The 72,089-nt window shown below is 38.8% G+C and overlaps 3 protein-coding genes across 4 annotated transcripts in view; all 3 read right to left on the reverse strand.

Annotated features, from left to right (window-relative positions):
- Nucleotides 1–4,692: 4,692 nt before the first annotated feature.
- On the reverse strand, nucleotides 4,693–38,180 carry LOC119412653 (serine/threonine-protein kinase 4). The gene is made up of 11 exons (XM_037679687.1): nucleotides 37,706–38,180; nucleotides 30,375–30,455; nucleotides 29,081–29,209; nucleotides 28,639–28,753; nucleotides 27,948–28,112; nucleotides 26,343–26,510; nucleotides 26,088–26,225; nucleotides 25,724–25,852; nucleotides 25,229–25,430; nucleotides 13,539–13,690; nucleotides 4,693–5,150 (listed from the first exon to the last, which is right to left on the reverse strand). The coding sequence occupies exons 1-11, from the start codon at nucleotides 37,738–37,740 to the stop codon at nucleotides 4,992–4,994; spliced, it is 1,473 nt and encodes a 490-aa protein (XP_037535615.1). The 5' UTR covers nucleotides 37,741–38,180; the 3' UTR covers nucleotides 4,693–4,991.
- A 633-nt stretch (nucleotides 38,181–38,813) lies between these two features.
- LOC119412654 (cytochrome c oxidase subunit 6C-1) lies at nucleotides 38,814–44,170 on the reverse strand. 2 transcript variants are annotated; one of them, XM_037679689.1, is made up of 4 exons: nucleotides 44,093–44,170; nucleotides 40,967–41,079; nucleotides 39,063–39,195; nucleotides 38,814–38,926 (listed from the first exon to the last, which is right to left on the reverse strand). In XM_037679689.1, the coding sequence occupies exons 2-3, from the start codon at nucleotides 41,069–41,071 to the stop codon at nucleotides 39,070–39,072; spliced, it is 231 nt and encodes a 76-aa protein (XP_037535617.1). In that variant the 5' UTR covers nucleotides 41,072–41,079; nucleotides 44,093–44,170; the 3' UTR covers nucleotides 38,814–38,926; nucleotides 39,063–39,069. The 2 variants fall into 2 exon arrangements, with proteins under 2 accessions (XP_037535617.1, XP_037535618.1); XM_037679690.1 differs by having other exon boundaries at nucleotides 44,152–44,165.
- Nucleotides 44,171–55,504: 11,334 nt separating this feature from the next.
- angpt4 (angiopoietin 4) overlaps nucleotides 55,505–72,089 on the reverse strand; it is a 97,729-nt gene continuing 81,144 nt past the window's right edge. Inside the window, exons 4-10 of the mRNA XM_037679691.1 lie at nucleotides 66,607–66,691; nucleotides 66,043–66,190; nucleotides 65,858–65,970; nucleotides 63,842–63,943; nucleotides 63,565–63,731; nucleotides 60,022–60,155; nucleotides 55,505–55,665 (exon numbers count right to left, since the gene is read on the reverse strand). Of these exons, the coding sequence (XP_037535619.1) occupies nucleotides 55,505–55,665; nucleotides 60,022–60,155; nucleotides 63,565–63,731; nucleotides 63,842–63,943; nucleotides 65,858–65,970; nucleotides 66,043–66,190; nucleotides 66,607–66,691 (910 nt within the window). The remainder of the gene's footprint in view (nucleotides 55,666–60,021; nucleotides 60,156–63,564; nucleotides 63,732–63,841; nucleotides 63,944–65,857; nucleotides 65,971–66,042; nucleotides 66,191–66,606; nucleotides 66,692–72,089) is intronic.

Below are 72,089 nucleotides of genomic sequence, written 5' to 3' on the forward strand. Positions count from 1 at the left end.
TTCAAACTACAATTACCAAAGTTTCACACACGATGGTCTGAACTCCAGTAAGTCTGAACTGAAGGCACAACGAGCTCATAGGACAATAAAAACATTTAAGATTTGAGTAATTAACTAGAAACTATCTGTGAAACATAAACAGCCCTCAAGTCTGCGTCACTCTGGGACAAACTGTTCGAATAATTCAGGCAAAATCCACAAAGAAAGCAAGAAAATATAAAGTCTTGTCAAAATAAAATGGTCTCAAAATCACCCTGGAGACCAAAACAATTCCAGCTGCTCCGTTCTTCAGGGGTCGTGAACTCACACGAAGGCTTGGTTGCACCGGATGCTCTTCCGGACCCAACCACCGCGCTACCACAGCCCTCTGTGTGGAACAGAGAGCTGCCATCTAGGGCCCCCAGGGGAGCAGATGGTGGGGGTTAAGAGCCTTGCTCAAGGGCTCAGAGTTGGACAAATGGGAGTGGAGGCAGACGTGGGTGCTTCACCTTTCCCACCCACATTTTGATGTCTGTATGGGGAGTTAAACCGACGACCTTCACTAACCTCTGCGCCACCACTCCCCCTATAGTTGAACATTAGAAAAATACAGTTAAAATGTTTATTCTGTGGAAGCATATTTAAATTAAAGAGTAATGGTCCAAGCACCCAACCCTGAGGAACGCCATGACTAAATCTGGAGCAGGAAGAAGATAAAATCAACTGTATATGAAAGGAGTGAAGTTAAAAGCACTTCTTTACTTTCAGTGAGTAGAACAGCAACTTTGTGAACCCGTTTATGTTTCAGAAGAGACACATTTGATCTGAGGAGCCATTTTGGTGGAACCACTTTAAGTTTTAAAATCAATTTTTTTATTCTCCAGATCCAAGTTAAAGATTGTGTCTGGCATTTTGGCTTGAAGCTTTGTTGCAGTTAAGAAGTTGTTCCACCATTAATGTCAAGATCATTTGGGGAAGTCGATCGTCTGGACAACAATCCCCGACACTTCTTTTAATTTTTGTTTAAAGCAGCATCACGACCGCAGACGCAGCAGGAAAGAAAGATCAGACGAGTTAGCGCCTGATTAAATATTAATTTTGGCTATTTTGGCAGACGGGACTCTTAACGAGGAGGGGGAAACAAAGCGGCGAAGAGATGAAAGAATGTCATGTGATGCAACGGATGGGACAAGTAAAGGCTTTTAAGAGACAACAGCGAGCTCAGTCCCTCAAACAAAGTGATGAAGAGGAGCAAAAAGAGACACGAAGAAAAATAACGAACTCGACAAAAACACCGATTCTATGTTTACTATATTATTTTTATTAAAGCAGCAAACGAAATAAACAAATACCAGCAATGGCAAAATATTGTGTACGTGCACAGAACGCTGTACTTTAAGGCAGACAGAGAGAAACTCGTGACAATGATGAGAAACAAAAAAAAAACTGACCAGAAAAGATGAAATAATTTTTACGAGCTCCTCGTTCACCAAAAACCTGTAACATCATAACGAGCAGAACAAAGACGGCAATGAACTGTTTTCAAATAACTTTCTGCGCTTTTGTGAAATTTCTGTTTTATCAAAGTTTCTAATAAACGACAACGACCGTACAGGGTTTAATTTTTTTGTCACGTTTATCAACTTCAAACTAAAAGAATAAAACGTATAGAAGTCGTACAAAACTGATCTAAAATAAACATTTTCTGCAGAACAGCGGTTTACTGTAACTTGGTGACTCATGTATTAATTGAATTTCAACAAAGTTCAAAGGTACTCGCTGCAAAGTGTGAAATCAAACGAACGGCTCAGACGGTGCCACGACTTCACTCCAGTAGGTTTTCAAATGGACTGAACGTGATTCTGGATTGTGGGTCCACACTCAACGTAAACAGAGCCCTCAGCTAACCTGCCCAAGCTTCATCACATGATAGAATAGGCTGGCTGTAATCTGTGGACGTAAACAAATATGGCCAAGTCACTTTGGCCGTTTCTGTAAGGAAACCAGTGGTTCCCAACCATGGTCCTTGAGGAACACCATCCTGCATGTTTTGGTGGTTTTCCTGCTCCAACACACCTGATTTGAATGAACGGGTGATGAACAGGCTTCTGCACAACTTGAGGACATAATTAAATTATTGAATTAGGTGTTGGAGGTAAATAACAAATTTAGCTAAAAAAATATTTTAAAGGACACATTAACACTCAATGTATGAAAAATATCCTTTGGATTTTGTTTCTTTAGATGTTTTTTTAATCTGATCTTTATAACTTTGCACAGAGTACCTTCAAGTTATGTTTTCAGGAATATATTTTTTCTTCTTTTCACGGTTGAAGTTTTGCAGAAACCGTTTAAGAATGTGCAGCTACGGGCCCCCTCTTTACATTTTACAGCAGACGACAAACACAAAGTTCACAGCAGGAACGTTTCTCTTGTTCTCCAGTGATTCGGACTCATCATCTGAAGCGCAGCTCGCTCCAGCAGCAGGATGAAGACTCGGAGCGTGCATCGAATTAACAACAATAAAGCTACAGCATTTTCAGTATTTACCCTTTTTCTGTGGCGTCACTAAAGCAAAGAAGCGACCAGTGTTGACTTTGTGATCACAGAAACAAAACACCCACACAAACACAGTGCATTCAGAGTGAACATGAAGGAAGAATCCCTTCAGCTCTGCTTGTAAGACTAAACTAATTTGTGCTCATGACTCATATTATAAACCGTAAAGAAGCTTAAACCTGTTCATTGCAGCTTTCTAATATCAGCTGAAGGGTTTCCCCTCAGACACATTAACAGCAGTTTATCATCAGCTGTCATTATTTTACACCCCTGAGGAGTCTCATGACCTGAGCAGCTCATTTTTACTCCAACACAACAAAACCCATGTACAAAATAAAAACATACGCATGGTCCCTTATATCGTTTTGTGCTGGATCAGATCATTCGTGATGCTCTGAGGAATGTTAGAAGTAAAGTCGGAGCAGACCCGGGTCGACACCAGCGGTCCCGATTCGTTTTAGGGAGGTTTCCGTGTGTCGAGTCAAAAGAATAAATCTAGAAATAAAACCCAGATCTATAAATCCCGGGTCTTTTTTCAGCTTTCTTAGAAAAAAGAACAGATCAAGGACGCACAGAGACAAACATTAAATCAACAGCAAGGACACCGGTGGTTAACAGAAGGCAAAACTCCAGGAAACTATTTCCGTTAAAACAATTTGGTACATTCAGCCTCCATAAACTCCAAATTATAAAAACATTCAAATCTGCATCTTTAAAGGCCAGTTCTGATAAAACTCTGCACCTATTATTAAAAGAATCATAATCAGATGTAAAAGGAATCACAAGGAGAACTAAAATACCCTCTAATTCAACAAGGCAGTACTTTACCACGAATAAAAACTTTCTAATACACTATAAAGATGTGAATAAATCTATGTCAACTTCTAGAACTCCTCCTGAAGGCTCTGAATAAAAGAGTTTGTATAAACATCTGAATTTAAGAGTTTAGTAATTGTGCTGTCAAAAACTATGTACACGGTTGTAAAAGTACCCCACGCCCTGATGTACTGTGTGCTACAAATCACGTTTCAAGTACTGGGAACTTTAAATAAGAGTTCTTTGATGAAGAGTAGTTGTTTTTTTTTTTAACAGAGGATCATTTGTGATCCCTCAGATTCATGTTTAGACCCACAGGAAGGGAAACCGTTTCGAAACGATCACATTGACCGAAACATTTTTAGACGTTCTGTAAAGAAAAACCTGTGGTTTAGGAGATCGGTTTCAGTCGGACCCAAAATATCTGGTTAGAGACTTTAATATAATCCTAAAGAACCATGAAAACATCCTGCTCAGCTGCCATTTCAGAAGTATCTTCGTGCAGAAAACTTTTCTCTGATCATCAAGTATAACTTCAGCCACCGAGGAGCTCCAAAACAAAAGACAGTCACAACTACAAATAACATTTATCGTTCTTCTTTCTAAATATGTCAACAGTTCTGAAATATTTATGAAAAAATATTTACTTTTCTGAAAAGCGCGGAATAAAAAAACGTGTAGAAAGTATTTGGTAATGAGGCGCGACGCTGTGGTCATATCATGACGGGTTTCCTATGAGCTGCAACACCACCCAGCAGAGTGAAGTAAAAACATGTAACGTGGAAATAAACACGCTGTGCGCGGGATCAGGAGGAAAAACACAAACTGTGCAGGTTCCGCTGCTCAAACACTAAATCTGATGGTAAAAACCTGATCTCACGGTTTTAAAACCTTTAAAAGTGGCGTGCAGACGCAGAAATCCTCTTTAAATTGTCCTTTAATGGGCAATTTATAAACGCAACTTAAAGAGATTTGGGCTAACTTTAGTCTTTTTTTTTTTTACTATCACATCATTTTACCATTTTAACTATTTAAATATGCCTGAATGAACGATGCTCGGTCCGTTTTATGTTTCTTTTTATCAATGAGCCTTGTTTGAAAAGTTCTGTGCAGCTTCCTCTTTCTGCCACGAGGAGAAGCAAACTAATTATTTGTACCTTCTGCCTTTCGTGCATCGTGTTTGTTCACTGGGAAAGATTTTGCTGTTGTTGGTTTTCACAGTCTGAAGAAGGAACACTGAAATATTTAGCAGCCTCACATTTTTTCCAGCAGTGAAGAACAAGCAAAAAAAGTACCTGAAAACTAAACTTAAAATAAAAACCTGAAGGGTCCGGTGGTTTGAGAAAGGTTTCTGTGGTTCAAAAGGAATTTGCAGCGGTTGATATAAAATTTAAAACGTCTTCAGACGCCTTTTCTTTTATGATGGCTGAACACTGGAAGAGCGCAGATCGTTTTGAAACGGACCTCGGTTCTGTCAGACGAGGTTTGTCTCACGTCAAGCTCCACATCCAAAGTGAGAATCGTTCCACGTCTTCATTTTCCAAACGTCTCGTCCAACGTTTTGTCCAGGCGTCGGGAGGAGACGAGCACAGAAAACAAGATGGATCCTGTTCTGCTAGCAGCGCTGCAGGTCCGTCTCAGAAGTTCTGCTGCAGCCGCTTCTTGGCCTCGATGGCGTCGAGGATGGGCTGCCGCTTGGCCTGGTAGCGCTGATGGATCTCCTCGATCTCCTGCTCCATCTGAGGGTCCAGAGAGGCGAGTCGGAGCCGCAGCTCGTCCACCGACCACGTGCTCACCTACAAGAAGACAAAATATTCTCTGTTGGTTTATCGGCATCAACCGTCACCGTTCATCTAAAAATCTACATACAGCTTGTTCTAGTTGAACATCCTGAAATCTAAAAGCATTTTGATTTTACCATCATATATAATAAAGTCTGAACGTTTCCTACAGTGAAACACTGGTTCTTAAAAACAAATTATGCTTTGAAAGAACCAGATAAAATGTTGGGTGACGTAGCATTTGTCAAGTCAAAAGCACAGAAGAAAAGAGACGCAGCTGATAACAGATTCCGTTTCACCAAGTTGCTTTCTCGATGGTTTCTTCAGCGTGTGGTTACCAATAAAAATGCAAAGTTCTTGGTTTAAGCCCAAGAATTATATTTCAAAACCTTAAAACGGTCGGCGTCACCTTAAATTGAGCTCTAAGTATCTGCAGCTGCTTTGAACAAGTGTTTCTGAAGCAGATCAGCCTCTATAGAAATACACAGCCTGGACAAAAAAATATAAATCACCACCTGGATTTAACTAAACAAACGGGTACGAGCTCCTATTGGATAATTACTGCATGGGCGATTATCTTTCAGCTGGCAACAATTCATTCAACCACAACTGGTGCAACGAGTTGCTTCTCAGTTCTTAAACGACCATGTTGAAAGACGCATCGCGTGGTCGTGGAAAAGATGTCGGTCTGTTTGAGAAGGGTCAAATCATCGGCATCAAGCAGAGAAAACATCTAAGGAGATTGAAGAAACTGATAAAATTGGGTTAAGAACTGTCCAACGCGTTGTTAAAAACTGGAAGGAGAGTGGGGACCCATCGTCTTCGAGGAAGAAATGTGTACAAGCATGCGGGGGCAGTGCTATGATGTGGGGTTGCTGCAGTTGGTCAGGTCCAGGATCAGCAACAGCATGTGCTCAAAGAGTGAGGTCGGCTGACAACCTGCATATACTGAATGACCAGGTTCTTCCATCAGTGGAGTTATTATTCCCCGATGGCACGGGCATGTTCCAAGATGACGATGCCAGGAGTCATGGGGCTCGATTTGTGACAGAGTGGTTCTGGGAGCACGAGACATCATTGATGGATTGGTCACAGAGTCCAGAGCTTAACCCCACTGAGAGTCTTTGGGATGTGTTGGAGAAGGCTTTGCGCAGTTTTCAGAATCTGCCATCTTCAATGCAAGATCTTGGTGAAAAATTAATGCAACGCTGGATGGAAATAGATCTTGTGACATTGCAGAAGCTTATTGAAACAATGCAGCAGCGAATGCGTGCCGTAATCAAAGCTAAAGGCGAAATACTATATATTTCCAACGAAATATTAGTGTGACCTTTTCTTTGGTGGCGACTTGTTTTTTGACCAGGCAGTGTACTCTGGAACTGAAGTACTTGTTCGCATGGAGCTAAAGATCCTCCACTTCCAATTCTGTTAATGAACACAATTCTCCCAACAATCTGTAAAGATCTCGCGCGTGACTGCAGTAACCAAGACGTCCGATCAGTGGCGTCGATCTCAGAGCATCGACACGTGCTCACGGTGCCGCTCTGTTGTAGGTCGGGGATCGGGACCTGGGGCTCGCTTTAGCTTTTCCCTGGAGCTTTTCCCATCTTAGCTGTTCCCAGCAGCACAAGATATTTATTATCCACAATCAATACAGCTAAAATAACAGAAGGTCCTGAAACCGGATCACACCAGGAAACATGAATAAACTGTCACCAAGTGACAAAAGTGCTCAACATTTCCTCAAGTTACATTTTCAACTGTGAATATTTGTGTGATCGCTGAGTCAGCACTGACACTACTGCTTTTATTTTTAAATTCCATTTATGAAAAGATTCAGCTCAATCAGTAAAACTGCAAATTACTACCTTTGATGGTTTATGAATTATTTAACTTTATTTACAAGAGTTCCCCATAAAAATACAGACGTCTTCAGTTCCTTTAAAATCATTTTTTTAAATTATGCCTTTTAGCTATTCCATTCCCAATTTTAGCTTGTAACTACCATTTTGCCTTTTAGTTACTGTTTGCTACATTTCAGCTACTGTTTTGGAAATAATTCTTTTCTGCATGTTTTAACAAACAGTCCAGTTTCATCTTATTCAACCGTTTTCAGCCGTTCGTTCACTGCCTTTATGCAGAAAAGACTCATTTCAATTTAAAAACGTTGATGAAACATGTAACGCTCCGAGTTCATTAGTCGCTGACCAGTTTCAACCTTTATCTTAATCTTCTGTTACAAATCGCTGCAGAACACCGTGGTCTCTGAGGTTTGTTTCACTGTCAGATACGAGCAGCAGGAAACAAAGGGCGGCAGTGTGTGGGGGGGGGGGGGGGAAGCAGGATGGAAAAGGAAACAAATGCAAAGAGTGAAGCATAAAAATAGATGGAGAGAGCATGTGGAGAAATGTAGAGGACAGAATGAAGCAGGAAACTGCTTCCTCTACCGCTGCTTCTCATGAATTATTGAGGTCTGTGCACTCAAATCACATGTTATGTGCTGCATTGTCACACCAACTAACCTGACTAAACTACAACCAGAAAAATGGTAAATCAGATAAACGGACAGAAAACATAATAAGCCTACTGTACAATGAAAAACTGACCATTCTTAATATAAAAATGTGTATGAATATATAATTTACAGTGCATGTATGACAGAGTAAAATACTCAGAAACACGTTACTCTGCTCAAATAAACCTTGAAAAGTGAAAGTCTAAGTAAACTACAAAGTAGAGTCGTCTCGTGTTTGTACATTAAAACTGAGCTGCCAGCAAAGCAGACATATCTAAAATTAAACAAGGTCAGCATGAAGCTGTCAACAAACTGCTTTAACGGATTACACATCCCAAAAGAAACATGGTTTTTATCCCTGCATTTGTATTTGTAATTCTAATGGAGCAAGAAATGTGACAGTAGGATTTATGTTGTCAGCTAAAGCCCGTCTGATCGCTCTGTAACGGACTGATCCTGTTAACGGTGCTGGAAAAGTTCACATGCAGCGACTGTTATTAGTTTATTTTATCCTCTGGTTTTGATAAACTAACTTTTAATAACCATCTGTGTCAGTGAAGTGATCTTCTTCCAAAGGGTGTGTTGTGTGTGACGACTGTAAAGATGCTGTGCATTGAAATCACAAGGAATGGATGAAAATCTGGGTCAAGCAGCAGCTATCTGCCATCGTCTGTTAGGGAAACAACTTTAAATCCACATCAGCAGCGATCTAAGCTGTAATCTGAGTAGATCCTTGCGCTCGTGCCGTTTGTACCGCGTTTGGCCCAGCGTGGGGGAAACGCTGCGCTACCTCCATAGACGTAGCGCGCCGCTAGCTTAGTGCTACGTCAGTGCCAGCAGTTGTCGACCGGGGGTGCGGAGGGGGTCGGTAGGCAGGACGCTCGGTTCTGTCGACAGGGCGGGGCGCCCTGCTTGTATGATGGAAGGAGAAACACTGAGCAGAGTAGACACCTGCCAACAAACTATTATACAGCAGCGCAGCAATCAATAGCAATGGTCACACGCAATGACCTTTTATAACATTTGACCTTGATTTGAGACCTTGAGGCAGTGGTGATGAAAAATCTATGCAAGACTCAATGAAAACACATATCATGTTTAATTAAATTACCTTGAGCAGACCAGAAGTCATGGGCCAGACAAACAGACCTTGTAAAACCCTTTGATCTTGATTCATGACCTTGAACTTAAAGCTGCAGTGATGAAAAGCGTAAGTGACATTCCATCTATGATGATGCATTTGTGTGTCAAGTTTCATAAAATTATCTTAAGCGAATCAGAAATTACGGCCAGGACAAGCAATTTAAATACCTTGGTTTAGCTTTGACCTCTATTTGTGACCTTGACCTTGAAGCAGGGGTGAAGAAGTGTATGTGATGCCTCGTCTAGTTATGATGAATAATGTAATTAAATTATCTTGAGCAGATCAGAAGTTATAGGCTAGACAAGACCTTGTTTTAATATTGATCTTGATTCATGACCTTGAACTTAAAGCTGAAGTGATGAAAAGTGTGACATTCCATCTATGATGATGCATTTGTGTGTCAAGTTTCATAAAATTATCTTAAGCGAATCAGAAATTACGGTCAGGAAAAGCAATTTAAATACCTTGTTTTAATATTGATCTTGATTCGTGACCTTAACCTTGAAGCTGAGGTGAAAAGTCTACGCAACACACTGCCTCGTGATGAAGCATGTGTGTATCGAGTTTCATTATATTGAGCGGATCATAATTTATGGACGGGACAAGAGAAAGTTTACGGACGTACGGAGATTATACCATAACACGTCCTGCCTTAAACGGGGTTATAAAAAATATTAGTCAATAGTAATATTTGTGTTTTTTGATGAAACACACAAACTGCTGTAGAATTATACAGCTGCAAAACGTAACAAACAACATATATGGGATGGGAGACTGCGACAAAACGAAGACTTAACGCAATCTGCTGGCTACGCGACACTATGCTAACCTACGTTAGACAAATAATGTTACTAAGTGAATTTTTATGTTTATGAATGTTTCTGTTCATTGCCCTGAAATAACTTCTGTTGTGACTTGGTGATGAAAATTTAAGATAAGTCTTGATCTGTTGTCTAATCGTTGAATATGTTCGTTCACGCTCGGCAGAACAGGGTGCTGAGGTTTTGTGTTGTTTTCCACCAACAGAAGTGTAACGTACGTTTGTGGTTTTATTCACTTTGTTCTGTTCGGTCATTAACGGCTGTTGTACGAAATAAACTATTAGATGGTACTACATGGATAAATTATAAAAGGCAAGTATTTGATAATCTTACTTTCATCATTTAAGTTACAACATGAACATCAACTGCTACATTGCAACAATTAGCACTATCTATTGTTTTAATTAAAGTTGTTTTGAACACAAACATTTACGTATCAAAGAGCGTTGAAGAGGAGAAACGAGGATAGAAATCTGGAGAAGGTCTAAAGGTCAAAAGGCAGCTGTGTGATGCGATGACACAAACCATCTCCTATTTAAAAAGGTCACACGTTAAATATTTAATTCCAGCAGCAGCTGTTCTTCCTGTGCAAACGTGTCAGAGCAACAAACACCACCTGCGTTTTTACTGCAATAAAACTTGTGAGTGGCTCTAAAACACAGTGACACTCAAATATGTAATAATAAAATTCAGTCTTAATTAGATTACAGCGAACTTCTGAAGGAATGTGAGATTAAAGTACTGCCGAACTTTAATGGCTCATCCGAGTACAGTGGACACAACTCACGGATACAAGAATAGTTTGACCAAAATAGGTCAAAACACTCAAATTCGAAAGGTTAAATTGCAATTATAATAAATATATTTGATTAATATTTTTCTCTGAGCGTTACAGAGCCATTTAGATCTTTATATTGATAAAAATGTATAATTTTGTAGTGGTCAAAAAAAATTGCTCTGGTTTCTTCCACAACGGTTTTCCATTGACTTGCTGTGTTTTTTTAAAGTAAAGGGAGATCTGCAACAAGCTGGCGACCAGCATCATGAGGGCGTCTCTGGAATGACTTCATGTTTGTTTCCTCCTGAGTCGCAGAGGCGTGCAGCCCTTCCGCTTACATTTTGAGCGCATTTAAAAAATAAAAAAAACTGTGCAACAAATTTTCTTTCAAAATAGTCATTGCAGGTGCGTCCAATCTGTATCGAGACTACGAAAGCTTGTCGTACTAAAAGAAAATGTTTGAAGCAAAGTAACAACTACTGATCCCAATCTGGTCCAAACCTGCTCATCTTCATTTCAACAGTGGAAGATTAAATCACAAATGAGGTGAACAACAAAATAATGTCTACGGCCAAGAAAGCAAGGTTTTGCACACAAAAATGCATCTCAATGGCTTGCTGGTGTAGTGAACACGTGGGTACGTGCCACTAGTTGTAGTATGACAATATATGAGATATATATTGATACAATATTCACGAGTTCCTCATCTTTCTGACTGTGTAATGTCGTGCATTGAATTTAACAGAAATGTAACGAGAGACGTCATTTATCTTTGACCCATCAAAATGCATGCGGTCATTTATTTTCAGAATCAAAGTTTAACATCAAACATTTACATTAATTTGGCAAAATATGAAAATAATAACAGACAAGTTTCACAGAAAATGAGCATCGATCACTCGGCGGTGAACGAGGACTTTGCTTCAGATATTTCTAAAATATCTGTACTGATTTTATGAGAAAGAGGAGAGTTTTAAGATGACATGGAGATTTATCTTACAGAGAACTATGTGAGGGAATTAATCTGTTTGACCAGAACGTGCACGCTTCATCAGATCTCAGCTCGTCTCCGGTACACTTTAGTCGAAGAAGAGACCGTTACCTGGTAGATGATAGATCAGCTCGATAGAGAATCCTCCAGACCTTTCAGCGTCTCCGTTGAGAGCGGCTGAAATCCTTAGATAGTCGTGTGTGGTTTGTTCAAACAGAAGTTATAATTCCAAAACGTCTCTGGACCATCTTGAATGCGTTTGCACCCAAGAATACTGAACTCCTTTCATACTTCAGAACTTTTCAGACTCTTAATTGTCAGCAACTCTGTACTCTCGAATCCTCTGGAATTCTTCTGAATTCTCTTCCCTTCTCAATTCTAACATGAACTGGGAAGTTGCCACATTTAAAATGGGTCGACTTCCGGTTCATTTGAGAGCTTTTGATTGGTCGATGGACCAGAAAGAGGTGTGTTTTTGTGATGTAAGATGTTATCATAAGTCAAGGATTGTTTTCAACATACAGAAAAGATTATTGCAGACGATCAGACTTCGTGGAGTCTCACGCTGTTGTATCTTCTCAAATAGTAAAACATGACATTTCTTTTTCAGTAAACATTTAGTTGACCGAAACTTCAACTTTCACATACTTACATTACTTGGCTCATTTCAGACAGAGAATCAAGAAATGCATATTAACCTGATTTCTTCTTTGAATGAGGAATAAAAATCATTACTTACTGTTTATGTAAAATAAAAATGAGTAGTTCTCTTCAACCTGTAAGCATTGAATGGAACTAACACAATTTGATTATCAAACATTTGTAAAACAGTAAATGATTATAGAGAATTGTCTTTTCTGCTTGATTAATTCAAGAAAGAAAGTCACCAGATGGCTCAGACTGTATTCAGATCAATGAAAATAACAGTCTCTGTCCATCTGATAGATTTGAGGTCATCAGGGTCAGATCAGGGTCAGATCAGGGTCAGATCAGGTTCACTACACTGGTCACTTCGTCACAAACTTAGAGTTCAGGGAGACCGCAACAGAAAATGAGTTAATTTTCTTGCAGTTCTGAGTCAAGACTCCCAACAGTCGCAGCTCAATAAGACACCACGTTAACTCTACTGCAGAGAACACTGAATGGGTCAAAATCCTCAAAAACAATTCAGTAAGTTTGTTTTTTTAAGCCAAAAGAAGCAAAAAACAACTTTGTGACCAAAGGTTTGCGTTTATGTGTGGCCAGATGTCACTAAAACACCATTTTAATGGGATTAAGATGTTTATATTTCTACATAAAGCTGAATAAAATTGGCATTTTCAGAAACTTATCTACATGGAAGTCTTATTCAGTGTATAGCAGGGTCAACTGCAATACACTCGCATCTTCCTCACTGCTTTCTCCTCCGTCATCATCATCTAAACCATATATGGGCATAAAAGCCAGTAGGGCTGATCAAATGTGTTATTAGAATAAATTAATGTACTGTACTTGAAATATATTATGATCTATAATTGATTAGACCATGCTGATATTGAACTCATTGACATTGTGATGTCTGTCACATGCTGCCCATGTGAGGAACATTCAAACAAACTACAGCCTTAATTAATAGTAAAGGCAAGATCAAAGCTTGGAGCTAGTCTGGCAATAAAAACACAAGTAAGGCCCCGTGTGACATGACTGGACTTCAAGAAGTTTTTGAAGAACAAAGAAACTGAACTTCATGTTCCACTTCCCATCTGAGGAGCTTTTCCAACTCAAAACTGGGATGTCAAGCTCCTGGCTTTAAACTGCATCCATTTATCTGAGCTAAATTCATGTGCAGATTAATTTTATCCCCCTCCCTCCTGAGGGTCATTAGAGTCTTTATTTCAGATATTTGGTCACATGCATGAAACATGGATGTTACAAGTTGTTGGTTTCACAGTAACTTTAGAAAGAAGAGCTTCAGCAGGTGTATAAGTACACTGTACTCTTCTTTATAAAACCTGCTAATGACCACGAGACTAAAAATGCATGGGGGGGGGGTGTTAGCATAATTTTTGCGTTAGGTGTTACTGCAGTGTTGCCCACATCTGTGAAGAGTTACAATAAACAATTATAGATTTGTTCCTCGGTAGTTTGCAGACTCCCACGGTGCCTTGAACTCACCACTTCAAGATCTCCTTCAGGAGGGAGTTTGCGGTTGTCAGCGTTGTTTTCTCCTCTGCGTCCTCCATCGTTATGGTTGTTTGCCTCCTTCTCTTTCTGCTCAAAGTATTCCAGGAAGGACGGCTTGGGTGGCTGCATCGTCTCGTCTCTCCCTGTGTAAGACGACCAGAGTATTACCCGACAGCTGAAGGTGAACAGAAATGTGGAACCATTTGAGGCAGCGGTTTTTTAAAAAAAGGAACATTTTGGATTCTTTCAGAAAACCATCAGAGTTTTATTGACGTTTTAGGAAACTCTTGAACGTTTAAGACCTGAAAGGGCTAAAGCACAAATACATTTGTAATGCAAAGTTCTGTCGATACAAAACAAACATTTTGGCTTTAACAGCAGGATTGTACTCACTTGTTGTATGAAAACCTGAATAGTTGTGTAGTATTCAAAAACTGTGTGTGTGTGTGAAACAGTCAGCGGGTGTGTCAGTATCCGTTTGTTTGCATGGGAATTACTGTCGCATCTTTCAACTCCACCAGTGGAGCGGAAGTGTAGTTCAGGGTTGGATTCATGACTTTAATAAGCCACGGTGTTACTGAGGCAAAACCCCCACAGCACGCACAAATCACCGCGGGAACACAACCGCTCTGAACGGTGAGAACCTGGGCACCACGTCTGCTGCTAAGTCACATTTTTAACTTGTGCGTACAGTTGTACAATAATCACAGGTTTACTGATATTCTCAGGCCTTTTGGCATCATATTACTACCCAAATGGATGGGGAGGGAATTTTACGTGACACCAAAAGGAAACTAGTGTTAGTTTATGAGCGTACTTAGATTTATGGCTAACAACGCGGGTGCAGAAATGAAAGTCTGATCATTTGGATGCCACAATTTTAAATGTTAATGACTGAAGACTTGTGTAGATCATGATCCAGAATGATGTTCAGCTTACACATTTTAACAGTTTTGATGATGCCTTCAGGTGTTTTAGTGATTTTATTACAAGTTATGAAAATTATTCTATGATACGTTTTAGAATTACAAAATCAAAGGAGCCAATATGTTGTACTTGCTGATGATTCATAGAAATTACATTTACCAATCTTTGGTATAAACTAAAAAGTATTTTAAACACACCTCAGTCGAGTCTTATTTAAATTCACAGCAAAACGATATCTAAAAAAGTTCAATCTGGTCCTCTGGACAATCAAAAAAACTAAAAACAAAAAAATTGAAGAAATGTTTCGTCTCTCATCCGAAAGACTTCTTCAGCCTGAGGTGCTGTATTCAGCTCAGTCTTATAAATAGCACCTTCTCAGAGTGGATCAACCAGTTTGCTGCTCACATGATCAAGAAGGACCATCGGCCTAATGATGGATCGTTAGCACCCTGATGGTTGTTTACTGGACTGTCTCTTCAGCTCTCAAAATGGCGGATGCTCGGTGTGGTTTGAGCTCTTCAGCGTAGCATTTTTCACACAAAGCTTTTAATAAAAAAAAATTAAAAATAAGTAAACAAGTTCTCTGCTTCTTTTGGCAGAAAAAACTTTTTATACAAAGGCACGGGTTTCAACTGTGTAATGAGAGACACCGACAGATGGATTTAGCTCAAGGGTGCTCTCTTACATTTTATAATATCTGGACTAATTCAAGTACATAATATTATACTTAATTTAAACGGATTCTTTCATTTTTCTGGACTAAGTAATATTGTGCCTAGAAGATTAAATGTGGACAAAGACGTGTTTAAATTTCTGACCCACCAACAACAGTGCGGTCTTTTATTTATCAAAACGATTTAAACACATCACACATTTTACACATTGATTGGCATAATTGATTACAATAACACAGCTTAATTAATGAGCTTTACAATGAGAAATCATACGGGCATGATTCCTCACTTGCAGCTTGAAACAACAGACATATCCTTAGATCTTAAATTAATGTCTGCAGGCTTTTAGCTTATCTTTACTGGCAGGGAAATATAGAGATGGAGTAAACTTTAAGAAGGAAAAGTGGATACTTAGGGTTAACTAAGATAATAAAGAAAAGATGGGGAGTTATCTTATTTGAAACCAGATAGCACGTTTCCCGGTGATTTCAGCTAGATGGTACCCGAGCGTCGACTCTTTACCTTGGTGGGGTTTCAGAGAGGCCTTCTCCTGAAGTCCAGCAAGGCTGAGTCTTTTTATCTCCAGGGATTTGTATCCGCTTCTCATCAACTTGGGACCACGAGGCTGACTGGCCCAGCTTCCAAAATAAACTCCCCCGAAAGATAGGATTAAGTTAAGTGGAATTTCAGCAAACGTGCTGAACTCCTGAGATGTTGAATAGGTCTTTGGCGTGATGACCTGAACCAACGCTCCAGACAGGTGTCATCTTTCAGAAAATGACCACCGTGGACTTCACCCTTGCAAAGTCACACTGTCTTCCTTCTCAGCAGAACTCTCTGTTCTGAACTTTTGGAACTTCTGTTCTCTCTGGAACTAGGAAGTGTCGACTTTTAAAGAGTTCTGCTTCCGGTCCCTTTTGGGAAGTCCTGATTGGTTGAAAGAACCAACAGGGGTGTGGTTTTAGTGACGTCAGAGGGTCATTACAAGTCAGAAAAACAGCGGAGATGTTTAGGAACAGACAGAGAAATGTTTTGGAGAAATGACAGACTTACAGGTGCCAGTTTTCTTGTTTCTGTCTGAGAGGTTTAAAAACATGAGAGTTCGTTCCAATAACTTGCTTCGGACTGTCTCCGACTTTTGACCGACATCACTCTCATTTCAGACAGAAGATCAAAAATGCATAATTACTTTGTAACATAGACATTTAACTTGATTTCTACTTTGAATGAGGATTAAAAAAATCATTAATGCTGTTTCACAGTTGATTTAAAATGAGTGGTTCATTTCAACATTTAAAATGGTATGAACTAACACACTTTTGATTATCAAGATATTGTAAAATAGTAATGATAATATGAAAAAGAGAGTGTTCTTTCAATTGATTAGTTCAGGATACAATTAGAAAGTCTCTGGATGAGCTAATTTGTATTTCTGGATTCAAATCAATGAAATAACAGTTCCTGTCCCATGAAGGTCTTCAGAGGCAGGTTTTGACCGGAGGCCGAGTTCACTACAACTGTGAATTTTGGAGTTTCGACAAGACGGAAGTTTTTTACCAAGGTCGGCCTGTTAGCTTAGCTCGTAGCTTAGCTACTTTTAACAATCCAAAAACGTGATTTTGGATTGTTAAAACAGATTTTTAAGAGAAAAGAGAAAGGGAGGTGTCAGTGAAGAGCACTGGAGTTGAGCCTTTTGTCATCCAGTGTCTTCAGTAGAAAGAGAGAGTCATGAAGAAACGATAAAGCCGATAAATGAAATTGAGGTCGATAATTTTCATTTTTCGTGCGATTAATTGATTTATTGTTTATCACGACAGGCCTGGACATGTGAAGCCATTTAGTTTTATCTCAGGTATGTGGTCCAGATCTTACTACTATAGAGAAGAGTACTCACGATGCATGCATTAGAGACTGCAGTTTTGGTTTTAATAGTGAGAACTGAGTTATTCCACACGATTGTTGCTAGTTTGGCCACTGGTAGTTTTTCATTTCTGAGCTCACTCTGTAGTGGGACTGATGGTTGAGTATACGTAAGTGAATTCAAGATGTATAAAGTTCGTCGTTGTCAATTGTTATGTGGAATCAATTTCAGATGCTTGTGTCAATATATTTGTTTTCTTTAGGCCAATGGTTTGATTAAATTCTTGGCAAGCATGGGCAAAGCATGCCATGACGTTCTGTAACTGTGTGCACGAATGGGAGAAGACAGCAGCAGCATCTGCACAAAGCAAGTCTAAATAGTAAGTTTTTTTTTAAAAATCCCTAAATATTTATATAAAAAATAATAATAATAATCTTTAGAAATGACAATACAGGAAGTCACTAAAGGTTTCTTTCCTAATTCAACTTACACCGACTTGAACCGTGTCAAGTTAAAGTCTGTACGCTGATGGTTATGAGAAGCAAAATTTTTATTTTTCCTTAAAAAAAATGAAAAATAGTGGCCAAGTTTTGCACAAACTAACAATTAACCAAAACATAGATAATCTCTGTCAATTCTCTGTAAACTATTTGCATCTAATGGTATTTATATTCTACATATTTCTCAGATGGTGTTGATTAATACCAGTTACTGCTGATCTGATGTGTAGACCTGAAGTTGTTTTGGGTACAGATTCAATCGAACGTCCAGCGCTCCTTTGAAAAGAATTGTGACCGTTCTCAGACACTGATCTGGGAAAGGTCATTATTTAAGGAAACTTCGTTTTCCCAATATGGAGACTTTCTCCTTCCACCCAAATGTAATCAGATAACAGAAGGTCAGACTCATAAAAATAAAATACCGATTGTCTCTTTATTTATACTTTTGTATCCAGTGTTGTTTGGTAACTTGAGCAATTATCTGACTGGTCACAAACTTTTTCCAACTATGCTTCACATCCCAATAAATTCTGACCTGCTGGGCTTTGTTGATTGCTATGGCAACACGGTGCGAAGGCAAGCCGGCCAGCGAGCAGCACTGAATGCGTCTTCTGTTTTTTTAAATGTTTACATGCATTATTTATTTATTTTTTTCAATCTAGTTTCTGTGAGGTGTTCTTGTAACTGATAATTCCATGTCACACTTGCAGGAAGATGATTCAGGGAAAGATGCCTAAAAGTTTTAAAGAAAGAAAATTCATCCTGCAAAATGTAGAAGTGACCGTTTCCTACTTAGAACTGCGTCTCGTTTGTTTGCAAGGAATAAACAACGTTTTCTTTCTATTTTAAACTAATCTGTTACATAACTAAACTAATGAAGTGTCATTTTCACTAACAAGCTTTGAACAAAAACAGAAGCTTAACAATCGTTAACAAATCTTTTGATTTTTCACTTTAAACGACAGCCTGAGATTACAGACAATATGAGACGCATCACGGGGACACCAACTGATCTGTTCGTCCAAATAGAGTTAAAACCTAAACTTTTATAAAGTATAGTTTAAATGTTTAAAACGTCCACTGTGCATGCTTTGAGCTGAAATACCCTTTTTTGTATCTCCTGTGAAAAAGATTTATTAAAACACAAACTAAATAAATTGGCAGGAATCATAAAAAACTGATTACAAGACTTCAAAAACCATACAAAAGTTGTTTCACTACGTCTATTTGACTGTTTTAGTCAATAAATGTTTGATTATAAATGGTAGGATTGGATTAAAACAAAAACTGACGTTTGAAAAAATCTGCAAAATTTCCAAACGGTTTTGAAATAGTTGCAAAATGTGCAACTATTCCTCCGTTTTCTGATAGAAAATGATGGAATGTGTGTTAAAGTGCAAAGAAAATAATTAAAAAAGGCGAGGAATCAGATCTGCTTTTGTTCAAAGTAAGTACAGATTGGCCTGGTCATAAAATATAATCACACAGACAATATTAATGAGAATAATGTGAAATAAAAACAATGGTTTTTCAAGATTTCTCTTATTGCTGTTAATCTCAAATAAACAATAGATTTTGTTTTCTCTGCTCAATAGTGTCTGCTGAAACTTTGCTGATTAAATATAAATATTAACAACATCCCCATCACAAAATGAGGAGGACGGATTCATTGTCAGTAAAAAATAAGCAAACGAACAAACCATTGGTTCATTTTTGACTTACTACAAGTTAAAACTAAAAATAAACAGTGATTTCACGTTGACATACGCCAACCCACTCTGTTCCCACAGCTTCGGAGAACTAAAAACATTTTAGTAGGACCTGGTAGTGACAGACAAAACACACCAGAAAAGCATATATAGTGAAAAGATTCAGGAAAACAAGTTGGAACTTAAAGCTATACTACTGTGAACTCCACAGAGCCACCATTAGCTCCTGCCTCCTTCTACATTAAACTTTAATAAAATAAAGAGCCGGAGAGATTAGCAACACATTTCAGACTTTTAAATGAGGACCCCTACAAGAAGCTGCGATTTAATCTGCAGCAAATACAAAGTTCACCGAGTCTGACAGAAGAGTTTCTGCAGAATCCGTATGTTGCTACAGGTTTGAAATGGTGAAAAATATAAAACAATGCAACTGCTGTCAAAGTCTCAATATGAGTCAGTGTTAAGCGCCACAATGTCTTTGTTGTTTTCTTATGTAGGTGTATTTATCCATGCAATGGGTCTCATCAAGTTATGCCTCCTCACACCCTCTCTACTGCTGTTGCCTAAATACAGTCACTCCTGTGCCATCTTGGAGTTTTTTTATCCTCCTAATTATACACTGAATAAAACGGACCGCTGCAGAAAAGGAACAGGAGAATGTTATGAGTTATGTACGACATGTGAACCTTGTTCCTCCCGGCGTTACTTTAAACTGGCGTGAAAAAACAATCTGCACTTTTTTTAAATTTGGCAGTTTTGGGTGCTCATCTTTCTCAAGAAACCCTAAAGCAGTTTACAAGAGAGAAGACGCCGACCCTCAACTTTAACACCTTTAACTGTCTAGAGTCGTCCTCGTCCTCACTCATTTACTGCAGCTGTGTGCAAATTTATTAGTCAAAATGGCAAAAATCTAAAGGAGTCAAGCAAAAAATAAATAGTAAAATAATTTTAGCGAATTAGAAAAGTTACTGAAAATCAAAACTTTTCGTCTTTTTCAAAAGATCATGAAGCTGCACTAATAATAATTCTTACAACTGGATTGTTTGCTTTTAATATTTAGAGGTAAATGTAATATCTTGGTCAAATAAAAGTCGGGTTGAAAAACGAACGCACCTAAAGGAGTCTTCTGCTGGTCAGACATTTGACTGCGTTGCTCTACAAATACGACATAAAGGAGTTTAAAGTGGAGGCTTTAAAAGGACTGCACAGTAAATATCAGGGCTGAGCTCAGCTTTACTGCCATTCCTGTTTGTGGTGATCCATCGGAGCAATGAAAAAGAAATGTAAAAATCCCAAGCTAAAATAAAAAAATAATAATGATTTACAAACAAATTTGAAGTGTTTTTGCTTAAAATGTCCATCTAGTGTGCTCCAAGTGGCTCAGACTCTAATTTTAAAAATTGATATAAGTTTTTAGGTCGACAATAAATTGCAGCAGGAGTGCAGAGAACGATGAGACAAAATGTTTTAATATGGATTAGAGTGAGCGCGGGTTAATGGCTAATCAGTGTAAATTAAAAGGCTTTTTATTTTTTAGTACCATTAGGGAGGATCAATGTCTGATCTAATATCCTATCTTAATCCTCGGGGCCCCCGCAGCATCTGACCATGATCATTAGTTTGGTAGGTAGGCAGATATACACACACACTCCCACACACACACACACAATGACACAATAAAAAAATCTGGGCAAAGCCATTAAAACACAAAGGAGCACACACAGACGTACAACTGCAGGACGACGTGGTTCTAATGTAATCGTGCACTCTAAAGGTTCCCGAGTTAAAACTGTTCAAACTAAAGGCTCAGGAGATCGATTCTAATATAATAACTTGAGAAATAAGAAATGACGTGCATCGGTGCGCACCTTTATGAATGTGTGTCAAAGGTTTGTCAGCCATCAGTAAAAACGGGACAAGATAAAACCAAATAACGGAGCGCTCCCATTTCTTGACATTTTAGGTTTCTATTTCTGTCGTGTATCAGTAACGAGTATCAAATGATCTCATGTCTGCACAAACAAGTAAATATGTGGTAGTCCGTATGTTTGGAGTGACATCATCAACCAAACATGTTCAGTTTCTCTGCTCAAGTCTCACTAAACTGCAGTTATTCAAGCCAGGCACATAAAGACGTTCAGCTATGACTTTTGTTTTTTCTAACTTAAAATTTTAATTTTTTTTTTACATTTTAATTAGGGATGCACAATATTGGATTTTGGGCCGATATGCCGATACGTTAAAACTTATTGGGCCGATATTTTATATACGTTCCTTTGTCAGAACACAGCCCTCTTATTTATTTTTATTTGCTACAAAAATTGTGTAACAGCTGTTAAAGCTTATAACCAGTAACAGCCATATGCATAGCACTTTAACTTATATTAAATGAAAAGTGTTAAATGTTATTTATTAGCGTTAGTCACCTGCGATGCTGTCTCACTTGTTCCAGGTTCCTATAGCTGCAGTGTGGGATCCTCTGCACTCCTGTGCATGAAGGACAGACTTTTTAAGTTCAAGGTTTTTGTCTATCCAATGCGCCGTAAGACTAATCATGCTAACGGGGCTAACACGACGTCCACATGTCTGTGGCAAAACTCACCCAAGTGCTATCGGCTGTTAGCTTCTCAATGACGTCGGAAATGACGGCTTGTAACTCGAGTAACGTTACGTCAGAAAAATATCTCTGACTGCGGACGATGTAGCGAGGCTCAACGTAGTCCATGAATCTTCGGAGTCCGACATCCTCACCAACGAAAAATAAAACTTCCACACCGCCGACATTTTGAGTTTTCCTCTCCGCCGTGAGATCGGGTAGGCGCGCGTGACGTCATCACGTTGTGCAGGCGCTGCAGGCATCCTTGTCACTGGGTTGTCATACAAAAACAGCGCCTTTTACATCTGTGGGTTATTTTGATGGAATGGCCGATGTCCGATATTGAACTTTAACGCTAATATTGGCCAATACTGACACCATGCCGATAATATCGTGCATCCCTAATTTTAATCAAGCATTTTTCCATAGAATGATTAAAATTTTCACAAAGTCTTCTTTGAAATCTGCTTCGGCATACAGTAATCCCTCACTACTTCGTGGTTCAACTTTCGCGGACTCGATCTTTCACGGTTTGTCTACGAGTGTCAACTTTAATATTACTCACGTGATTGGGACGGTACGGGATTAAAAGTTAATGTGAAAAAATAAAAATACTTTGGACAGGTGCCGCCATTTTGTAGTTTTCTTTCAATAAGCCTATACTGTAAGGCCAGTCAAAGAACTACATTACCCAGAAGCAAACGGCGCTTTCGGCTGCTTTCTGCCGAAAATGGAGGGAAAGTTTTGATCCGATCCGAACCCGTTTAAAAAGTTTGGTCCTTATTCATAGTGACTTCGGCGCTCAGTGGCTGCAGAGAGCCGATCAGAACCGGACCAAGACGGATGAGTCCCCATTTAAAATGTTGCAGTAGCTACTGTGCAGTGCATATATGTTGTTAAATTGGTGTAGGTTTAAGAGTTTAGAACATTGCAAGAGTGTGGGAAGGATTTATAAAAACTTTAAAATATGTGTATATAAATTAGTGCTGTCAATCGATTAAAAAATTTAATCAATCTCATTCTGGGGCTGTGATTAATCACAATTAATCACTATGCTCAAGAATAGTGTAGTAGGAATGTTATATTTATTTTAGTATTTTAATAAACAGCATTCCTACTTTGCGGTTTTTCACGTATTGCGGGGCGGGGTGTCCAGAATGTAACCCCTGCGATAAACAAGGGACTACTCTACTTAATCTATTTATGTCTTTTTAACGCTACTTTTACCTTTAAGAGGGCCTTCTAAAAAATTACCTAGCCTTTGGAGACTTTTAGTAATTCAGTTTTAGCTTCTTCAGCAAATTTTGAGTCATTCAGCTCTTGTTCCCCCCCCCCCCCATTTTCATCCATTTTTCTAGTTTCGGTTAGCGATGCTAAATGTTACAAGGCTCATTTGGCCGCATTACATGCAGTGTAGGAGTTGTGAAATTGCATCATAAACATCTACAATAACTTTGTTCACATATGGGAGTTTTCCAGACTCTCAAGAGTCTCTTGAGTCATATAAAGCAAACACTAATTTACACACACTCACATAATGTTGCTCGTTGGGGTTGATTTTAAGCAGATAAAAAACAAATATTAAGCCCACCCACAGAGCGCCAGCACAAATGAACTGAATCCAACTTTTATTGAGACTCCTTTCCAAAAGCACCCAATAGAACTAAGACGTCCAACTCCCACACTACAGACTCCAACAGATTGATGCCGTGCTAACGTATCAATAAAAGGCAAACGGGAGGTAATGTATTCAATGCAACACCTGGGAGTCTATGATGGTGTACGTATGCTGTTTATTGTTCCCTGTCACTAGTGCTGATGTTCCTGCTCCCACTTATATTTAAGTCTTGCCATAAAAATTCCTAATTAACAGAGAGAACAGAAAATATTACAAGATTATGTCATATTCAATGTTTTATTTTATTAAGTCAACTGTAAAACCAAAAATGAGTAAATTAACTAATATAAAGTGATCTTAAATTTTGCTGCTTGTTAATAAAAACAAGCTTTTTTTGAACTCATACTTCTTCCTTATTTAGAAGATCTTAACACTAATTTATGGTTTTGGTTGTGTTTCCATTGTTTCCGTTCATGACGGTGTGGTGCCCCCTGGTGGATAAATGAACCACTGCAGAACTTCCCAATCAAACCAGTGAATCGTTAAAGTAGCCCAAAACAATATAAAAACAATTAGTGAAAAATACAAATAAAACTAGAGAAATTGCATTTCCTCTACAAATTAGGAAATTAGCTAAAAAAGCTGAAATTAGCAAAAAATAATAGCTGAAAATGCAGAAAGAAGCTTAAACTACCAGAAGGAACTGAAAGGAGTTGAAATTAGTTTTTTTATTAAAGTGGAATTAGCTAAAAAAGCTAAAATTAGCATAACATCATCTAAATAGTAGCTGAAATAACTGAAACTAGAAATAAATTGAAAGGCGCATAACAAGCTGAAATTAGCAGAAGGACATTAATTAGGCTGAAAGTAGCAGAGATTGCCATGAAAAACTTTAATGTATATGAAATCAGCTGAAATTAGCTAAAAAGGTAGCTGAAAACGTAGAACAAGCTTAAATTAGCATAAGAAAGCAGAAAGAGAACACATTTACACAATTAGGCTGAAAGAAGCAAAAATGAGCACAAAAAAATGGAAATTATCTGAAAAAAAGACAAAATTAGCAAAAAAGCAGCTGAAAAGGCAGAAAGAAGCTTAAATTACAAGGGAGTGGTGAGAGCACATTTTTCTGAATTAGGCTGAAAAAAGTTTAAATGAGTGCATAAAATGTGGAATTAGCTGAAAAGCTTAAATTAGCATAGCTGAAATAGTAGAAAAAGCTGAAACTTGCAGAAATAAACTCAAAAGAACATAAGCAGAAATAAGTAAGAAGCACAAACTGTAGTTAGCCGAAAGGAACACAAAACAGCTGGAAAAAAAAAAACTGCTGAAATTAGCTGAAAACAGCTGAAAAAATTGTTAAATTTGCACAAAGAAGCAGAACCGGAACAAAATGTGAAAGGAGCAGTAAAAGACTGTAAACAGATCTAAAGGCCTGAAGGATGTAAAATGAGCTCAGTTCATTTTCTTTGAGGAAAAAGTGGCAGAAAAAGCTAAATTTTTCAAAAAGCTAAAGTTGCATCAATACCAAAAGTCATAGCAGGATTGTCCTGAAAGAGCTGAATGTTTTGATTTATGATTCGATGAAATAGCTTGAAAAGACCAGAATGGCTCTGAAAAAAGTGCGGAAGAACAATGGATCACAATAGAGTGAATGCTTCATGATGAAATGTCCTGACCTTCGAATTAGCTGTTATTTAAATATAGATCCCCTTTTTAACTTTAGGTGTAATAATTCCCTGAATTATACTGCCCCCTAAAAATCATTGCTGAATGTGGTTGTGCATAGAGGAACTTACTTTTCATAGTACCAGCTTCTTCCTCATCCTCATCATCAGAGTTAATTACCATGGTACCGAGCTGTGACTGCATGGTTCCTGTGTCCTCATGTTCAATCATTGTACCGCTAAATGAACTTGCTAAGGACCCAGCAGCCCGGACGGTTCCGGAGTCACCCGCTCCAGCTCGAACCATCGTCCCCTGGTCCACTTCATCCTCATCCTGAAACGCACAGCAAGGTACCATTACTGAGAATACATTTACTCAGGTTAATGTAAGCTTTACTTCCAATTGTATTCAGCAAAAGTTTGACTGAACGTGTAGTTTAGATTCTAAAATAATTTGTTGACAATTTAGAGCTGAATCAAGCCAGTTTTATCAAGCCCCCTCTTTTAGGAACCACTGATTTTACATGTTTACAATCAAGGTTTTACATTAGCCATAGCTTTAATCCTAAAATACTAAAACACTCGCTCTCAAATCTGCATCAGAAGTACAAATTCAAAAGTCTGTACCGAATTGTCGTCTTCTGCGTCCTGCTCTCTTTGTTCTGCCTCCTCTTGTTTCTTCAGTTTTATCTCCATGGCATCTTGGATCAAAACTCTTAGGATGGAATTGGGCTTGGCTGATTTGATGAAAGGATGCTGCAGGAAGAGGAGAAACACAAAATTGCCTCTGAACTCAATACAGAAGTGCCTAACAGTAATGAAATGCAACTTTAATAAAAAATAAATCCATAACTGAGAGAAATGTTATGACAGACTGGATCATGTAATAATCTAAATGTATAATCTGATAAGATTTTTGAGAACTTGTTTTTTTTTTTTTTTTTAACCAAGTCCCACCTGGTTTACGCCTCCACCATCATCATTACGTTACCTGTAACAACTGTGTGGCTGTTGCTCTATTTTCCGGGTTTTTCACCAAACACTGGCTGACAAAGTCCAGAAAGTTTGCCGACCACAGATCTGGGTTACGAAGCGTTGGGGGAGGGTTGGTGGGAATCATGAAGATCGCCTACAAGAACAAACACATTTAGGTGCATGCGAACCAAAGACCGTTTGGGACAAAAAACAGTGGTTTCAGAATTGTCCCACTAATTTTCTTCCGGCTAATCGAAACTATTTTCCTCACCCTCATTGGGTGTATATCAGCGTACGGTGGTTTGCCCTCAGCCATCTCTATCGCCGTTATTCCCAGCGACCAGATGTCAGCGACACAGTTGTAACCGATCTCCTGTATGACCTCTGGAGCCATCCAGAACGGTGTGCCGATGACCGTGTTTCGCTTTGCCATAGTGTCCTAAAAAAAAAGGGAAACTACATTTAAAGCAAACTCTAAAAACAGAAACCATGCTTAGTTAAAAGGGGGGAAACAACAATAAGTTTTTATTTAAGATATTAAAATATATATTTGCATGAAGTCTCATTAGGTCAGACATAAGACATTTGAATGCTTCTTTTGAAAAATGAGAATCTAGTCAAGATAAGTCAACTTTATTTATAAAGCACATTTAAAGCAGCAGCTGTTACCAAAGTGCTTAACAATAACATCAATGAGAGTAAATTAATGGAAAATAAAAAAATGATAGTACTGAAAATTAACAGCATTATTCATCCGACCTTTATTTATACAGGTTAATCCCATTGAGCCTCGGGGACTCGTTTACGAGAGAGGCCTGGTTTTAACAAAGAGTGATGACAACAGTGGACAATCATAAAGGATGCGTACAAATTGAAGTGGAAATAAAATGGTATTTAAAAGAAAATGTAACAAAAACTAGCTAGGTTGTAAGGCGATGCAGGAAACTAAACATGAACTAAAATGAGCTTCTATCACTTTTCATTTAGCTTAAAAACTTGAGCATGCTCAGTGCAGACCTCTGAAAATGAAACATTAAAGACAAGAAGTGTTTTCAGGTTTTTAGTAAATTGTTTTACTGATTTGAAGGATTGTAATAAAGTTTATTAAGAAATATTAAAAAAAGGTTTTGATAAAGTGTAAGGCATAAGTAGTAAATGCATTTTTTTTTTATTGTGTATATTGTAAACTCTACATTTCTTTAAAAAATAATTTGATATATCTAAAAATCAAAGTTAATTTATATATTTTTTCCCATAAATATTAACTGAGACTGGCACTAGGCTTGGACCAGATTTTAAATTTTGTCCCCCTTGTGTAATAGAGTTTGGCACCCCCGCTGTAGGTGACCTTCAAATCCTTCTCCTGAGCTGCTCGGTGTTTTCAGTTAGATGATAAAAACCCGTCCATAAAAGACAAAACAGCAGTTTTAATAGTTTGTATTAAAAAAATAAAAATAAAAAAACAGAACAAAACATACTAAATCAACTCGCACTGTGTGAAATGCCAGATTAAAAACAGAAGAGTTTTTAGCAGAGATTAAAAAACAGAAAGAGAAGTGGCCTGCCTGATGTTGGGGGGCAGATCGTTCCAAAGTTTGGGGCCCACGACTGAAAAAACCCGATCTCTGAGCTTCAGTTTTGTTTTAGGAACGGTCAAAAGGAGCTGATCAGATGATCTCAGGGCCCGAGGGGGAACATATGGTTCTAGTAGTTTAGAGAGATAAGGGGGTGCAAGGCCCTTTATGCCCTTAAATGTTAGCAGGAGAATTTTAAAATCAATTCTGGTATGCACAGGGAGCCAGTGAAGGGAGGACAGAACTGGTAATATGTTCAAACCTAATCTAAACCCAAACAGTGTAAAGTCAGGTGTTCTTACTGTGAGCTGTCCAGCAACTCCAAAATCAGCCAGTTTGGCTTGACCTTCTGTGTTCAGCAGGATGTTGCCTGCCTTGATGTCTCTGTGGATCTTCCTCATGAAGTGAAGATACTCCAGACCCTTCAGAGTCGACTGCAGGACGGTGGCAATCTCCTCCTCTGTGAGCTGTAATGTACGAACGCACACGACGATCACTGTAGGGAGGTGATCCCAAAGAAATTAAGACACATTTACCAGGTTTTCAAGTTCAAGTAGGTTTATCGTCGTTCTCAGCACACGGGGTACACCCAGAAATAGCAAAAATAAAAAGAAACAGTAAATAAGGATCTAAGATATACACTAAGGTATACTCTAAATGAACGCCAAACGGTACGCTAAAAGATCTAAGAGATACGTTAAACACCAATAATGCAAAACAATACGGCGTTTTGTAGCAAATACATATTTCTTAAACATTTATTTGGATGTCTCTTTTGGGTTTTTTATATGCCGCTTGTATGGAAGCATGAAACTAAAAGCTTTGATGCAAGTTATGATGCATTAATTGTTAAATCCTTTTCCAAGAAATGATATGTCTCGATTAAAGAAGTCAAATTCCTTCAAGTATGTTGCGAGTCTGTCCTCCTTCCTTCACACCTGATGCAGTCTGCACAAACTACATGTAGGCGAGCGTGTTTGAGTATTACGTTACCGTCTTGTTACGTATTCGGATGATATCAGACACTGATCCTCCGCCACAAAATTCCATGACAATCCACAAGTCGCTGTTTTTGAAGTAGCTGCCGTAATACCGCACCACATGGGGACTGAGCAGAGACACAGAAATGTCAGGCTGCAGGTATTGCTTTACTTTAAGGTTTGAAATCGTTTTACTTAGTAAGTGGCGTTTCAAAACTACCACTGTGGACATGGATGGTGAGATTTGCAGAGTAGAAAAATGTTTTTCAAATGTGTTGAAAAGTATAAAATATATTCTACATTAAAAATAATAATAATAAATAAATTGCTGTCTAATTACTTTTGTGAAACAAAACCGCAAATGTTTCAAATATGACAAAGTACTGAATAAGCTCCACATTAGTAATACTATTACGTACCAACATTAAAATATACAATCTTAAACTTATACACACCTGTTACACTGCTGCATGATGGAGATTTCCTTAATGATCTCTTGCAGATCAGACTCTACAGGAACCTGTTTGATGGCAACAATCTCCCCCGTTTCTTTATAATGGGCCTTGAAAACACAACCATAAGACCTGCAGACACAAAGAGACAAAGGTTTATGATGTTTTAGCTCTTTACTACCTGTGAGTCCGTTTAATAACTTGCTGCTAAAGTTATTCTGCAATGTTTATGTGCCAGTATGCAATAACATATAACATCAGTTTGTTGAGAATTAATCCTTATGTTTTTACCTCTAATTTCTTATGAGCTATAAAGAGGACAAAAAATTATTATTATTATTATTTCTCTTGCTGAAGGTGTTTAGACAAGTTGTGTACTTTTTATCCAGAACAAAAAATACGTTCAGTTTGGTTACTTTTTATTTAACTTTTAAAATTATATACAATATACTGTGTATATGCAGTTAATGGTGTTTTTATTGATATTAATCTGTTCTAAAAGATTAGTCATGATAGATGTACATGAGTTTCTTTCAGGTTGTGTAACGTGCTTGTGAAGAAATACAGTACATTCCTGGCAACATAAGAGTCACCAGAATCATATTTTGTCGAGTTAGTGAGCTTCAACTAAAAGTTCACTCAATTTCCAAAGTCTAGATTAAAGACTGAATTGATCCAAATAGTTTTAGTACAAGTAAAAGTAATTACTAATAGTAATAGTACAAGTTTACGTTCTACCCTAAATGCAGGTGTGATAAAAGGCTCACAGGACTCCATCTTTGTGTTTTTGTCATTGTTTCGAGCCCGAGTGTCACTTTCAACAGTGAAAGGAAACAATCTTCATAAGAACAAACAGTACACGGACACAGACAGTATGAACACCAGGGCAGCAAACGATTGATCCATGAGCAAACAGGACACTGAAGACATTTAGATTAACTGGAGGTTAATTTTTGTTGTGCCAGATGTCGAATACGTGACTGACATCCGACACGATAGACGCACGCACACTGTCAATCAGCTGCTGAAAACAGGAAGAGCGTTGAGAAACAGGAAATGAAGAGGCACTGTTTGAGCAGACAAACAGAAAGGAGGAGCCCAGTGACGAGCAACGTGGGGGAAACACAGTAAACGAGGCAGAAACGCAGACAGACCTTGAGAACGACTAACAAAGTATGAAAGAGAAAATAAACTAATTATAGCCAAGACTCAGGCCTTTTAAACACAGACAGATTTAGACAGTCGGGCAGCGTCTCCCGTCAGGACTTTGTGTCACTCGTCTTGCTGAATGACTCACCCTTCACCCAGCTTCTCCAGGACATCAAAGACTTCCTCTGGCTGCTTGGTGAGGCTGTCCTCGCTCAACTTCTTCAGCTGCCTGAGATGATAAAACACAGACAGATGCTGGTGACGGGTTGTTGGAGGCAAACAACTGATCAGAACGTTTAAACCACGACTATCAGAGCAGGACGGAAACTACACGTTATTTATGTATAATTTAAATTGCCAAAAGAGCTCCTAACTTGTCCTTCTCAATCAAAAAATGGACAGCTGCTCAAAAACATTTAATCCAACAAGCCTACTCATTTTCTTGTGTTTAAATCAATACAAAGACAAGAACAGGAGTAAAATAAAAGTGTAATTGCTCACAAATGCAAGAGTTATCTCATGAAGCAACTTTAAATCACTTACCTAAATATTGCTGAGTATTTTTTGTCCTAATCATTAAAAATAACTATCAAATAAATGTTTACACTGTAAAAACACTGTTTAAAATCCTGTTTTCCACAAACCAGACTAGAAATGTATACATCCATATTCATTACCCTGTAGAACAGAGTTTAAATAATTTATTCGTCTTAAATAACAGTCAAGAATGCAAAGCCTTAAACTTTAAAGGCAAATTATTAACTAATGTGTTGTTGCCATGCCATTATTCTGATGTTTTATTGAATCAGTACTCAAGATATAAATAACATTTACGCTGTGACTAATAAAAAAATAAACACTTTTGCTTCCAAAAAGCCTTCGTAAGTGTTAAAGACGTGTTGACTTCAGAAATAGTTCTTTCGGTTGACAGCCTTTCTGAAACATCAAAATTATAAAACGTCTGTGTTTGAGGTCAGTAAACTAAAAATAGTTCTCAGTTTACAGATAAAAATAGATGAATAAGTCCCAGATGCAGACTGCGACAAACCAGCCTTAAGAGACTGCAGGAAGAAAATATTAAATCAGGTCTGAGCCAAACTGGGATGGCAACGTGTGCGGGTTGGAAAAACCACCAGAAAAACTCAGCTCAACCTCATTATCTTCATCCGTCGACTCGCTGCCATGTTTAGTACCAATTAAAGGCTAGCAGTTCTAACTATTTAATCCAAGTACTTCAGGATTAACTATATATTTAATGCCAACTTCATGTCTATTCTTACTGAAAAATTAAGAATATTTTTTGCCGACATTTTACCATACCATACCAATTAATTTATAGAGTACTTAAAACAGCGACAAGGCCAACCAAAGGGCTGTACAATAGAAACAAACAAGCACAGCAGACAGGAAAACTTTATAAAAATAAAAATAAAGATATAAATAGCAGTGGATAAGAACTAAATGGCCAACACTGGAGCCTACAGACAGGATCCAAACAAATTACACCGTGTCAAAGGCAAGGGTAGAATTTGGTAGAAATTGAAATTCATACATGCACAGCAGTTCCCAGAATAACCAGTTAGATGAAATAATGCATACTTAATTATGGACATAAAAGTGGAGCGTCTCCTTTGATGCGACAATTTTCTTTAGCAAAATGAACAACCTAGAGATTTGTTGTACTTTGCTAAACACATTTGTCTTACAGAGTTACAGACATCTAAGTATTAACATCTAGAGGGATTTCAAAGTTAATAATCCAGGTATAAATGCAACAATGATCAGTCAGGTCATCTGGATGGTTTCTTTTTTTGCTGAGACATTTCATCCTTCATCCAAAGGACTTCATCAGAAAGAAAAGCTTTGCAGAGAGTGGTGAAGGCTGCACAGAAGTCTGTTGGAGTCAGCCTCCCCACCATCACAGACATCTACACCTCCAGATGCAGGAAGAGGGACACCTGCATCATGAAGGACCCCACTCACCCAGCACACACACTTTTTGCCCCGCTCCAAACAGGAAGGAGGTTGAGGATCATTAAGTGTAGAACCTCTAGACTGAGGAACAGCTTCTACCCTGAAGCTGTTAAGACTCAAGAATCTCTAACCAGAATAATCACTGGGAAAAAAATCACATCATGTTGCTGCTGATCTGTTTCATGTTGCTGCTGATCTGTTTCATGTTGCCGTCTTCATTCGTGCTCATCTGCTCACACAGACTCATGTTCGTGCTGCTGTTCGACGAATTGTTTTTGTACTACTAGTACATGACGTATTTTTAGTTAACGTTTTTCTTAGTTCAGAATTTTAGATCTTATTACGGTTTTTCTTTTGCATTTTATACTTTTGTTGGATGTAACTGGGACCCTGTGTACACAATTTTGTTCCACCACATGTACCACATGTGGTGCGTATGACAAATAAAGAACCTTGAATTAGTCCGAGGAGCCACAAACAGAGTCCCATAAGCGCCACACTCCCAAAGTGGAAGAAAAGCACTAGATAGATTATTTTTATTATGATAGACCTTTATTCTTAAATTTAGAATCGAATCTAAAGGTTGAAATATTTCCTGTTTGAATATAGAGTGGCTTCTACTTTGACTTGAAAATTGCTGGGTTTTATGTTGATCTTTAACAAACAGGGCAGATAGAAGAACTTGAACTGAAGGAACTTGCACAAAATAAATGTATTTTAAAATATATGAGCATTTTCACTTGAAAAATTAACTTAATTGTGGTCTACAGTGAACTGGTTTGTAGCAGCTTCATCTTCCCATTGATGATGTACAGGCAAGAACAATGGCTTTTTTAACGTGACCAATATCAGCCAATACGTCAGTTCTACCTCTTAGTTTGACAAAACAAAGGTTTACATTGATTTATACCTTTCAAATGTTATAGAAAAGCTTTTCCAATATCAACTGGACTAATAACCAGTGATGTTTAAATGCATCACGTTCTCTGTTGTGATTTGAATTTCACATTTTACTGCTCGTCTTCCATCTTCTCCCTTCTGCAGGACTCGCCACAGCGAGTGAACTTAAAGATAATAAAAGATTTGGTAATTATTTAACGCCAGATGCTCCTCCTGACACAAACTGGGCTCAAACCAGCAGCCACAGGATTACAAGACTGCAGCACTTAACCACTGAGCTACTGTAGCCCCCATGAGATTGACAACTTCAACCAAAGTTTTTCTCTTGTTTTTTTAAGGAAGATTCAGGAGGATTCTTTTCCTCCTCTGGCTTGGGATCTCCCAGGAGGAGCCTGAGAGCGTCTCTGGGTAGAGGGAGGTCAGGGTTTCTCTTCTGGACCTGTTGCCTCCGTGACCCGACCACAAATGAGCAGTAAGGAGATGGAGGAAAAAAGAGCAGAACTTTTGAACAGCTGCAGAAAATGTTTCTGAGAACAGTTGACCTTTTCAAACCGTTATCAAAGGCTGCTCAAAGCAGATGGTTTTTCAGTAAGTGTGTGGTTTGCCAAACCGCTGTACCACAGCGCACAGATTGGCTTTTGGCAGCACAAACTCAAGAGCATCAATTTCAAGCCAAGAACAACAGAAAATGGACAAGAGCCTTGAAATGCTAATCTTCCACAGGAGCCAAGTTCTGCTTTATGAGATGACCTTCTAGACTTCTGGTAGAAAAAACAAAAACAAATATTTACTAAACTTAAAATGGTGTTCCTGGCTTCTTGTTGAAAAATTTAAATAGGTCTTCTTTATTACAAAAAATAAATAAATAAAAATCAGAGCAATACAGTGCCCTGCACTTCAGACTGCAGCTTTTAAATGTTTTCTAATCTAAAAGAAACTGTTAATTAAAAAAAAAAAAAACTTATTTAAAACCCTCTTTATGGGCGTGTCAGATTAACTTTGTTTACAAAACGTTAGGGACTAAAGACGAGATCTTTTTTAAATTTCTATAGATAACTTTTACGTTAAAGGAGATTCAACTGAAAGTTTTAATGCAATAACTGATTTTAAATAAGCTCAATATGGTCTAGCTGAGGTACTAAAAAACAATGTGCAGTGTTCATATATTATTCAAATTAATAAACTTTTTACAATCATACCAATTAAATATTTCCCTCCCAAGTTGTTTTGTTTGAATGTTAATAATTTAGATTTTTGTGTGCTACCACCAGGAAACTTTATGTAATCAAATCAAGCAAAAAATTTAAAAAATTAAAAAAAAATGGGAGATCTGCTTCAAAACACAAGATGTAAAAATATAAATGAAACATTTTTAAAACAACAAAAAGCAAACTTCTTGCTCTTTTGTAAACCTTGTAAATAAATGGCCAAATTATCATCTTAAAAACTTTATTTACCACTTAACACGAAGCTTAACTAGTTGATTCAAACCCATGTTTAAAATCGGCTCTGAACAGCACGAATACATGAGCTGGACGAGGAAACGTCTGATGACTGCGTGAACACGATAAGAAGAGCAGAAAGTTTGTCATCATCCTGATAAGTGAACAGAGTAGGAACTCTTCAGTTCCTACTGTGAGACACAGAGACCACAACGAACTAAAAACTAGTTCCCATTTTTAACAATAAAACCGCTAAATGGACTGTACCTTTCTGTCTGATCAAGATGCTCAAAGCTCTTTACACGACAATCTATGCCCTCATTTACCCATTCATACAGCACTCTACGATATCAATAAGAACAGTGTTATCACATTCACACACCGATGGGACACACATTGGAGGCAGTGAGGGGTTCAGCGTCTTGCCCAGGGACACTTCAGCATGTGACTGCTGGTGGAATCGAACCCCCAACTCTTGCATTAGAGGACGACTGCTCTAACCACTCATCCACAGCCGCTCCAGCCCCAGCTGGAAAGAAACCTTTAATAACTTTCTAAACGTTTGAACAAGGTTGCATGTTTAGTCTTTCTTAGTTTTTAATATTAAAAAAGTTTTTAACTGACTACCGTATTTACTTGCATTAAGAAAGACTAGACAAGAGAACCACCTCTCCCAATAACATCTGCTGACAAGTAGGAACAAATTACACTTGATAGACCCCAAAAAGCCTGACGCGTGTAGCAATAACAGCTTATTACTGCACAGGTGAGAAACAAAAACAAGTACATTTGACAGGTGAATGTAAAACCACTCAAATCCAAGAAGATCACTTTTCCCCACGTCTTCATGAAGTGAATTATTAACTTGTGACAATTTGCAGTTGGTAACAAGGAAAAAAGAGGAAAACAGTTCTGACTTCTCCCTTTGGAGATGCAGAGAATGCAGATTTGAGGATGAAATTGGGAGAAGATAAAAGCGGAGGAGGCTGATTTCTTCCACTTGAAGCTAGGAGTGATGTCCTGTCCCCATGCAAACCTGATCAGCTCATCAACAAGACACGAGCCGCCATTATATGCGAGTCAAAAAAAAACAATGCTGCTACAAACTTTTTGGCCAATAATAATAAGATTCTCCGTTCAATGTTTGTATTACTGCTTTTTGTTTACACTTTGATTTACTATTCGGTGGCAGAATGTGCAGGCTACTGAAGAGTTAAGACTTGAAATATCCGTTTGTGAAGTTGTGTTACATTTAACGATGTCAAGAAAACTCGAGGTGGCTCAGTTTGTAGAGCTGCCAACTCTCAGCGAGAAGGTTACCCAAGCAAATCCCGGCCGGGGGTCTTTCTGGGTGGAGTTTGCATGTTCTCTCCGTGCATGCGTGGGTTTTCTCCGGATACTCCTGTTTCCTCCCACAGACCAAAAACATGCATGTTAGGCTGATTGGTAACTCTAAATTGTCCCTAGGTAAGAGAGTGAATAGTTGTCTCATTTGTCTCTCTGTGGCCTTGTGATGGACTGGACACTTGTCCAGGGTGTCCCTCGTCTCTCGCACAGTGACTGCTGGATACAGGCACCAGTGACCCCCATGAGTCTTTGGGATTATTAAAGTATTTTTGAATTGAACTGACCCAAAAAGGAAAAAGAGGGTAAAGATAATAGATAACTTGGATTTGACTGAAGGTAGTGTCTCACTGGGCTGTGACTGCTGCAGACTAGTTAGCAAATGCTGGGAGAGAACTGGGAACACTGGGAACATTATGGAGACTCCCTTACACAAATGGCCTTCGCCACCTAGTCACCAGTTGCAGCACAGTGAGATACTGGCTCTTGTGATTAATCAACACATGTCTAGTCTTTTCTCTTAATTACTTGTTAAGATTATAATGTTTAGATTAGATGTCTTTTTGTATTTATTGTTCTATTGTGTATCTGTATTGTTTTACACTTTGTGTTCGGTGTTACACCATGATCCTGGAGGAACGCCGTTTCGTTGCAATATGTACTTTTACGTAGCTGAAATGACAAAAAAAACTCTGACTCTCTAGTGATGTCATTACTATTGTAGTAACAGATTCACGTCATGCAGCAGCTCATATAAATGAAAGACGCCTTCCTTGTACTGAAAAATGTTGAAATCACACCTTTTTTTTTAATTATTACAATATGTACTTCTTGAAAAACCTGAGTCATGCACAGTCAAATTGGTAACAGATTAACAAAGTGCATTTTTCTTGCGTTTAAAGCAATATTTGATAAAGAGATGGTGAGACTGAGAAAGTTGCAAATAAAAATACTGCATTTGTTAAATGGTAGAACCAGGACTGAAAAAGGAAAAATAAATAAATCTGTCTGCCACAGGGGGTGCAAACTGGTGGTGAAGATGAAGTCTCAGATTAAATACTCTGTTTATTATTAAACTTGTAGAACAACATTCATTTTTTTCTAGTTTTCTGCCAACAAACCAGTTCTGGGGATTTTTCAGACACACACTCAGCAGTTAAACCTCACAGACCAAAGCTATACATCTAAAAACACTGAATAAATATGCTCTGAGCTGATTTTCTTAAAACCCTCCTGGATTAAAGCTGCAAAGCAAAGTTCGGCAAACAAGATTTGGGTATTAAATCAGATCTAAAAGTCTTTGATAGTGCGAAGCCCTGAGATTTAACATGATCACCAAGCTAATTCAAAGAAGAGAACTGAGCTTATAGAGAGGCTCTGAAGACTTGAACATGCTAATAATGAGTGTGCAGGTGCAGAAGAGAAATTATATTATTATTATAGATGATTTTTCCACAAATTTGCCTCTGCAAAGAAATTTCTAAACAGCTGGCAACCCATTAATAAGTTATGTTCCATTGCATAGGATGAAAAGTAAATTAAAACAGGTGATCAAAGCAGAAACTCTTGGTTTCTTACAGAGTAATCTGAGACTGGAAAACAATGAAAAATAAAACTCCCTAATTATTTTAGTTTCACAATTATTTTTCCAAAGAGCTCAAACAGGGTTATGCAACATGTCTTACAGATACTACAAAACCGCTGAGTGAGTATTTGGACATGTTTTTTAGCCCATCACCAAACTTCAATAAAGGTCAAGCTAACAGATAAAAACTAATATGCTAATGCGTTTAAACCGTGCTTTCATTTTTAGATTTACCTGCGAGGGTTGTGCCTCATCTGTACTTTCTCCATGTTGTCCCCCCTCAGCCCGCTCGAACTCCTCCGAATCAGGTCTGGATTCAAACTTGAACCGAGCTCCTCAGCGTCTAGTCGAAGCTAACAGTTAGCTCCGTCTGCTAGCTCGCTAACGGTTAGCAGCGGGCAAGCTAGCCCGCTCAGTTCCGCAGCAGCGTCCCGGCGGACGATAACTACTGCTGCCGTAAAAATCACTTTTGTTTATCATTCTGTAAGACAAGCTTCGCTTCGTGAAAAAGCTTTGCCAGGCTGCGGTATCCTCGCCGTCAGGTACATTTTTCTCCCCGTGTCTGGGCAACTTTCGACCTGTTTGACGGAGCCTTTGGCAGCCGCTGTGACGTTCAACTGAGAAAACCAGGAAGTGGATCGAAGGGCGGGCGGGAAGGCGGAGCGTGTGCAGTGGGTGGAGCGAGCAGCAGGGGGCGCCATTTACACACAAACTGTGCTCTTCTTAAAATTTATTACTAGTCTCTATTTTACATGTTTGTGTCAGAAGACACTGGAAAGCCTTCACATCTATATAGTCAATTTTTGGATGGAATTTTCCCTTTTTTCATTAATACATCTGTATTTACAGGACAACCTAGAATTGATGTCGTCCCCTTAAACCCTTTTAAAATTTGTAACAATAAAAAAGCACTTTTGATTCCAACTTTTGTCATTTGAATTGTTTGAATGTATAGATATACCTTGGTTTGGTTCTTATCTCAATAAAAAATAAAAAAAAAGGCATCCAGCTCAACATTGCTTGTCCCCAATTGGAGAAATGTAAATTTTCCCAAGTTGAATGTATAAAATTGCACCATTTTTATTGCAAAGCTTCACCTTATGCATGTTTGATGACCCCTTCTGACTTTTGCTTGTGTGTGTGCTGTTCCATCTAGTATTACTGTTGGAATCACAAGGACAAAAACTAGTAACCGGTAAGTATTATTGTTGATAAAACAATGAGTCATCTGTTGTACCTTCATTTCGACACCGCACATTTCAAGCATTATTGCCACACTACATTATCTTGACATAATTACATAATGTAAAACATTTTTGACAAACAGCACAGAGCCAACAGAAATCATGAACAGAATATTTTATTTAAGGGAACAAACAAAAGAGCAATGTTCACGTCTGATCAGCAAACACCAAAGGGATCCATCTTCAAAGCAGGAATGACAGGACAGCAGAGCTATAGGAGGAAAACAAGCTCCATCAGGCAGATTCAGCTGTTTTAAGTCCTTACATCATCTGATTTTAGATTTTGTGTTCACGTGATGCCAACATTCACATTGTAATACACATTATGGTGGTCTATTGAAACTCACAGCAGCTTTACTCCCCAGAAGGCCGCACTGATTCGAAGACGCCCGCTTCCCTCATGGTGTTGAACTCTTTTTCGTGATCGTAATTCTTATAGAATTCAGCATAAGCCATCTTCCTGGGTTCTGCCACTCTGTACTGTAAAAAGCAGAAGACGTCCCAGTTTTACTCAAATTTCAATGCAAATGAAAACGTATCTGTAAAGAACGTCAGTTTTAGGCCAAATAAGTGCTAGAGCAAAAATAAATAAATTTCATATCTGAAGTGTGAACACGTAATTTGAAGACTTACTACTTTTGATGAAATGTTCATGTTGCTGCCAGACTTGAAATCTAAACCTGCAGTATCTAATTTAATGACTATTGTGAATTAAGGTGTAGTTTTCTCCAATTAAAACAATGTTGCAAAAACAACAACATGATTTTATATTAGCAAAAGGTAAATCCTATCCTTAGTGGAGTTGATTTTGGATTTAAGGTTTAATTCAGTTAACATTACAAAAAAAAAAAAGGTTTTTGTTACATCTATTTCAAACTTATAGTTAAACAAGTATTTTATGCTGGTTACATATTCTCCCAGCAGTTTACATTGAAACTTATGTATCTGTCTTAAAAGACTACTACTTTGTTGCTTTATGTCAAGTTTTGTGCAGTAGCTTAAAAGATTAACGAGTTTGTGGTTAAAAACCTTTTGTTAACAAATTAAAGATTCATACATTTTAATTATCTTCTCGGAAAACAGCCGTTTCTTTATGGACTTTTGATATTGTTGACTTTTGACTTTTTGAGTGGGCCTGCGATGTTACTGGATGTGTAGCCTGGTGCAAAATGTGAGCAGGTTTCTGAGTTATAGATTTAAAACAGACACAGGTCAGCAGGTCTGTTAAACGAGATACTTTGTGGTGAGCCCCTGGTAACACCTGACACAAATTTCTATGGTATGACTGATCAGGAAGACTCATTCACTTTTTTATTCTGGTGACGCACTAAAGATTTTTGCTTGTGCTAGTTTAACAGTATTATTGGAACTTTTTGATAGCATTAAAATAGCAAGGTTTTTTTTTTTATTTAAATTCATCAAGTTTAAACCAAAATGGAAAAACAGATTTATTTAATTTACACAGTAATTTTTTTGTGGCAAACAATCAAAACAATTTAGCATAAAAATCAAATCTGCTCCAATACTCCAATCAGATTGCCACAAAAATTAGATTTATGTCAAAACAGACCAGACTTCCCTGTAGAAACCCATAACAAAATTTATTATGTAAAGTTTCCTGTAAAGTTTGGTCCAGAATACTAAATAGCTCTAGTAATAATGGGATCACGCAGGGAGGTGGAGCACCATGAAGACAGAGCTCGTCGTTCAAACACTCGCAGCGTTTGCAAAACTTCTGCAAGATCGCCAAGTTTAATGTTTGACCCGTTTTCAGTCCCTTTGTCTTTCCGTAGGTAAACAAACTGTAGTTCAAATCAACTCTAAAATGTTGTTCTGTTCAAATCCCAGCATAAAATAAACAGCAAACTAAACAAATTATTTAAAAGTGAGCAGTTGTTGATATCCGGTCACAATTTTTACTTAAAGTTTTTAATTTAAGGGCAAATTAATCATTGATGAGAAAAACCGTTTAACAAATTATGATTATTACTTCATGCATTTTTTTTGTCTGGTCTTTATGGCATTAGAATGAACATTCAAGTTGTTGATTTTTTATTTTGACGCCCTAGTCCTTTAGAGTTTGCAGGATAAAAAATTAAAAAAACTGTTTAAAATGTGGTCTGAGCTACATTTGAGATGTACAGAAGCATTTGCTATAGGAACATTGTAAAGTGTACATATCATATGCATACTCCAAGCATTCATGAGAGCTGGTTTTGTAGTGTGCTGGTGTGTCAACTCGTGCAATCACCTTGAACAGAACAGCTGCGACAATGCCCAAAGTAAAAGCAATGGGCAGATGAAACCTCATGCGCCTGTACAACAACCTCCTCATCACTGGCTTTTGCAGATGCATGGTTATTACTTGTAAGAAAATGAAGACAAAATACAGGTTATGCTAATAAGGCAGAGTAGTTCAACCTTTATTTCCCTAAAATGGGGCAGATCTACATACATATATTAGGGATGCACAATATTATCGGCATGGTTTCGGTCGATATTAGTGTTAAATTGCAATATTGGACATCGGCCATTCCATTAAAATAACTTGTCGATATAAAAGACGCTGTTTTTGTCTGCAGTGGCAGCGCAACGCGGTGACGCCACGTGAGCCTACCCGATCTCACGGCGGAGAGGAAAATTCAAAATGTCGGTGTTGTGGAAGTTTTATTTTGCGTTGGTGAGGATGTCGGATTCCAAAGATTTATGGACTACATTGACTTGCTACATCGTTCGCAGTCAAGATATTTTTCCGACGAAACGCTACCCGAGTTACAAGCCGTCATTTCCAACGTCACTGAGAAGCTAATAGCCGATAGCACGACTTGTTGGGTGAGTTTTACCACAGACATTTGGGCGTCGTGTTAGCCCCGTTAGCATGATTACGTCTTACGGCAAAATGGATAGACAAAAACTTTGAACTTTAAAAAGGCTGCCCTTCATGCACAGGAGTGCAGAGCAGGGGTTGAACGACTACATAATTTTTAAACTCGACTTTAACATAATAAAACTCAAGTAGAACTCGAGTACTTGAGGACATCACAGGATCTAAAGATACAAAAATAAATAAATAAAACCGCAATAAAGGTCAATATTTACAAAAAAAAAAAAGACCAACAAAACATTGGGAGCATAATTATGCTCCTACCATTTATCATACAGCAAATAAGTCACAGGAAAAACTGAACCATTTATTATTATTATTAAGCTGCAAAAGTAAAAGAAATAACGTGCGACACGTCAAAAACTAAACTAAAAATAATGGGGCGGACGACCACCCCGCACCACTGCCAGCTGTGGTGTGCATTTGGTTTAGAGATTAATATGTTTATAGTTTTTTTTTATAGGTTTAGAGATTAATATGTTTATAGGTTTTTTTTTATAGGTTTAGAGATTAATATGTTTATAGGTTTTTTTTATAGGTTTAGAGATTAATATTTTTTGCTTTTTGTTTGTAAAACAAGGTTAGAGGAAGCTGGTTCTGGTTCGGTCATTGGACCCGGTGTTACACCATATTCTGTGACTTGCAACAGCGCATGCAACACCGCCACCTACGGTCACAATATACGGTGGTCACAGAATATGGTGTAACGCCAGTTCGCAACGAGCTCCAAACAGTCAGGAAGTTGATTCGTTTTCTGTTTCCTTACGATAGTTGAACCAGAAGATTCATCTTTAGTGAAATATTTCCAGACTATTGATGCACTTCTACTTGTTTGTCAAGACTGGGACTGCTCTGCTCTATTTGTCTGCTTGGAGGAATCCATTTTGTAACCCGTTGGGTGACACATGACGCAATGACGTAACCAAGAACACTCGACGGGAAATAAAAAAACTCAATAGATGTCCTAGGAATCGATGTGTAGATTACTCGAGTAGTCTGCTAAAGCCCTAGTGCAGAGGATCCCACACTGCAGCTAGGAACCTCCAAGTGACACAGCATTGCAGGTGACTAATGCTAATAAATAAAATTTAACACTTTTCATTTAATATAAGTCAAAGTGCTATGCATATCAAATGGCTGTTACTGAAGATGTCACCAGCTCTTACAGCTGTTGCACAATTTTTGTAGCAAATAAGCCTAAATAAGAGGGCTATGTTCTGACAAAACAACATATATAAAATATTGGTATCTGCCAAATAAGTTTTAACATATCAGCATATCGGATATCAGCCAAAAATCCAATATCGTGCATCCCTAATATATATACAGAATATATTGAATTTATCTACTAAACATAATTTTTTTAATCTGCTTTTTTCAAGTTAATATGAAAAAATCTGTCTTACAATCATACACAAGGGAATGCATTCAAACGTATCTTTAAGGGAAGTCTGAGATTGTCATCATTGGGAAATTAGTTCTCTGCATGCATGCGAGATACACTCAGGTGGAGCAGTGGGTAGCTATGCAAGTGCCCGGGGAGAAATTGGGCATTAGTGTCTTGCTCAGAGACACGACATGTGGGAAAGGCTGGGAGTCGAACTGCAACTTTCTGGTCCCAAGTCGGCTTGTGTCCAACTTCATCGCCATCAAGTATCGCTGCCAAGTCAGGAATTCAAATTAAAGTGCTGAGTTCTGAATAAATACAGTTAAAGCTATAGAGTATCCAATCTTTGTCAAATTGGTTGCCAGTCGTTACAATGAATGTCAGAATTTGGTGCATCAGTTAAAAGTTAATTGTAATACTCTCAAAATGAGAGAGGACTCAAACTCATTTAGGTGAATCCCCGAACACGCATAAAATTATCAAGTAGGATTAAAAAAAAAGGTCTCAGAAGGGCCTCAAAGGAAGTAATATTTATGTATTTTAATTTCATCGCCATATGCATATCACTGCCAAGTCAGGTCAGCACTCGAACCGCAGTGACAGCGTCAGGTTTCGACCAAAAACCAATGTCATTTCACATACTGACAAATACATATTAAACCTACAGGAAAGCTACAAGAGCGTGATAACAAAAACTAAATAAATAATTAATTTATAAACACAACCACCTGCAGGTCAGGGTCACGCCATCATCGAATGTCGTTAGCATCGAAATCGATTGTAACAATCAAAACTTCCTTTTTCACCATTATACCAACCCATCTTATTAGTTAAGAACCGTATAGTTGTTGAGTTGTAAAAATAATTTACCTATCGTTAACCATAGCAGTAGTATAATTAAAAATTGGTTGGCGTAGATTGACAGACGAGCTAACTTTAGCTAGGTCAATATGAGCTAATTGCTAACAGGAACGCGGTAAGCAAGAAAAGCTGCCAAATAAAAACCCAAACAATTACAAACTTAAGGTTGGGTTTAAAAAGACGATACATTACAAACACAAATGAAGAGGTAAGGTTGAATCCCTAGAAACTGTCAAGACACTCACAGCAACACTGTCGACCTTCACAAAAACAGCAAACGCTCTCCTACAGCGCTTTACCTCACCGGAAGTTTCTACTGGTGCCACTGAGGGACAAAAAGATCCGTAAAAAAAACAATGCAGCGTCAATATTTGATTAATTCGTTAGAAAAATAATTTCATAAACAAGTAATGCCCCATCCACAAAGGTTTAGCTCGATCATTGCTTAAGTATGTGCATATAACACTAAACAGCTTCTTTTTCATATGTCAATTAGTAATGCACTCATCTGTCCCAAGTTCTAGTAGAGTTTTTTTAATATAATTTTTAACATTTATTTAAAGAGCTATGCCTTTAATAATAAACATATACTTAGTTTTCATGCACAATCACATGGACTTTTACTCGTAATTTTGATTTTTAACAGGCTATTAAAAGCTTTTGTAAAACCGCTTTCTGGCCACAAGAGTGGAGTAGAGCCACACCATTAACAAATGTTGAGTTCATTGGCCTGAGTTATATACAGTAATTAAAAAATAACGATGATGACAATTAAAAATGGTAAACAATTCTAAGTATATATCTTATAAATGTAAATACATAAAATGACTCATAAAAGGACAGTTTTGTTTGAGACATACATCCATTGTATTTACCAGTTTCTTCCTTTCCAGGTCACCGAGGTCACTGTTGTCAATCTCCACCAGTCCCTGTATGAGAGGCTGGAAAGACTGCAGGTCCATCACAGGGACACAGAGACAAATGAGGCAAACAACCCTCTCTCACACACCTGGGGACAATTTCGTTACCATTTAGCCTAACATACATGACATACAACATTTTGTGAACCTATTTATTTATTTATTTATTTTTGGGGGGTGTGGGGTGGTGGATCACTTCATATTTATTTAAATAATTGTATTGTTTTTTTTATGTTGTTTTGTTGGCATATATTATTGGGTTATAGAGAATTTAGATAAACTGCTATTGTAATTGTTAGTTAAATTTTAACTGATTTTTTTCTTTCTGATCTTTCAGGTTGTCTCTCTGCAGAAGTGGCCACAGCGAGTCATCCTCCTCCATCTCACTCTGTCCTCTGCATCCTCTGTCCTCACTCCAACTACCCCCATGTCCTCTTTAACTGCATCCATATATCTCCTCTTTAGCCTTCTTCTTTGTCTTCTTCCTGGCAGCTGCACTTCTAACATCCTTCTACCAGTATACCCACTGTCCCTCCTCGGGACATGTCCAGACCATTTCAGTCTGGTCTCTTTAAACTTTATCTCCCTGTTGTTCAACCTGTGCTGTACCTCTGATGATCTCATTCCTAATCTTATCCATCCTTGTCACTCCTAAGGAGAACCTCAACATCTTCATTTCTGCTACGTCCAGTTCTGTCTCCTGTCTTTTTGTCAATGCCACTGTCTCCCATACAACATAGCTGGTCTCTCCACTGTCTTATAAACTTTTCTTTGGACCTTTGCTAATACTCAGACACAAATAACTTCTGAAACTTTTCTCCATCCATTCCATCCTGCCTGGGCTCTCTTCTTCCTCCACACTCTCCATTTTCCTGGACCCCAAGTACTTGAAGTCCTGCACCTTTGTGACCTCTGCTCCTTGTAGCCTCACTGTTCCACCTCCTCCCTCTCATTCACACACATGGACTTTGTCTTACTACGGCTGACTTTCATTCCTCTTCTTTCAGGTCTCTCTTGTAAAAGAGTCCCCGAGGCTCAGCGGGATTAACTTGTCTAAATAAAGGTTGAATGAATGAAAAAGTGCATACCTCAACCTCTTTAAGTTCTCTTCCACCTGTTCCCTGTTCTCAACACATATCACAATGTCATCTGCAAATATCATAGTCCATGAGGATTCCTGCCTGACCTCATCTGTTAGTCGGTCCATCACCAGAGCAAACGAAGAGGCTCAGAGCCGATTCTTGATGCACTCCCACCTCCACCTTGAAGCTATCTGTCACTACTACAACACATCTCACCACTGTCCTGCTGTCCTCATACATGTCCTGTATCAGTTTAACATACTTCTCTGCCACTCCAGATTTCCTCATGCAATACTACACCTCCTCCCTCGGCACCCTGTCATGCTTTTTCTTAATCCACAAAGACACAATGGAGTTCTTTCTGACCCTTTCTGTACTTCACCAGCATCCTCAAAGCAAAGATGGCATCTGTGACTCTTTCTTGGCATGAAACCATACTGCTGCTCACATTCACCCCTTGTCTAAGTCTACCTTCCATAACTCTCTCACAGATCTTTATCGTGTGGCTCATCAACTTAATTCCCCTGTAGTTGCTACAACTCTGTACATCACCCTTGTTCTTAAAAATGGACACCAGCACACTTCTCCATTCCTCAGGCATTTTAATCAATCTAGCTGTTTTATGTTTTGTTTTTGTTTCTTATACATTTTTTTTCATCCACCCATCCATTATTTTCCACTTGTTTTGAAGTTGGGTCGTGGGGTCAGCAGCTTGAGCAGGGAGGCCCAGACATCTCTTTCCACAGCCACCTCTTCTAGCTCTTCTGGGGGGACCCCAAGGAGTTCCCAGGCCAACCGAGAGACAGTCTCTCCAGCGTGTCCTGGGTCTTCCCCCGGGGTCTCCTCCCAGTCGGACATGTCCGAAGCACCTCCCTAGGGAGGCGCCTCTCAATGTGGAGGAGCAGCGATTCTACTCCGAGTCACTCCCAGATAACTGAACTTCTCACCCCATCTCTAAGGGAGAGTCCAGCTACCCTGCAGAGGAAACTCATTTCAACCTCCTGTATATCCACAATCTCATTCTTTCAGTCACTACCCACAAGCTTTTTCATTTTTCTTTCATTTATTCTTCCTAATTTACATGCTTTCTTTTATGATTGTATTTGTCCACTGTTATCATTATTTGTTAAAAAAAAAAAAAAAACAGGTCTCTTGCAAATGAGTCTTCAAGGCTCAATGAGTGTCACGAAACCAGGCTTTTGGATTCAGAATGACAAAGACAAGAGTAAAAAAAATAAAAATAAAAACAGTTTTATTTATAATTGCAGCTGCAGCCAGGGAAAGGATCTAGAAGAGGGTCGTAATCCAGAAGGTAAGGCAGGGGTCAAGCATGGGGAGTCAGAGTTCTTAAAACAGATCCAAGAGGTAATCCAAAATCAAGAGTCAAAGGGCCAGAAAAAGTTGTTGTACCAGGGTCAGAAGGGCAGAGCAAAATTAGACGAGCGACAGGCAGAGAGATAAATCCAAGAGGCAGGCATGAGGTCGTAGTCCAAAACACAAGGCTTGAAGTTCAGGCATGAAACTTTGAATGGCTTGAGAATCAGGGACCATGAGAGGTTTAATGATCTCGTGCTGAATTAGTGTGGGGCATGGAGTTGCAGTAGTGGAGAGAACAGGTGAGAGGCATGAAGGTTGATTGCGGTGAATCAGCTGAGGGGGCGTGGTGACAGAGAAGTGACATGAGCAGATTTGAAGTACAGATTGACAGGAGCTGATGTGAACAATGACAGGAGCTGATGGATAAACAAAGCATGAAGGAAAGGGGCAGAAACATGGCATGTCATGAAGGGGCAGGGAAGTGAGCAGATGGGGGGCCAGCGGGGGCCACTGATCATGACAATGAAACTAACTTGTATAAATAAAGGTTGAATGAATGAATTAATTTTCTTACCCTCAAATATGCCATTGAACATTTGAGTCAAAAACCTCATTGCTATCTCTCCAAGACATTTCCAAACCTTCAGTTTTATGTCATCAGGTCTCACTGCCTTCCCCTTCTTCATTAATTTCAGAGCTTTCTTAATTTCAGCCTCACTAATCTTTCCCACGCCCTGGTTCACAGTGTCTATGACCTATACTCTTCTTTCTCTTTCATTCTCTTCATTCATTAGCTCCTCAAAATACTGCTTCCATCTTCCCATCACACTCTCCTCACTTTTAAGAACATTACGATTCCTATCTTTAACAAGCCTAACCTGTTGCACATCCTTTCCAGCCTGATCCCTCTGTCTTGCCAATCAGTACAAGTCCTTCTCGCCCTCTTTAGTGTCCAGCCTCCCAAACAACTCATCATATGCCTTCTGCTTTGTCTTAGCTACCTCCCTCTTTGCTCTACGCCCCATCTAAATATTCCTGTCGCTTCTCTTCAGTCCTCTCACTGTCATATTTCTTCTTGGTTAATCTCTTTCTTTGAATAGCATCCTACACTTCACTTTTCCACCACCAGGTTTCCTTATCCATTCTCTGTCCAGATGACACACCAAGTAACTTCCTACCTGTCTCTCTAATTACTGTTGCTGGAGTAGCCCAGTCATTTGGAAGCTCTTTCTTACCATCCAGAGCCTTTAACAGCTCCTGTCTGAACTACTCACAACATTCTTCCTTCTTCATCTTCCACCATTTGGTCTTCTTCTCTGATTTTACTCTCTCTCTTCTTCACAACAGTCATTCTACACACAACCATCCGATGCTGTCTGGCCACGCTCTCCCCTGCCACACCCTTACAGTCTCCAATCTCCCTCAAGTTTCCTCTTCTACACAGAATGTAGTCGACCTGCGTACTCCTTCCTCCACTCTTATAGGTCACTCTAAGTTCCTCCCTCTTTTAGAAATAGGTATTATTGACTATAGCCATTTCCTTTCTCTTGGCAAAATCCACCACCATCTGTCCTTCCTGGTTTCTTTCCTTGACGCCAGACCTCCCCATCACTTTCTTATCCCCTCTGTTTCCTTCACCAACATGTCCATTCAAGTCTGCTCCGATCACCACTCTCTTCTCCCTGGGAATATTCTCTATCACTTCATCCAGATCCTTCCAAGATGTCTTTCTTCTCTACATCACATCCAACCTGTGGAGCAAACACTGACAACATTTAGCATCAGACCTTCTACTTCTACCTTCAGACACATCACCCTATCTGACATTCTTATGATTTGTTTTTCTGATGTAATGTTTTTTTTTTTTTAAGATAAAAAATTTGCACAACAAGGCACTGCTTTGATTGATTTGTTTTATTTGATTTAGATAGATTTTTGATTTTGATTTGATTTTGATTGATTTGATTGAAATTGATTAAATCAATTTCTGATTTGAGAGGAGGTGGGAGGGAGGAAATTAAACATTATTGTCATTAAACAAAATCACTTCACTAAAAGTTCAGAAGTAGCCAATCAGTGTTCCCACAGTCATATTATGAATTAATTAATTATTTTTATTATGATAATCATTTAAAAAATGTCCTTTGTCACAAAAACAACAACGGACAGATCTTTATACGTATTTTTGCTCATCTTGTTTTCACTTTTAAAAATCTTAGGGGGTTGAAATTTTCAGGACTTTTAAAGAACGAGACTCCAAATGAAGTTAATGAAGAACTGAAGCTACAAAAGGAGAACCAGGAGCGAGTTGGACAACATCCTCATCATTTGTCATGGGAAACATGCTGGCAAATAAAACGGACTGGCTTAGAGCACCATTAAAGACTCAGCAGGGAATAGCAGGAATGCAGTATTACATGTTTTATTGAAACATGAAACATAACCCCTAATATTATTTTCTCTACAAGATGCTGCTTATATTAATATGGACAAGTGTTGTTGCACATTTGCAGACCGTTAAAAAACAAGTTTAAAGATGAAAAAGTGGAACTGATCATGCCTGTAACTAAGGAACACACTCTATTTTTACTCTAGTCCTCTTCTGCCAGCTGTAGTTTATGAGTAAACAGACTTTTCGATGCTTTCATTTTTGTACTTTGTAACAGCATGTTTCCCCCTTTTATTTATCGCACACTTTCATCTAAATCAGCTGAATGGAAATGGAGGTTTCAGGTACATGCCAAGAGACGTTTTGACACTAGACAGCTCCAAACTGAATCCTCGGTCTTCCAACTGGAAGTTGACCCCTCTCCACAGAGCTACAGCGGAGCCAGGTGTCTATAAAAATAAAATATAGGCCTTGTCTGCAGTTGGTTATGTGCTGTCAACAGGTTTACTGATGTCTTTTTTTTTTTTTTTTTTAAGATGAAACCAAATCAAAATGGAATATTTCTTTCTGAGCCACAGGAGATTTTCTGGTTGTATTATGGCTTAAGAAACAGTAGCAAAAGAACCCAACAGCGGGGGCTCTGAATGACTTCATTAGAAATATCGAGGAGGTTAGGAGACTGCATGAACAAGGGGGTGCAAAACAAGGAAGTAAACCCCAGGATGGGATGTTTTTATCTTTGGGTTTCAGATTTCTGTGTGCAGCAGTAAAAAAGAGCCATTAAATACATGGATGTTTAAAATAATAAAGGTGTCTATCAAGCATCTTTAAAACATCTAGTAAATTCACATATTCCCAACAAAACACTTTGCTTTCAGACTGCAGGCTTACTTGTGGTTCCTACAGTTTCCAAAAAAAGAAGCTTTCGGTTCTCAGGATCCTTGCTTGTAGAACAGCTTTATGTAGTTACAGTACTGACAGACGTCCGGTTTACTTTAAAAACTAAGCTTAATTTTATGTCAGACTTGGCCTTGGTTTTCCTGAGCTTTCCCTTTAGTTTTGCTGCAGCAGATTTGGGCTGTCAGATCACAAAATACCCATAAATCCTTACTGTTTTGTTGTCGTTATCCTCCCGTCTTGACCTTTATTTTTTAGGGCCCGAGATGGTGTAAAGGTAGAGCGGTCGACTTGGGACCAAAAAGTAGGTTCAACTCCTCACCATGTCCACATGTTGTGGTGTCGCTGAGCAAGACACCCAATCCCTAATTGATCCCCGGACGTAGTTACTCACTGCTCCATGGATGTGTCTCATGTGTGATGGGTTAAATGCAGAGAACTAATTTTGCCATTGTATGAGAACATACAATGACAACACATAGCACTTGTACTATCAAAAATATACCTTTTATCTGAGTTGGAATAGAGTGACAGTTCACATCCACCGGTTTTGTGCACCAGTGTCTAACTTTAAACGTAAACTGATGTAGCAAAGTTTCACATCATGTCACATCTAAAGTTTTTATGTGTTCAGACATTAAATGTTGCATTAAAATTAAGAGCAGCTCTGCGTTTAAAAAAAAAAAACAACCTTTAAGTTAATGTGCACAGACTCAGTTTTGTAATTTGTATGTATTAAAATAATCAGATAATTAAGGACAGTGGGACACCAAAAGCAGCCCAAGCCCTGAGGCCCTCACCCTCTTTAATCCGGCCCTGCAGGCATTAATAACTTTGCTTAATATTTTATTTTATTTACCTGGTCCAAACCTTTGTGTTTGTTTCCTTTGTTGTCCTGTTATCCCCAGTCAGTTGAGGTGGATGGCGGCTCACACTGGTTCTGGTTCTGCTGGAGGTTTGTCCATGTTTAAAGGGAACCATTCCTCTCCACTGTCAACCATCACCTCATGCTTTGATGGGGGATTGCATCAAAGTGAAGGTTCAATTAAAGCCGCTGTTTTTTTTTTTTGTTTTTTTTTATTGAACTGAACTTGTTTCTGTATAACACCCTGACATTTTATAATCAGTGATTTGGTGTTTTAAAATAAACTAAACTGAATGAAATGAAATGGAAAATGTAAGCACACTGAGCAAGGTGCATTAAAAGTCACAGAGAAACGGAAAGTAGTCATAGTAAAACCTGTTTGTCACACTTTTTTCATCCAAAACTGAAGCTCATGTTGCATGATGAGGGTAAAAAAAAAGGAAGAACAGCCAAAAAGGAAATGTTAGGAAACTAATGCAATGAAAAGAATAAATATGTTCTTTAATTTATTGTTTGAACGGGTGCCATTGTTTTTTAAGTACAGCAAGAAAGAAGAAAATCCTGCAGATTGTTTGGATTAAGTAAAAAAATCCAAGCAGCTTTTATTTGCTTCAGTATCTGAGCTTCATTAAATCACAACATGTGTAGTTTGTTTCCGTCTTCTTTCTATCGTGGTCCAACCCATCATAAAACAAGTGAAGAAAATCACTGATTTGGCTTTTGTTTGCTAATATCCTTCCTGTCCAATTCATTTGTTTCTTTCCTAATAGTTTCCTTCCCTCCATCAGTAAGTGTTGCCATATAAAAATGCAATCAATCACAGATTTCAGTAAAATTTAGTTTGCATGCCGTTCTCTCCTCAACGATGCTGAAAACCACCATTAAAGCTGGAAGTCTTCTATTAGCACGCCCTTTAATTATCCCTCAGTTTCTGTTTATTTTCAGTGAGTCTGTAAGTTGTTTCCTGCTCTGAAGGCAGGAGTCAGAGTTTCAGATGCACTGTTTGTCCGTTTGTCTGTTTGGGCACCTCAGAGACAACACACACACGTGTGTGTTCGATGAAAAGACATGCTCCGTGTTTAGTCTCGCTGCTCGGGAGGATTTTGATTTGGCTCCATGTCCAGAGCCAGCGGCCCCTCTGCAGCAGATCCAGACCATCAGGGCAGAATCACTTCCTCCTGCTGTGGATCGTCTGCTGCAGCTCCTGATGCTCCAACATCCGATCTGATCGAGGCCACGTGGCTTCGTCTGTTCACGACGCTGATCTGCCTCCTTTTCTTTGTTCTTGATGTGAGCATGTTTAACTTCAGCCAGATAGGACATCTCCTGCCTCTTTCTGCACATTCTCCTCTGAGTCTTTGCTGTGCCAATAAAAGCATGTTTAAAAACATTTTGACCCTTTAGAATAATCCGTAGATTTTCTGTTTCGGTACAAATAAAACCTTTTCTTCACTGCTTCAAGATGTGGATTTGTCCAGGTCCTCCGTTGTTTTTTTTCCAGCAAGTTGGATTTTTATTCCATAAAAAGGTGAGTCTGAATGAGGTTTTAATTAATTTGACATTCTCTTCTTCAAACCACCACCATGATGAGTTTCTGCAGTTATTGTTTATGTTCATTAACTTAATGTTGGATCATTATCACCAAAGGTAATCGCCACGTGATTGTCGATATGTGCTGCTGATAGCCCATGCTGCTGATTTGTTTCATGCTGCTGTCTTCATTCGTACTCATCTGCTCACACAGACTCGTGTTCGTGCTGCTGTTCGACGTATTGTTTTTATACCAAAAGCGTTTAGCGTATTTCTTAGTTCATATCTTAGATCTTACCGTTTTCTTTTACAATTTATACTTTTGTTGGATGTAACTGGGACCCTGTGTACACAGTTTTGTTCCACCTCATGTACCACATGTGATGTGAATGATAAACATTTGAACTTGAACCGTGATGTTTATGCTCTTCTGAGTGTTCCTTTGAACAATTTGAATAAAACTAAGTAAAACACTGGATTAAGATTTACAACGGATTCATTGTCGGAGTCAGCTCCATTCAAGATGGCTGCCACTGCTAAGCCAAATCTTAGCAAATGCAAAAAATAGCTAAATTTCACTAAATTTGACAAATACCGAGTTAAAATTTGGTGCATTAGTAGCTGAGATTCATCCCCAACATGTCGTCCAAACACTAACTTATTGCACAAGCTCTGTTGTTAAAACTGTCAGTAGCTTCTGGAGTCAGATGTGTATGTTAGCAAAATATCTCCAGAACCAATCAACGGATTTACTAAGGATGTAATCACTGCACGTACCCATTAATGTTTGGAGTCAACCAGATTGCAAATGGCCACCACAGCTAACCTTAGCCTGCACAGAAATGTTTGTAGCTCGATCACTTAAAAAAAAAATACTGGGCTAAAAGATGTTGTGGTAGTAGCTGAGAGTCATCGTTAACACATACTCGGAGCCCTATCACATTTTGCAAACTCTTACATTTCTGCATGAGATAAGGGGTTATATTTAAAAAGTTTGATCAAAACAGCTAAGACTTCTCAGCTTCGGATGATTTTAGTTTCAGTTTTTGCCACGAAATGCTAAAAGCTAAACCTTTAGCACGAATGCTATAAACAAAAACATTTGCATCTAAAACAAAGACCTCTAACAGTAGAAAATAATTTAAACATCATTTACATATTATTATCTTCGTTATTACAAACTCTTTTAATTTGTTTCAGATTAAAAATAATTAATAAAAAAGTTTTTACTGACACATTGTGACAAAACTCAAACGGATTTTTCACCAACATCTTGACATCATCTCAGTATTTAACACCACTTCCCTCCTGCTGCACTTAGGTGGCAATTTAAAATCTTAAGGATTATTTTAAGGGTTTCTGGCCTTCCTTCCACATTTCCGACCTCTCGGAATAGAAAATAAACTTTCTGTCACTGGAATCCTTCAGACAAATGCTCTCAGGAAGCGTTTTGCTTCAGTTAATGGAGCTCGTAAATTTTACCAGAAGACTTTCTCTGAAATCATGAAGTGAGTACTAGTAAACACAAACTTCTGACCCTGTTTCCCCACAAAACTTTTTATTGAGGTCTCTGTGTGTGTAAGTGTGTGTGTGTGTGTGTGGGGGGGGGGGGGGGGTGCTCATTTGTCTGCATCTATTGCAAAATAGCTCAGGCTCCAGTTGACACTGTCAGAACGTAATCACTGGATGAGCATCTACAACCGATTAATTATTCAAGATGGCTGCCTCAGCTAAAAAAAAAAACAAACAAACATAGGAAACCCCAAAATGATGCCAGCTCAAGGAGTTCAGCAGGTGTTGAGCTCAGATTTGGTGTGGTAGTAGCTGAGACCGACTCCCAACAAACGCTTTAAGCTCGAACTGATTGAAAGAAACTTGTCACCAACAATTAGAGTTCACACTCTTTGTCTGTTAGCAAAATATTCCAAGAAACACTGGACGGATTTTATTTTTAGAAGCTTTCAGAAAACAATAACTTTAAGTAATAAGTTTTAACCTAATTCAAGATGGCCACCATAACTAATCTAGCTTAACCTGCACAAAAATGGCTATACCTCAGTAAATTTGACAGCGAGCTCAAATTTGGCATGGTAGTAGCTGACAGTCATTCACAACACATACTCCAAGCATGAGCAGATCATGAGGGATATTGCAAATTGTAAGAGCGTGCATGTGATGGTATTTCCAGGGTTGGATCAGAAGAGCTATAACTGTCACTGCTCATTTTAATATTATTGGGATAAAACGCTGGAACGAAAGATGTTGGGCGATATGCATCCCTTCAAGGAACGCTGGGCTTTTAATTTGTTATTTGTTGTTCTTTTAGAAAGAGTTCAAAGACGAGCAACGCCACCGCTGCTCCGTAAAGGTCTTAAAAGTGACCCCTTATTGTGACAGCTAAATAATCTCATACTAAAATGGGTCCAAAGATCCTGGCAGGTCTTTACTCTGCAACACGTTGATGGTGGGTCTGCTGGTGCTCATGATTCAGACGAGACTGAGTTCTGCACCGCGTTGGATCCAGAGGACCTCCTGAGGTGGAGGCTGAGGAGCCGTCCTACAGTTTGGAGATTATCAGGAAGTTGTTTCAGCTGAAGAACAAGCAGTGAGAGCTGAAGGCTTGATGTCAGAAGTCGAGCCTTAGAGACGGACGGGTATTAGAAGTCGTACGGTCGGACCATCATGGAGGTGGAGTGCAGGGAGTAGCTGGGGCCTCTGAAGTGGTGCCACTTGATGCCGTTGAGCTTCCTGATGTTGTGGCCGACTGGGTAGTAGATCCCGTTCAGGTTGGAGAAACCGCAGGCGTCAAACCACCAACCTGGACGAAGAAAAATAAGAAACCGGGATAAAGAAGACATAAAACAGGAGAACTTAATTGTAACCACTAATTGGGGACCACCCTGGTCTAATGAACACTTAAGAGCAATTTGTTGCAATTTAGAGTAATTCGTATTTGGCAGAACCGAAGCGTTTTATGCCTCATCTTTCAAAGTTCAAATGTCCAAAGAGAAGATGAAATCCTGGACTTTACTCTGACGTTTGTTGTCGTTTCATTATCGTTTGTCTCCAAAGCCAGTGGCAGAGTGGTGATGTCTTTGATGGGGTCTGTGTGCGTTCATTTGTCTGTGTCGCAAAATATTTCATGAACTAGCAAACACGTTTGAACAAAACTCTCGGAAAGTAAAACCCTACAGCTGATTAAGTTTTGGAGTAATGCCCATTCAAGATGGCCGCCACAGCCAATCCTCTTTGCCTAACACAACTATGGTTACATTAGACATTTTCACTGGCACTGAGCTAAAAGTCGATGTGGCAGTAGCTGAGACTTATCCCCAGCACACGCTCTAAACACTGGAAGGGTTTAAAGAAAACTTTCATAAAGTAATTGTTGGATTAAATTAAACTTTTAAAGAAAAAAGGAAAAGGGTGGATTGCTCTCTTCAGGTCGAGGGTGAGGTTCTGCCTCAAGTGGAGGAGTTCAAGTATCTTGGGGTTTTGCTTACGAGCGAGGGAAGAATGGAGCGTGAGACTGACAGACGGATTGGTGCAGCGCCAGCAGTATTGCAGACTCTGTGCCGGTCCGTTGTGGTGAAGAGAAAGCTGAGCTGTAAGACAAAGCTCTCCGTTTACTGGTCAGTCTACGTTCCTACCCTCACCTATGGTCATGAGCTCTGGGTAGTGACCAAAAGAATGAGAATGTGGATACAGGAGGTTGAAACAAGTTTCCTCCACAGGGTAGCTGGACTCTCCCTTAGAGATAGGGTGAGAAGTTCAGTTATCAGGAGAGACTCGGAGTAGAATCGCTGCTCCTCCACATCAAATGGAGCCAGTTGAGGTGGTTTGGGCATCTGGTAAGGATGGACCCTGGGCGCCTCCCTAGGGAGGTGCTTCAGGCATGTCCAACTGGGGGGAGACTGCGAGGAAGACCCAGGACATGCTGGAGAGACTAAAAGTCTCTTTTTGGCCTGGGAAGGCCTTGGGGCTCCTCCCAGAAGAGCTGGAAGAGGTGGCTGTAGAAAGAGATGTTTGGACCTCCCTGCTCAAGCTGCTGCCCCCAAGACCTGACTAAGGAACAAGAGGAAGATGATGGATGGATGGATTAAAGCTTGGAGTCAATTAAAGATGACCACTACAGCCGGCTGACCTCAGAAAACAGAAGAATGAATATAATTCAGCCCATTTGACAAATATTGACCTAAAACATCTTGTGGTTGTAGTGAGCACTGAGTAAAATACGTCTAACACGCCTCATGGGATCACACATCGTTCACTAACTTTGCACTAAGTAGCGATATATTGATTTATTTCGTCATGAGATCATTTTCATTTAAAACTCTGACATGAAAGGTGATGTGCGATATGCGTTCTTACAAGGAACACTTGGACTTTAAGCTGTTCGGTCAAATAAATACAGTAAGTATGTTTTCTATTAATTGTTAAAGTTCAGTCTACTAAGACTTTTAAAAGATAAAATAAAAACTGCTTATTTGTTGTAAAAAAAAAAACAGGTAATAAAAATCGGTGACGCATGACCTCATGAAACTACCCTGCTTCTGGTTTTACCTGCGCAAAACTCTTAATATGTAATAAATGGCTTCCATGATCACAAAACACGGCTTATGAAAAACAGAATCATAGTTTGTTTAAAAACTTGTTCATTTGACCTTTGATTTTTAAACAGAAAACAGCCTTTTTCTGTAAAACTTGTTGAAATGGAAGAGGAGAAAAAACTACTCGTTTCACGTCGTGACATCTGGCGCTTGTTTATACATTCTTAAAATGTGCAATAATGTTATGTCTACCCCTGCAAACAATTATAAATCTACACAAACACCACAAATAGTTTAATGGCGACTTATAAAAATAGGTCAAACGTGGACGGAGGGATTCAGAGGGAGCCGTAACTTCACGACACGTGTCTGAAACACAAATTTCTAAACAATTTTCTGATTGAAGCTCATTATTTTCAAATTTGGGTCCAATTTTCATTGTTAGGCTTGATTTTATTTGTGCCTTTAGGGGAAAAGTAAAAAAAAAGTTTGTATTTATCTTTTTTATTCATTTCTTTCACTCACTCCTTTTATTTTATTACCGTGACTTTGTCCGTAACCTGCCGTGATTTAAATGACTCGCTGACTAATGGTCACCACTGGAGTCTGTTCCTTTGAGATCTGGAGGGTTTTGTCCAAACGATTACGTTAATCTGCGATTAGAAGCTATGGAGGGGCGGCTGAGGAGAACCGAGGAGCTGTTTGTGTTGGCACCGGCTCAAGGTAAAAGAGCACCGAAGGGTGACGGAGACAGATGTTTGACAGACCACAGCTTTGAGGGAAATACCTCTTAATTCTGTCCTTAAAAATATTTATTCTAAAAAGTATTTTTATATGTACACTGATATATGACAGGGAGATACAGTCTGATGAGAGTTTAATGAACTTATTAGATAAATTTCACTGTTATCATTCTGGTTCCACCAAAAAATCCCATTTAAATCTTCTATTTGGCTCTTAAACTTGTTATTTTTTTTATGTCAGGAATAGATACATAGAGAGATACTTTATTAATCCCAGGGGGAAATTTGAGGCATCCAGTAACATGTTCTAATTATACATAAAAAACACATGAAATAATTCATAAAAGAAGCAGAATACACAAATTTGGAAAAAGACAATATGCACATGCACAAGGTGGTAGGTGCAACCAAAGTGTTGAATGGATCCGTTTTGGTGGCCTTAGGATTGCGTCTTTGCTTTTTGCAGACGATGTGGTCCTGTTGGCTTCATCCGATCGTGATCTACAGCTTTCGCTGGAGCGGTTCGTAGCCGAGTGCGACACGGCCGGAATGAAGATCAGTTCCTCCAAATCCGAGGCCATGGTCTTGAGCCTGAAAAAGGTAGAGTGCCCTCTCCAGGTCAGAGAGGAGGTCCTACCCCAAGTGGAGGAGTTCAAGTATCTTGGGGTTTTGTTCACGAATGAGGGAAAAATGGAGCGTGAGATCGATAGGCGGATAGGTGCAGCGTCTGCAGTGAAGCGGGCGCTGTACAGGTCTGTCGAGGTGAAGAGAGAGCTGAGTCAAAAGGCGAAGCTCTCAATTTACCGATCGATCTACATTCCATACCCTCATCTATGGTCATGAGCTTTGGGTTGTGACCGAAAGAATGAGATCTCGGATACAAGCGGCCGAAATGGGTTTCCTCCACAGGGTGTCTGGGTTCTCCCTTAGAGACAGGGTGAGAAGCTCGATCATCCAGGAGGGACTCAGAGTAGAGCCGCTGCTTCTCCACGTCGAGAGGAGCCAGTTGAGGTGGCTCGGGCATCTGGTTATGATGCCTCCTGGACACTTCCCTGGTGAGGTGTTCCGGACACGTCCCACCGGGAGGAGGCCCAGAGGAAGACCCAGGACACGTTGGAGGGACTATGTTTCTTGGCTGGCCTGGGAATGCCTCAGGATTCCCCCGGAGGAACTGACCCAAGTGGCTGGGGAGAGGGAAGCCTGGGCCTCCCTACTAGGCTGCTACCTCCCGTGACCCGACCCCAGATAAGTGGAAGAAAATGGATGGATGGACAAGGGGAGCCTGCAGCTGCTAAACTGGCCAAGAAGGTGGTGAAGAAAGCCCACGCTAAAGCCAAAAAACCCACTGATAAGAAGCCAAAGGTAGTCAAGAAGTCCCCCAAGAGCTGTACCAGCTGACACATTAACATCTTATCAGGACTATGGTGATATCTGGAAGTGCTTCATGAACAAATCTCACCTTCTTGTCATCAAATGCATAATGTGTCTATAAATGTGCTTGCTGGTAGAGTTTTGATTTCTTAAATAGTATCCTGACAAGGACAAGGTGTGAAGAGATCTTTTTTTTAATACCACTATCCTCATGGCCTTTCCCCTTTTCAATCTAAAGAATATGGGGCCGCGCACCGCCCAACTTTCAGACGACTGTACAGAATATAATCTCGCTGTACTTCGGTGCCATGATAATAAAGCTTATTCTGATCCTGATTCTGATTCAGAAGGCACCGGTAAAGAAGGCGGTAGAAGAACAAGAAGCCCACAGTCCAACAGACTGGCACCAAAAAAACCTGAAGCCAAGAAGGCAAAGTAGTAACGGCTGCAGGATCCTGCTTTCTTTGCACGCACTCCCTACAGGAATGTAAAAGTAGATGTTTCCCTCACCTCCAGTGAGCATCAGGGCACACTTGCAGTGATCGCAGTTGTCGTTGTCGTGATCTCGGGTGCTGAAGCCGGCTCCGTGTGTGATCAGGCTGCTCTGCCTGCCGGCCGTACCGCTGTAGCCTCTCAGATACAACCTGAGTGAAAGAAGATGAGACGATGGATCTAATCTGTTGCAACAAGTGCACCGTTTATTTTTTTATTTTTTTCAGACACGTATAAGAGTTCAAATGTCAGTGATGGAAACGTGTTGATGAGCTAATTTACTGCCCAAAGACCACAGAAAATAAAAATCACTGGATACATTTAAATGAAAACTGCAGGAAATATTAAATTAATGTACGTCTTTAACTGATTACATTTATGAGTCAGTCCAATTCAAGATGGCTGCTGCAGCCACCTGACTTTAAAAACACAAAAAAATTGTTATAGTTAGTCAATTTTATAGATATTGAGCTAAAATGTGCTGTGGAAGTAGCTGAGAGTCAGTCAAAACACATAGTCCAAGTACCACTCATTATGTAAGATCTTTGATTAAAACTTTAGCAATGACTCTTGCAGTCAACCCTGTTTGTCTGTTAGCAAAATATCCAATAAACCACTGAACAGATTTTAATGAAACTTTCAGAGAATATTCATTGGCTCTACATTTACAACTGATTTAAAATTTACTTTTTCCACATAATTTAAAATCGTCTTATCATGGACAGCATGTTTAAAGCATTTTAACCTATAGAAATTGTTTTTCTTTCTTTTTTTTTGGGGGGGGGGGGGTGAAAATGCAGAACATGCAGATAGCTGCTGTAAAACTTTGCTGTTGAAGTTGAAAATGAGTGACGTTCAGATGAGTTTAATGGCTGACAAATAACATAATAATGACAATAAATATAATAAGTGACAAAAGGAAACAAAAAAAGAAACAAAGAGTAGAACAAGACAATAAGGACACAAGAAAATGAAATGTAGCATTATGAAACAAAAGGTGCAAAAAGGAGAAGAAGGTGGATAAAAAGTCAGTTGGAACACAAAATGGAAAAAACTCATTAAAATTGAAAATTTTGAGGCAACGAGTTTGCATAATTTTTTTAATAAAGTCCACCTGTTGTGTCTTACAGTGGAAAAGGATGCATAAATAACAAAAATGATGGTTATGGAGTCAAAAAAGATGCAGAGAGACACCAAAAACACACAATGAAACAAAAACAGTGAAAGAAAAAGACAAAGAGGACGAGATGGAGACCCAAAAAGGGGTAAATTATAATTATAATTTAATGGTAAACTTATAAAGTAAGTTTTTTTTTTAAAGATTTGAACAGAATCTGATTTCAGTTCGAAAAATTGTGAAAATAAAGAAATGAGCTTAAGTTTAAATATTACAAAAGACAAAATTTACTGCCAAAATGTCTTGAATAAACTAAACATTAACTAATTAACTAATCTGTGTTTGCACATTAAGCTTTGATCTGTATGATATAAAGTAAATGTGTATCTGCAGGTATATTAATGTATGTGCATGTATACAGTACGTTGCAAGTATCAATGCATGTATGGGTATTTATAGTGAATTCAGAATCTGTATGTAAAGTTAGGGACAGGACTGGATAAGCCGTTGCATCTTCCTGCTCCCTTTGAGCATATTTTTGTTTTGTTTACAGAATATTTTGGTGGAAATATTTCCTTTTTATTCACGTTTTTTGTCTTGTTTTGTTGAAATTTAAACATTTTGATGCATGAATGGTTTAAACACATGGATATAAAAAAACATGCAGAGGAAAATCTAAACAGGAAAACAGTGAGAATGCTGATTCAGCGATAAACAAGAACAATATTAAGCATTTAAATGAGAACAAAAACTATTGATCAGAAAAATGTTACCGCGTCGGTTTTAGTGGCGCGGCTCTGCAGACCTCAGGTGTTCCTCAAACAGAGAGGATAAAATCTGCAGTTGGCTCCACACTAACTGCTTTGTCCTTCAGACGGTCTGACAGAACCAGGATGTTTTGTAATCTACCAGTAAATCAGAGATGAATTTATGCCTGAAGTCATTTGGTGCTTTTTAAATGAACAATAGGATTTTAAAACGTCCCCTTTGACACTCAGGGAGCCGGCGCAGTAATTAGAGAGGTGGAGGAATGTGCTCCACCTTCCTGGTGTTGGTGAAGACTCTGACAGAAACACTGCAGCTGTCTGAGGGAATATTTCATTTTAATTGAGACCGATGAGGACGCCTTCAATTTATCCAGTCTGCAGCGAAGAAACGGGACAAAAAATGTGATTCTGTTTCTGGTTTGAGGCGTCAGAAGAAAATGACCAACATTCTGGTTGAAACTCAGACCAGAACTTTAGATAAACCGATTCAAGGTGAACTTTGACTGTTAACCTTTCAGTTTAGTGGTTTGTGGTAAATATTTCAAGTAGCAAACAAAAAAAACCTGCTAAATATGTGAAACGATGAGCTGGTGAGAACTGGTACTGCTTTAATCGTTTAACTTTTTCTTTTATTGTTAGAGCACGCAGAGTCTCACGGTTTGGAACATTCTTCCATCTTTTTATCATTTTGTTGCATTCTTACAAAGTTAAATGTCCTCAAATTAAAAAAAGTCTTAAAACTGTGTCTAACAGAACTCTTAAGGGTTGGTTCTGTTTCTTGGAGGAAAATTAAGCAACATTTTTTTTTTATACACAATGATTATTTTTAACAAATACATATAAAACATTTTGTATTTACAGAATAAACAGTATTTTACAAGTATTGTATTGGACTACAAAGATCTGAGCGATATTTCAGATTACTTTAAATCAGTTGTGTAACAATACATAATACAGCCCTTTATGTACAGGTATGGCACTTATAGGGTACATACAACCTCTGTGTACCCAGTAAGTAAAAGATAGTTACACTGTACTGTTCCGGGTACATACCTGGTGCTTTCCTGGTACATATTAGGCTGTACATATTGGTACATATCACTTACATACCTGGTACGTACCAGGCAAGTACACAACACATACCAGGTGGTATGCGATGTTACATAACCTCTAAATACCTATTGCGTACCCAGTATGCACCTGGCAAGTAGCAAGTAAGTACCTGGTTAGTAGTAGGTCTCTTTGCACATACTAGGTAGGTACTTTGTACATACCACACAAGTATATGATTATGTGCAAGGCATGTTCTGGGTATGTACTAGTAAGTAGCAGGTACAGAACCTTTACAGGCCCATAAGTAGCAGGAAAGTATGCATATGTATCTGGTAAGTACCAGGCAGGTACCTAGTACGTACCAGGAAGGTACCAGGAGAGTACCAGATTTGTACCAAGTATGTAACTGGTACCTACCATTGGGTATCTTCCCAAGTATTAGATACGTACCCGGCTGTACTGTGTATTGTCACCGAGGTTTACTGTCAATATTTATTATCTTCATCCAGGTACCAGTAAATACAGTATATTAAAAAAAACTATTGTGAATATTGATACTTCAGGCAAAATGCAGTTCTTCAGTTTGTCTTAGTGTGTACATTGTGTGTAGTGTGTGTGTGTTACCTATAGTGCTGCCTCTCACTGGTCAGTGTAAAACGGTCGTACTGGGAGTATGCAGCGGTTCCCTCCCAGTCCCTCAGCTCCACTCTCAGAGAGTACTGGCCCTGACTGGTCAGCAGGTATAAGACTTCATTACCCAACCAGTGCTCCCCCTGCACGTCCCCAAAACCCTGAGAGAAGAAAAAAGCACAGTTTGAGTTGTGATGAAGACCAGATCTGACCGAACCTTTGGTTTTAAACTTCACTGTAACTAATTGCTCTGATTCTGAGGCGCGCTGACCATCTTGTACTCCTTCCAGCTCCTCTGGAAATCCACACTGCCGTTGAAGCGTCGCTGGAAGACCGTCCAGCCCCCGCCGCTCGTCTCCATGTCACAGTACACCTTCAGGAGGACAAACACAAATCACTGTCGTCAACGTGGGAGACCATGTTCAAGTTCATTTATTGTCATTCGCATCACATGTGACACATGAGGTGGAGCAACATTTTGTGCTCAGGGTCCCAGTTAGCAAAAATATAAAGTATAAAAAGAAACAGTAAACAAGGATGCTAAGATAAAAGCTAAATGATACGTTAAAAGATCTAAGATATACACTAAACACTAATAATGTAAAATATTAAGGTATATTAAACAGCAGCTCGAACATGAGTCTGTTGTGAGTAGATGGGTATGAAAGAATTCAGCAGCATGAGATCAGCAGCATGAGATCAGCAGCATGGATAATCAGCAGCATGAGATCAGCAGCATGGATAATCAGCTGCTGTTGACTGCTTTGTTAAGTTTAAACACCATAAAAACCACCATAACTAAATGAGCTATAATACTTTTGTGTAATAATTGAAACTGTTCATAAGATTCAAGTGACTAGTGGAATTGAAATGTCCTACACATAAAAATTAAAGTTTTTGTTTGAACTTTTTGCTAAATTTAAGCTTTTAGTTACAGTTTTGACATCCATCCATCCATTATTTACCCGCTTCTTCCTTTTCAAGTCACAAGGGTCACTGGTCACTGGTCACTGGTGCCCATATCCAGCAGTCACTGTGCGATTGGTGGGGGACACTCTGGACAGGTCTCCAGTCCATCACAGGGACACAGAGAGACAAACAACCATTCACTCTCATTCACACCTGGAGACAATTTAGAGTTACCAATCAACCCAACATGCATGTTTTTGGTCTGTGGGAGGAAACCAGAGTCAGTTTTGATATGTTTAGTGTAAAACTACAGTTAGCTTTGAGCTCCTGATTTACCACTTTTAGTTTTTACATACCGTTTTGCGTCTTAGTTAAAATGGAGCTACTCTTTGCCCTTTCGTTATTGTTTAGCCAAGTTTAAATTTTAGACACAGTTTTGCTCACTTTAGCTTTAAACAGTGATGCTGCTGATTTCTTACCCATAAGCTGCTCTACTCATACTAATCAGACTCATGTTCAGGCTGCTGTTTAATACACCGTATTAATTACATTATTATTTTTAGCACATATCTTAGCTCCTGTATACTGTTCTTATTTTATACTTTATATTTTTGCTTTTCTTTGGTGTAACTGGGACCTTGGGTACATAATTTTGTTCCACCTCATGTACCACATGTGACACAATAAAGAACCTTGATTTTGCTGATTTGAGTTTGTGGCTCCTTTTTTCAGAGTTTTGCGTGTAGCTGCTGTTTAGCTGATTTCAAACTTCAACTACTGTTTTAATCTAAAACTTTATGGACAGTTTCTCTGGTTTCAGCTGTTAGCTACAGTTTTTTTAAACTTCTGTTCTGCTTGACTTAACTTTAACCACTCAGGTATTCATTTTTCAACATATTAAGACATATTCAACATATAATCCTTGGCTTCAGCCCATTTCTTTGTTAGGAAATGATTGATTTACCATTTTGTATGGTTTTCATTTTTTGTAATGTTTTTAAATTTACCAAAATAAAGTTGAGTTGATGTAAAGTCAATCTGTGCTGAGTTTCATTGCATTTTTGCATCAAAGACTATTAATCCAGGTCAATGTATTTTTTTTATTGCATCACATTTTATTGTGAAGAATTTTGTGGTTTTAATTTGAAAATGGGGCTTTAAAAATAAACTTTACTTACTAAAACAATAACTGAAAAGTATTAAAAAACACAAAAATGTGCCTTTTTTCCTCTTTTCTCCACCGAGTCATTAGTGTTTACTTGCGCGCTGATTACAGACAGTAGTTTCCACATACTTTTAAAATAATGTAAACACTAAGAGCGTTATCAGGTCCTGGATGAAGACTCACGTTTAGCTGTAATTTGTGGTCAGAGGTTACCTGCACAGGTTCAGTCCTGTTCTCGATGTAGACGTGATAAACGCCGCTGACAGAGTGACCGTCTTTGTAAGCATCTGCACAGTCCTTCCACATCTGGCTCCGAGGAGGTGACCCTGTCAGCAAGCACGTGATGAAATACAACGCAGCAAGAGATACTGAGCTTTAACTGAAGGGAGTGGGTGTACCTGTAGTGGTGGCCACCATGTTGATGAGTGTGTGGACAGACTCCATGAGCTGAGCCTGCTGCTTCTGCAGAGCCGTGTTGTTGCTGGTGGCGACTTTCAGCTGCCGCTCTAAAGACTCGATCGCCACCATCTGAGTCCTGACCACCGACTGCGAGAGAAAACATTCGCTCGTGTTTCTTCCCTGTGGACTGAGACGTCTGCATGTGCAGCTTGTGCACACCTTACGCGGAAGTAGAGATTGAGTCGTAATTAAGCAAATAACATTTTATATTTATATTTTTGCATGGATAAAGTTTTTTTTATTATTCTTAGAATCACTAGATTATACATTTAGCCAGTATTTTGTCAATCTTCATCCGTCTACATGGAAAGTTTGAGTTTACAGACATAAAATGACCTTCAAGGCTCAAAAACTTGACTGATGCATGATCTAATGAACATGAAACCTGCCCCTGTCAGTCCTGACAAGATTAATTTTATTATAAACTCAGACGCCTATCCAAACAGTCTCCTGCCGGTGATGTTTCTGCACGTTAATAACACCCAGATGTCCAGTAACTGTACCTGCAGTCTGTTCTTCTCCACTCTCATGTCCTCCAGCTCTCCTCTCTGCTGAGACTCCAACATCTGAACTTTGCTCTCCAAATGGCTGAAAGAAAAGAACGTCCATTACTCATTTAACACGGGTCACATGACTTCAGACTGACAAATGTTCTTCTAGAAGTCTCAGAAAATTCATCTCATACTGCTTTGAGTTTGCCGTTTTGATAAAATAGTCACATCGACGATCACAAATATGCCTTTATTTTTAATTCCCTTTAGGATGTCATTTATAATCAAGAGTTTGATCCCATACAGGCATTCAGTCAAGATTTAAATCGTATTACAAAATGCACAAATGGTTCTGGTTCAATTCAATTCAATGTATTTGTATAGCGCCAAATCACAACAGATGTCGTCTCGGTGCAGTACAACAGCTTTCACATTATAAAAGTTATCTAAGGAAGCAGCAGAATCTTACAGAAACGTTGGGAATGAAGAAGTTTTCAGAGCCTGGTTTAAATATTTATCTGGTAGCTTTCAGTTTGTTTAATAAATATTGATCGCACACAAGAGTTAATCAATGATGCTTACCTGGTTAATACCCAGGTATATACCCATTATGGTCCAGATAGGTAGCAGGTATGTTCCCAGTATGTACCACATGTTGCGTTATGTATTGCTATCCACATATTTATTTTTATCAGATTTTCCACAACTGTTTTGTTTTTCCAAGTCACGTTTTTAAATGAGAACTTGTTCCCAAACATTTCACCTGATAAAATAAAAAGGTCAAATAAATATTTTTTGAAACATAATCCACGTTAAATTGTTTCTTTAAAACGACCCTTTACTGCAGCCAATGGAGCTGGATAAAAAGCTCGTAATCCCATGAAACCCTGATCAGATACCGTAATGTGCTCCACAAGAGCCAAACTCACAATAGAAGTGAAACGAACAGTTCCATCAGGAAATCATGTTTGGGAGGCACATGAGAGAAAAAACACCAGATTCTTTGTGAAGAGCCCAGAACATTTGGAGATTAAAGGAGTTCCCTGTTGAAGTACTGCACGAGATTTATTGCAACATTTATCAACCATCTGCCAAAAAAGATGGGAGTGAAAGTTTGCCTTCTCCTACAACCAAGTTCTGTCCACTGCAGTCGCATTACCTGCTATTTAACAGCTCAAGCCTCAGAAAATATTATGAAGTAAATCTTATTTCAAGGGCAGTTCTTTCATAATAATAATAAAAGAAAATGTCCATTTTTAAACAACGCAAAGTGAACAGTTTGTTTAAATCAATAAAAACGTTCACAAATGTAATCAAACGTCTAATATCTACAATATTGTTGTCAGTGGTGGGATGTAACTAAGTACAAGTACTTTGTTACTGTAGTTAAGTACATCTTTCATGTATCTGTACTTTACTTAAGTAGAGTTAAACGTGGGTACTTTCGACTTTTACACTACATTTTACATTAAGTATATGTACTTTTTACTACACTACATTTCTATAATGCGTTGCAAGTTACCATCACGTTGCGGTTTTTTGATTTGTTCGTTAGTTTGAAAGTAAACAATGGTGAGAGGGGAGTTGGTCCATTGAATCACTGCAAAGTGCAGGTAACGTTAGACCCACCTTCAAGAAGAGCTGGGCCACTTATGTATATTCTAGTATACTGTATAAAAGTCAAGTCACATTTATTTATATGGCACATTTAAAACAGTAACTGTTGTCAAAGTGCTTACCAAAATAAGATCATAGCATCAAATATTAATAACAAGATATTACAGCAACATAAAAACCAATGCAGACATGTTCCTGTTCTCAATTTTCTACATTGCCTTGTAACCTAGCTGTTTTTTTTCCGCTACGTTTCTTTCTCCTTTTAATTATCACACTGTTTTAAATTGTTAAAAAAATAATAATAATCATTTGTGAATGTCTATTGTTGTCGTTATGCACAGTTGTCATCACTCTTTGTTAAAATCAGGTCTCTCTTGTAAATGAGTCCTCGTGGCTCAATGGGACTAACCAGTTTAAATAAAGGTTGAATGAATGAATGAATTAAAACATACATCATTGAGCTGGGCGCACCCGCAGCGCCGCTAACACGCGCCACCCAAGGCCTTATTAAAAGACTATTAAAAGACTATTGAAAGACTATTGAAAGACTATTGAAAGACTGTTCAGTACAGCAGGACACGTTCTCTCTCCCAGAAGAGTCGGACTGGACTCAAAAAACTTTGAAAACCAACTTCTTCTGAACTTGAACAAGAAATTCTTGCTGCAGTATTAAAATGTGTCAGTTCTTGATGTTAGGACAGGAGACAAAATGTCTCCAGATGTCTCGACACTCGGGTCCAAGTTTTGAAAATGGTGTCAGGAAGTTAAAATATTGTTCAATATTGACCCATTACAAGGTTTAAACAGTATTTTTACTAGAGTTGATGACAAACTGGAGTTGAAATGACCAGAGCCTGTTCCTTTGTTCGGTCTAACGCTCCTTTTGTTCAGGCAGACAACTTTTACTTAAATGTGTTTACCGCAGTTAAAATGACGTTGATTTTGTTTTGTGTTAAATAAAAACTTTCAAACGTAGAATCGTTCCTCTCTTATTTTGATCAATGGCATTTAACTCTGCATGTCCTCCATGAGGTTCTGACGCACAGAATCACAAGTCCAAGTGTGAACTGTGTCACAGAGTAAACACAATAAAAACATGTATTATCTGCAGCATTGTTCCTTAAAATGACACAACACTATTAACGTATTACAGAAAATATACATAAGGTAAGCAGACTTAAAGATATGTAGACTATTGCATTATGTAATACATTCAGGAAGTACTTTTACTTTTAATACTTTAAGTATTTTTAAAAGCAACTACTTACTTACTTTTACTTCAGTAAAAACATTAATATGGTACTCCTACTTTTACTAGAGAACATTTTTGTCTGTTTATTTGTACTGTTATTTAAGTACGGCGTCTAAGTACTTTCTCCACCACAGATTGTTGTACACTTTAATTAAAAAAAAACAACAACAAAAAACACTAAAGTTTAAAACGTAACGTCGACATACGGTTGTATCTCATGTAAAAATGAGGCCATCATCGTAAAAGTTGTGGGTAGGGAGGACACAAAACCCAAACGGTTTGTAACGAGCCAGAGGCTGGAACTCCTGAATTACTCCCCTCCATTAGAAAGGCTGTAACAGTGAAATAAAGATTAATAACTCGAGCATTACTCTTCCTGCCAGATCAGGACGCAGCTGTCGTTATCTGTGCAGCTGAACCAGCAGTCCAGCTGTTGAAAATAGACTCCAGGCCACAGTTAGATCAACAACGTTCAGGCCAAACGAATGAAAGCTGATGAAGGAGTGGCAGCGGCCTCAGAGGAGAACGTGGGACAAACTGCAACGAGGCCGAGTGTCCACTTTACAACTCTGCACACAATAGAGGGGGTGATGATCTGAACGTGGAAATGGATTTTCTTCACTATAAATTACAACCTGTGAGTTTCACATGAGTTTTGTTGCAACAGCTTTTTAAATGCACAAGTTCTTTTTGTGGAAAGGATCAGAAGCGTGCACCTTTAAATTAGCATCGTTATTCAAATGAGATTCAGACCGTCCACCAACAGTCTTTAAAAAACTCAAAGTGTCTTTGGTAAGTCCTTTTCACCAAAGCACTTTGAGTTTGTGCCTTATTTAAAACCAAAAAACATAAAAAACAACTAGCACTGCTGTAGCATCTAGTCTTTAGGCTCGCTCACAACCTGCTGTAAGTGCTCCGTTGAGCATTTATGGCCACGCCGTGGATGAGGCGTGCACATCACTTGCAGAGTGGAGGCCTTTGATCCTGCTCGTGCAAATTAAGAAAGCACGCGGCACATTTGGAACCAGTGCTTTTTATATACCCAATCCAAGTCAGGCCCGTGGGAGCTTTGTGATGGAAGTAAGACACATGAGTGATGTCATTTTACGATTCGCGTGCCTCAGCACTGCTATTTGTGTGGTCCATAAGTCAGAAACATATCGGACTTTTTACTGGCAGGCAGCGCATGGACCTGTGTGCAACATGAGGCAACTCTCCCTGTAGGTAGGAACTGATCTGTGGCATGCAGTGTTGTAAGAAAGGAAGAAAATGGCTGTTGCCTTTCTGCCACAATGACTGATGGTGTTGGACCTCGCTAGGCCGATGATAGAAGTTGTGGAGCGCCACAAATCAATGTTGGTTTGGCTTTTACAGGAAAACCAATACCACTCACTGAGGACCTCCTTTTATACTGACTGCAAGTCAGGAGTGATCGTCACATGCTAACCACTTGTGCTACGAGTACAGCCTAAACTCCTTTCACACGAGAAGCCGCTCATACTCCACAGGTACTGGTCACGTGCATCGCACATGCGTTTTCCAAGACTAACAACACGATTCTTTCCACACCTTGAACAAGTCAGGCAAACCTGTACTTGACAAGTACTTTTTATTATTTCTTAAACTTTCATGTTATTGATCATCAGGACCACGCGGCCCAGCTGTTAGCCATCAGTCTCTGGACCTGTGCACGTTAAAAACATGTACTGTGGGTTAAGAGAGTTGATTTTACTCAAACAAATGGTTTCCACCAGGATCTGGCGGTGGAGCTATGGAGACCAAACCAGACCAACTAAAACTATGTGATCTGTGTCAATGTCCTCTGTCACTGAGGAGTTTGAATAGAGAATGTTTGTAGTTTTCAAGATGAGTGTTTTTCTGGACTAGAACTGAACAGGGAATGCAAGTAAACCGTAATGGTTTTGGTGGAAGTGGGTAGGAGTTACACTGTTTATAAGAACAGAGGTAGATTTAACTTGTCCGAAGCGACGCAGAGTGACGGATCCTGGCGAGTGGAGGGAGCGGTTTCATCCATGACCTGGTGCAATGGCGGAGACAGAGGGTGGTCAATGGTGGCCGCCATTATAGATTAAGCTTTGGCCATCCTAAAGGCCACTGCAATCATTTGAGGAAACTATATTTTAAGCAATCAAAAACGAGAATGCATAGTTTAATCAAATACAGAGTGTATCTAGTCTACCTAAATTTAAGAGAAAAACTTTGTTTTATTCTCAATGTAAATCTTAAGCAGCTTATTCCCCCTGGATGACCTGCTTTGTTGTTTTTTTATTGTTCATTTTATCCACACTGACAGACGCAAAGAGCTGCTGTTACAACCTAATGTATGAAAAGTGTTTGCAGCTAACTCTATAAACAGCTCCAGGTGTCTCAGTATCACTCAGTCATTATCATTCCCGTTTTAAACCGAGTATTAATCTCGTTTGCTGTGCCGTTTATAAACGCCAGTCGACATTTAGGTCGTTTAAATTTAGGTCATTTAAATTTAGGTCATTTAGGCCAAGAGCGTTCACCAATACTACCATAATTCTTGTTTCTAACAGCTTTTATAAATACTGACTGACGATATTAGGACAGTAAGAATAAGACAAAACCTGTAATCTGTAAA

The sequence above is a fragment of the Nematolebias whitei genome, chromosome 7 (genome assembly GCF_014905685.2).
Source record: "Nematolebias whitei isolate Nwh7 chromosome 7, NemWhi1, whole genome shotgun sequence".
NCBI classification, from domain to species: domain Eukaryota; kingdom Metazoa; phylum Chordata; class Actinopteri; order Cyprinodontiformes; family Rivulidae; genus Nematolebias; species Nematolebias whitei.

What these genes read in the sequence shown, in the direction of transcription:
- LOC119412653 (XM_037679687.1), bottom strand. Translation starts at nt 37,740, where the DNA reads ATGGAGAAAGTACAGATGAGGCACAACCCTCGCAG. An exon ending in ATGAGGCACAACCCTCGCAG is followed by an intron (nt 30,456 to 37,705) that starts GTAAATCTAAAA and finishes TTATCATCTCAG; the next exon opens with GCAGCTGAAGAAGTTGAGCG. An exon ending in CTGGAGAAGCTGGGTGAAGG is followed by an intron (nt 29,210 to 30,374) that starts GTGAGTCATTCA and finishes TTGTGTCTGCAG; the next exon opens with GTCTTATGGTTGTGTTTTCA.
- LOC119412654 (XM_037679689.1), bottom strand. Translation starts at nt 41,071, where the DNA reads ATGCATCTGCAAAAGCCAGTGATGAGGAGGTTGTTGTACAGGCGCATG. An exon ending in TCGCAGCTGTTCTGTTCAAG is followed by an intron (nt 39,196 to 40,966) that starts GTGATTGCACGA and finishes TGCTTTTTACAG; the next exon opens with TACAGAGTGGCAGAACCCAG.